Source organism: Blennius ocellaris, assembly GCF_963422515.1.
Source record: "Blennius ocellaris genome assembly, chromosome: 9".
Classification (NCBI taxonomy): Eukaryota; Metazoa; Chordata; class Actinopteri; order Blenniiformes; family Blenniidae; genus Blennius; species Blennius ocellaris.
In genome coordinates this window covers 21,382,744-21,454,832 of record NC_137658.1, presented here as the reverse complement: position 1 = coordinate 21,454,832, position 72,089 = coordinate 21,382,744, and positions in this window count along the sequence as shown.

The following is a 72,089-nucleotide window of genomic DNA, read 5'->3' as shown; positions in this document are numbered from 1 at the left end:
AGCAGGGGAGTATGTTCAGGGCGCCAGAGTCTGGCAATTGGAGAAACAACACCAGTGAGCCAGGGAGCACCCAGCCATTAAATGGTCGTGACGGCTCACTGAGCTGCTGCCAAAACAAACCACACAGAAAATGACCAGAATGCATCTGGGGGTGAAGAGGAGCAATGGAGAGATAGAGTGAGGACAGGGTTTTAGGTGGTCGGGGCAACAGGGGCTAGTAACAATGGTCAAAATGACCCTCAGTCCTGGCCATGAGCCAGGAAACATGGACAGAGAGCTGAACCAGGCTAAAGACAACATGGCGGGAGGTGGGGTGTGGTGTTCCACAAGCATGATGAATAAAGTATAAACACTTCCCCAGAGGGAAGGAAATGCAATTTCTCAAACGGTGGATAAAGACACAGCAGTGTGCGTGGTAGACATTAGTGGGTCCAGCGCTTTGTGGCCTGTAGCCAGCAGGGGCATCGCTGCAGCTTGTTAAGAGACTGTCAAGGGTGGCAGCCAAAACACTGCCTGTGTTTGCCCGGCTAATATGGAAGAGGTTAGGAGCCAGGGAGGGTTCATTACCACGGTCATCACTGTGTGTCCATCGAGCCAACAGAGCTGCAGGACGAGGCAGCGCCAGGAGACAATGCTAATGTGATGAAGAAGCAGTCTTATCACAGCAGCAAGAAGACACACAGGTCTCACACACACACACACACACACACACACACACACACACACACACACACACACACACACACACACACACACACACACACACACACACACACACACACACACACACACACACACTCACTCTTTAAACAAGTCTTATCTGACACAGAAATGTTTTGTTTGCTGATTATTCATTACAACAGAACTATAGCAGAATGATATGATGTGAAGAAGCATCTCACTGACAGCTAAAATGGCAAGTTATGTATTTCTATAATCCAGGTTTTTTTTTTTCAAAGAATAGGAAATGAGTCCAACCTATCATCAATTCAAGCTCAACTCAGTTATTGAGAATGGTCACGTGCTTTTAGCTGGGTCATGTTAAACATACCCTGTGGAACTCATCAACATTAAATGGTACACTAAACTGCAGAAAGTACATTTGAATGATTTTTACAAGCAGCAGGTTCTTATGTGGAATATCAATCATGACTGAGAAAAGAAACCACAGGTCGAATTTAATACGATTCTGTAGAATTTTGTCATATAAATAGTCTCTACATTTTGTGAGCATTTTGCAGGTGAGCAGCAAAGCAATGTCCACCAAGTGACACTATGTACAAAGAATACTATTCAAGAGAAGTTTTTGTGTATATATGACAATGATGTGCTGGAAATGGTGGAGGAAGTTGTGTTACACCTAATTAAACAGAATTTGGCTTAAAAAAATTAAAAAATAAACAGTCTTTACGGAAATAGTATACCAGAAAGAGTGCTTCAATTTGAATCTGCGCAGCTTTTGTAATCGATATGGTAGTGGATGAGGAAATGTGCAGACCAATTGCATGTGAGTTAAGCTGTCACATGCAGTTATGCAGCCAATCAAATCTGTGTATTTCAGAGGCAAACGCTGAGATTTATAGAGGTTAGAGATGGGCAGTTAATGTGAGAGACAAACATAAGAGAATCAAATGAAAGACGTTGAGATGGAGAAAGTTGAGGAAAAACAGGGACCAGACGGCGATCTCCAAGGAAAGTACTGAAAGCAGAACATTTAATCCAGAATGGAGTCATTTCTGTTCATTCTTCCTACTGGCAGCACTAAACCTGTGAGTCTCATTTGATTAGAAAACTCCACATTTATTACAAATCCCAAGGCAAGACCATATTTTGAGGCAAAACATAAAGGTTTTGAAAAGATTAACTGACTGAAATCAGAAGTGAATCACAGAATATCAGTAGTCTGTGAGTACAGTATTGCCAGTCCACTAGGATCCTAACACACATTCACACAGATTCATTTCTCATCAGATGTCAGGAGATTCTCACAGGAACTTTAAACACAGACCTTTAAATGGTAAGTGCTGGGCCTCTCCTGGTGCTGATGGTGGATGTCCAAGCAGACGTTTCCTGAAAGAGCAGTTTGTAAGAACTGTCTCTTCGACGTTCTCTCTCCAAATGTCTCTGAGACTCTTTTCCAGGTCTGAGGAAAGTAGTTCTGTACATAACACTCAACTGTGACAATATCTTGTCCGGACAAGCAAGAGCTCAGCTTCCTCACAGAGGAAGAAAGTGAGCCTTTTTTCCAGAAATGAACACGTGTTTAGATTTAACATCTGTGAAATGTCTTTTATCTTTTTGAAGTCAAGCACTTTATTTCAACCAACCCACTTTTCACATTTGTTTTGTTTTCTTTCATTTTGAAAACAAGCCTGACTTTTATTCAGTAAATGAGACAATATTATATCAGCAGTCATACATATATTTTCAGTTCCATGTTACAGGATGATGAATATGGTCAAAAGGTTTTTTAATTGCACTAAATTTGTTTGATTTGACAGTCAACTGTTGACTACATGCAGCTGTAGATAGAACTATGAGGCCATATAAAATATATCAATCCCGCCATCTTTTATGCCGTTTATCCCGTTCAGGGTCACCGATCCCAGCATAATATGTACGAGGACAGGATGCACGCTGGGCAGGTCTGCAGTCCGTCACCAGACAAACACAGAGACAGACAACCACACACACTCATGTTCACACCTCGGGGCAATAGTGTTACCAATTAAGCTCACATGCATATTTTTGCACTTTGGGAGGAAACTGCAGCATACTTAAATATATATCAATCTAAATGATTAGACATTCTAACCTTCCAGACCTTTGCTTCAAGAAATTGGTCAAACTGGACCTCTGAACATTTTATTTGGATATCCCGAGTATAAAAAATGTACTACTGAATCCTGAATGCACTTATTTTTCAAACTACTTGAAAACAGATATCACAAGTCACAGAGACTTCTCCCATTATTTGCAAAAACCTCATTTAGTCAAATGCAATAAATGAGCAATTTGCCTCTATTCTGTTTTCCTTTCTGGAGTGTATTTTTCCATCAGTGTGGCCTGAACAAACATCCGTAAGAGTTCTGAGTACTTTACAATAATACTTCTATGTTAATCCGGGTCAGCCCAGGACTAATTTATTTATGACATCTACATTTCTAACTCAGATTTATAGAGGAATACAAGTTCAAATTGCAACATTATTTCCACCACGTCTGCTAGACATCAAACAACAACCACATAGAAAACTAAAATGAATAAATGTATTCAGAAAAAAATGAGCCTCAACACATCAAATCGTGTGTGAAGACAACTCATCGTGTTGCAGCATAATTAGATTCACTAAATAACAAGGAAATCTTTGGATTGTGAAAGCTGAAGTATCAAGAGAGAAAGGACACACAGGCATAGAGTGAACTGTGAAAGAAATAATAAGCCCTGCACTAAGTTGCTATATACACTCACGGGGATTTTAGCAGCAATTTTTAAAAGAGGCCAATGGAATAGAGCAAATCTTAGGCTGCGACACTGAATCCAGAACCAACCTGTAAGGTGACATGAATGAGATGGCTGCAGAGACACTGTCTGCAACACAAGTTACAAAGCAGTTCTTCTGTAACAGAAAAACGAATTATCTCTGCCAACAGCTGGTGGCCGAGAAGTTTATGTTTTCGTCTGTGTTTTTATTTATTTATAGTATGAAATCTTCAGGGATGATTTATCATCATCCATGGAACGATTGTTTAGATATTGGGACATAAACAGTTAACCGTAAATCCCAAAAAGCTGCGAAAAAATGCCCCATACAGCGTGGATGAGAGAGACGCCTCATGGAGAAGATCGAAGATCAGCGTCTGTTGCCAAGGAGATGCTCCCTGCTTGTGTTTCACTCAGTGATGCAGCTACTTGACCTACCAAGTTAGCATTGATATGAGTTAATGGCTGTCATGCTAGTGATGTTAACTCAGTTCCATAAACAAATGTGGCATTGGCGAAGGTCTGTGCTCTACCGACCACGCCTCTATCTTGTTGGTTAGGGTTATTGTTAGCAAATAAAATAACCAGGGTACGTCCAAAGTGTCCCTCCTATCTCCTTATCTATCAACTTTTACCTAACCCTGGAAGTGTTTTGCGTTGCGGCCATGATAAGGACTGTCCGCATTCTCACTAAACAAAGGAAAGGACGCTTGTACATTCAATGTGCAAAGCTGAATATGATAACACCAGACGATTCATACAGCAAATCACTGACAGCTTCTCAAAACTGGACCCATTCAATTGTCCTGAGTACCCCAAAAGAAGGGCGAAGGAAAAGCGTCAACCTTTGGAGCGGTCATTTCCGTACCATCAACAATTTTTGAAGTGGAAACCCAAACCTTACTGGACCATACCATTCCATTCCTGCACTTTTTTTGTGTGGTGGAAATGGGGTTATATAGAGCGAACAGAGGTGGATCTGGAGGGTTACACATCATCTGTTCTCAGATTCATCTCCAAATGTTCTGCTAATATCATGATCACCAAGAAGGCCACCACCTACCCAAACCAGAAACACTGATTAATGTAGAGGTCGGACCAAGTCATGTACATGTACTGGTATGACAATAAATAATAATTGAATCATTGAATTTTGTTATGAAGAATTTAGTCCAAGCAAAATAAATTCCAGCTCACCCCAGAACGACACAAGCATTTTGCTATGGCCTAATCAGCCACTCCGATTTAAGGTCTCTGTCAGTGTGTGGCCATCTTTTATCGTCAGGACCTAGAAGATAACTATAATTACACTTGAACTTAAATATTCACTTTAAAGAGCTTGTCACTGTAAAACAGTAACTCAGTGTGAGTGCCAACATAATCCACTCAAGTGCAAATTATTCAAATTAAACTTTTAGTGTGTGAATATGTGTGGTGTATTTAAATCAATGGTCCTTAAAAATAAATGTATGTGCCTGTGAAGGTTACTGACCTGACTGTGTGACTATTACACGTGGATTCAGGAGAATCAGAAATGGTCACGTGCTTGTGACATTTATAATTTCACTGTGTACAAACTTTTGTGGAGAGAAGGTTTTAAATCAACATCAACACACTGATTTTCACACATGCACACACCACCGGCGGCTGTTGAGGACATCTGAACCTATTTGGAGAGCTGGACTCCAGCCGTGGAGTTGTTTGAGAAGGGACAAACCAAAGCGCCAATGAACAGAGGAGGGAGTCCAGAGTCAAAGCTGCAGAGCTAATGTGGCTTGTTGTGGTGGCACAGAGGCCAAAGGGCCATGTTCCGGCTAACCAGGGTGGCTATCTCTGTCTGTTCATGCCTGCTCCTGTGTGTACTCTTGCAAGCCACCACAGCAGAGGCTTGTTTGCAGTCTGTGTGTCCATACGGCAGGAAGAAGACACAGGCAGCCCTCCTGCACTGACGGCCACGTAGCATCGAACACCCAAGCTGTCTGTCCTGGCCAGCCAAAAGGGAGGGGAAACAGATACAGCAGAGCAGGTTACATTCGATCACAGGCACAAATCAAAGCACTAAACGGTGGTGTAAAGAAAGTTGAGACCACCTATAGAAACTCTGGGGGACACCTAAGGTCATAGAAAAGCCAGAAGCTCCATAGTTCAGACCTCACTAATGGTATATTCACTTTGCCACAGCCTCAGGCTCATTCTCCCAACACTTGAAGAGACAATAATGTTGACTGAGTGGGAACGAAATTCGAAGGGAAATGGGTAGATGGTGGGAAACTATCAGTGTTCATTTAATAGCACTGAGGCAGGACTCACCATTACAGTACGATTAAAAAGAAATAACCATTAACAGTTCAGGTCAAGCCTGAATGATCCAAGAAGGACACTCCAATACATTGAGGAGATACAAAGTACATGTCACTGAAAGCAAGGTTTCATTAAGGCTTCTGTGCATAATTGGGGGTGAAAAAAGCCACATTGTACATCTTCTTTTGCAGTTTGTCTCCAAATGTTTTACAATTGGTGATGTGCAGGTGAAGTGGAGTCACAAGGACTGGAAGTACAAGGGTTAAGTGCCTACAAGTGTTATCGGGTTCAATTTCATACTATTCTATGCAGTGCATGGTCTTTATATAAATTACCCCTTCAGCCGGGGATGCCTGGAGAGAAGCTGTCCTGTGTTTCTCAAAAAGCCAGGCCTTCTCAGTTGTTTAGTCTGCCTTATTGAGTGTTGATTTTCAAAGTTGTAGAAAAGGGCAATGTTCCACATATGAGAAAGATCAATTGATGGAAAGTATAACTGTGTAACAGAGGTGGGCAGTGTGGCAAAACAATTGAATTATTATTTTTTTTTTTTAAAGAAATGTCAACATTTTCAAGATGCAGGAAAATATGTTTTCAGTATATAGAAATGAATATGGTGTAATTCGGTCACACTTGTTATGAAACTGAGATGTACATTATGTAGAGGATGAAAGGATGTAAAGGAAAAAAATATATATAACAAGAAGAAACCTGCAGAACCAGGATCAGAGGTGGAGATTTCTGCTATTCTAACTGGATGGTAGATGAGAGATATATACATAAAATCAGGTGTGAATTTAAAACCCTGGTTCAAGTAGGGGGTGACAAACAACAAGCAAAAACAAAAATAACATTGTCATAACAAAATCACAGGTCTACCCACTGCAGACCAGATCATCAAGGTTTAAGGCTTGGACTCTTTCTGTATTACGCTGATGATAATCATCAACCAGCTTAGCTCAGAGTCACTTCAATGTAATCTTCTTTCTCATGATGCTTAATGTGAACTGATTGGAACATCTCTATATGCCGAAACAAACTCATTTTCTGCCCTTTGATTGTTCAGTTAAGAGGAACTCATGTGGTGGCCTGTGAGGGAGCACTGTTTTGAAATGTAAATACTCTAACAACTTCATGATTACACACTGTCAGTCAGGAGTCATGGATGTGTCAGTAAGGAGGAGCAAGCAAACTAAGACAACAACAACAAAAATGTGCACGCACGCATGCACACCCACACTTCCACACACCCACACTTCCACACACCCACACACACACTAGCAGGCATTGCCATCATTCACCTGCACTCAGTGTCTGGTTCTTTCTGTGAAGTGACAAGATGTCAACCTGCTCAATACAGTCACAATGCTGGAGTGGAGATAATAACCATCCTTTATCTCTGTCTTGCTGACTCATCAATTGTGTATGTCTGTGTGTGTGCGTGTGTGTGTGCGTGTGTGTGTGTGTGTGTGTGTGTGTGTGTGTGTGTGTGTGTGTGTGTGTGTGTGTGTGTGTGTGTGTGTGTGTGTGTGTGTGTGTGTGTGTGTGTGTGTGTGTGTGTGTGTGCTTCAGCTGGATGGACAATGTCCCTCGCCGTGCCAAACTTCCCCAGATCTCCATCTCGGTCTTCAAGCTACAGCTTCATCCAGTCTATTCTCTAACATTTAACATTTAGCTTTACCCACTCTGATTATCCTCTGGCTAATGTTATTAAAGAGGATAGACAAAAATCACAAGCAGCTCCATAAAATTGACTCGGCCAGTTTAATATGTGAAATTGATCCTATTGTGAAACGGTGCTCAGGATCCAGAGTTTGCAAACTTACACAATACTCACTCAAAAGTCAAACCACTTCTTGGACATTTGAACAAGATAATGAGTATAGCCCACTAATGAGGCACTATTGGGTGATACATATCTAATTTTAGAAGGTGTCACTCAGCTATGCCACTGAGATTTCACACAATGCAGTTTGATTTTTGTTTTTACTGTTTTGCAATAATTAAAGATGCTTTCATTACGATTACAGACTCTGCAAAAAACAGCAGACACACAATTAGCGACGAGCTAATGAATATAATATGTATAATATAGAAAATAACATGTGGAGGGAAAAAAACATTTCCTTCAGGATTTGGCGGAAAACAAGAGCAGAGCTGTCACATTGTCTGTACAAGTAACACATAGTTTAAAATACTCAGTCAACCTATGTATTTAATGCTGCACGTGAACGTGCAATGTCAATTATTTAAGTGTTATTATTCATTAAACTTGGATCAAGTATTTAGCGCCAAAACAGCTGAATGACACATTGACTGTAACTTGTAAAATGAAAATAGCCCAGTTTATTTGTCTATTTTTAGGGACGGAAAAGTTATTGCATATTCAAAACTCTCATCATCAAGACTTGTCTGACATCATCTGGAAGTACAATGTGTGGAGTTTATCTTAATCGATGAATGCAGATAATTGATTGGTCAGCATGTAGTCTCGATAAAAAAATAAAAAAAATGTGTTGCTAACATTTTAAACACACTGAAGAAAAGTGTTAAGAGTTTCCTGCGGTTTCCTTCACTAAGCTGGTGTGAGACGGCCGATGAAACAGTTTGATTAGATGGAGTCGCTTGGGTGTGTCCAGTTGACCTCATGGGGTTTTTATTGACATGCTTCACAGACTAGATGCAACAAGGTCACACATTTATCAATACCTAACATTTAATAATGCCCAGATATTGAAAGATGATGTCAGATTGAGTTTGTTGAGTCAGATTGAGTTTGTGTTTCTGTCTTGTTTCTAACAAGACAGAAACACAAACTCAATAAATACAATCCATCCAATTAAACTGCAGAAAAAGATTAAAAAAAAAACATATAAAGGTTGACTCAACCACCTGAAGTTTGACTGAGAAAATTTGCTCATGAATAGTTGTAAAAGTTACACATGTATTTTTCATCCATGGGACAGAAAACAGACCTGACAACATTGTGTGAAAATGTGAATGTGTGAATAGTTTCAACCCGCTGGCATTTAGCCTTTCGCAAAACCTTAAACTGACAATAATTGGATGAATTAATGAATTTCTAAATGCAATAATGAGTCAACAATTTGTGCTAAGACTGTAAACCTTTTACGTTGCCTTCATAAACTGCAGCTTTTAGAAACCCTCATGAAAAAAAAAACAGTTAATTGACAATGAGCGATAATTGCTTTTCCCGACAAACATGATTATGAAAATGAATATTTATTAAAAAAAAAAGTGCCAGCACAGCTATTTCTAGGATCTCTCACCCTTTTCCTTTTATAATTGACTTATAGTTTGTGCAATCTGTTCTTGTTTACTAATGTCTTTTTCATGCTAAATATGAATGTTCATGCTACAGCGACTCACCAGCTTCTCTTCTGAATCCCTGCGGTGTGCACACACTACTGTTGGGCGCCTTCCACATTGCTACGGTTGATTATCTGGTTCACTGAGGGCGAGGCAAGGATGAGCACCCATACAGCAACTTTCGGTCTCCAAGTCTGGAGAAAGCTGGCTCACTGCCACACTGCAGAGTTTCGTGTTGTTCGCTTCCTCACCCTCATCCTCCCAAGATCTGCTTTTAATGCTTTCTGTCATCAGCGCAGTCTTTGATGCTCTGCTGATGAGTAAATTCAAAGACGTTGGCTGCGAGCGACAAAACCTTGAGTGGGCTCCAGAAAAAGATGATAAAACATCGTTCACCTTGCAAAATATTCACGTCACCTCTCTTCAGTTTTTTTTTTTTTTCTTTTTTAATGTGGAACAAGCTTGTCATCAAAAGTCAAAAGTTGTTTAACAGTTCGAGGGCACTTGGAAAGATACTTGTTTACGGCTCCTGTTTTGGCTTTCTTGAAAAGAAAAAGAAAACAACGAGAGCATTTTCTTCTTTTCAATATGAAAAACAGGCTTGAAAACATTTGATCCACAAAAAGCAAATCAAGAAAGTTTTGAACCTTAATTTACAAACATGTAGAGGAAGTTATCAGGGCTTTAAACAATCTTGTGAAGTCATTGTAAAATAAGAGAATCTATCATGTCGTTTTCAAGAAATATACCCATCCATTTTATTTTATTTCCAAAGATTTGTAATAATCAACATTGTCTGGTCATGGACCTTCCACTCTGAATGCATAAGAGGTTTCTGAAAAATACAACAAAGATTAAATGTATACTTTTAGAAAGTTAAAGCTTTTGCTCAGTCATGGATTGTTAACAGGGCACAAAGCAGGGCTGAATGCAGATTTTCAGGTTCCCCGCTGAGATGCAGTACACCTCACACTCTATTAGACAAACTGTCAACGTTTAAGCCCTTCTGTGGTGAAACCAACTTCAACTTTCACTTCAGGAGGCTAAGAAAGTCTCCACTTCAAAGACCAGGTCATCCCTTTTGTACCTTTAATGTATTGATGTAGTTCATTCTCTCTTTCACTCTCTCTCTCTCTCCCTCTCTCTCTGTATATATTATATATATATATATATATATATATATATATATATATATATATATATATATATATTGATTCTTACTCTGTGTTCACTTCCTGTTTTATTGTGCCAGCCTTCGTCTGTCTGCGTCTGTCACTTGCCCTTCCTGTGTACTCCTCTGCGTGTGCTTGGGTAATCAGTCTGATTTGTCTCACCTGTGACTTTCCTCTCCTCATGTATTTAAACCCCACTCCTTCGTGTCTTTGTGCTCGATCGTCATTAATGTTTGTGCTTCATGACCCCCAGCCCTTTCTTTGTGTTTTGGAATTCCCCACGAACGGACCCCTGCCTGGATTTGGACGGCTGTATGTCAACCTGTCTGCCAGTGATGCTTAATAAAACCTGCAAAAGCCAGTTCGTTGTTCGAGTCTGCTTCTGGGTTGTCCTTGGACCCTGACACCTGCCACATCCAGAGGGTTTACTGTAGCTAATGTGAGCAGGCGAAAGCTCAAGATTGCTATCGCCTGACTTTCACCCATTTCCATTACCTAGAAAACCTGCTTACTTTAGCATTGAAGCAAGTCAGAAATCTGCAACAGTTACAAGTTGATGGGTTGACAGAAGGTTAAAACCAGGAGGAAGTAAACTTGGTGCTTGTAACTTCGTGGGACTTTTCTTTTTGGAAAAAGAAACGGTTTGGTTCATTGTATCACAGCTTTGCAAGTCACAAAATAAGATTCACATCACACAAACTGTTGAAACAGTTCATAAACGTCCTCAGTATTGAAGTAGCAGGGGGAAAAAAATCAAGCAAACACACGAGTGAATTTCACAAGGGTGAGGCATACGTAGCTTAGTCTGTGAATCTCCATGGTGTTCCTGATCTGCAGTGGCCAATATCCAGCAAAAGTAGTATAAAATGTGTAGCTGATGAAGTCATAGTCAATACTAACAACCATATTGATATCCAGTTTCAGTCCTTAGAGGTGTCCAACTTTTGTGACCTCAAGGACAAGGTCTTTTCAGTTTAAAACTTCAACATCTCCATGGAACCCCACCATTGTGTTTTTGGTGTCAGTACTCTATGCTGTTTTATCCATCCAGGTGTCGCAATGCACTGGAGCTCATCCCAGCTAATATATGGAGGAAGACAGCTTATACAGTACTGCGGGCAAGTCCTCAGTCTTTCCATGAACTGGAATAAACTGAAAAGGACTAAACTAGGCAGAGAGCTGTAGAACAGCAACAAGAGTTTGGTGATAAAAATCAGTTTTGGAAACTTCTTGTACATTTGGTCCAAAATTGGGGATATTGATCAGAGAGGCTTAAAGTGTGGAATTACTTCGCTACTGTGAAATAAAGTCCAGACAAACTGCAGGGTGCTGTTATTTGTTGAACGATACCAGCAAACCAATAGTTCCTTACAGTGTGATAACGATTTTGAACAGGATTAGTCTAAAAGTGAAATGTCTCCATTCATTGATTCACTTTTCTCCTTTTCTGTGTGAGTGTGTGTGTGTGTGTGTGTGTGTGTGTGTGTGTGTGTGTGTGTGTGTGTGTGTGTGTGTGTGTGTGTGTGTGTGTGTGTGTGTGTGTGTGTGTGTGTGTGTGTGTGTGTGCGTGCGTGCGTGCATGTGCATGCGCGCTATTCAGAGTCTCCCCTTCCTCCATCTCTGTCTGCTCACTTCCTTTTTTCAGCAGCACTGATATTTGTCACCATAAATCATAAATCACTGGGATGTCAGCTCATCACAGCCACCGTCTCTGCTGGGTAATTCAGATGCCATGCTGAAAGCTTAAAGTTGTGACTTGTCACATTTTCTGATAAATACAGCAATGTTTTTTGGTGGGTTTGGCTCCTGCTTCCTTGTAGTTGGATGCTGTGACACAGGATTTCTTTGACCTCCAAGAAAGCTCTGACATTTGAGCACTGTACTCAGATTTGTCACTGTGTTTACATGACCCAGTGAATAGTACTTTACAGAATATTTTGCACTTGGGCTGAATTTAAATGGCAAGATAGGTTTTGGCGTTATCAGGTTGATCAGCTTGAACTGTTCCATGTTGGAAGTGTGTATCTGCTCCTTCTTTGAAAGTACCTTGACTCTCCATCTGATTTCAAAACACATTGGTTTGTATAAGAGCAGTTCCTGTACTACGATGCTGGATTTTCTCTTATCGAGATAACTTCAAGGATTAGCCCTGGATTTTCCATACTACATCGCTCGTTCACTTCTCACCAGGATAAATCACACTTGTAACTCGCTCTGAATGTCTAACCTGTTCTGGACCAGGATATGTTCTCGATAAGCGGTCAGAGCTCCGCCTCCTGACCAATCAGATCTCTTGGAAAATAATCCGCCCATTTTTAAAGGATGGGGAGTGGTGCACGAGTTCAGTACTGAGCTGCAGCGGAACGGAGATGAGAAATTAAACAGATAGATCCTTTATGTTTGTCACGCTTTGTACAGGCCTCAGAAAGGACCACACCATATTTTAATTCCCTAAAGCCCCGTTTTCACCACACAAAAAGTGCAGGGACGGAACAGAGCGGTATGGTACAGTTTGGCAAAGCGTACCCAGAGCCAAATCACATGATATGTGAAGTTGCAGGTGTGGCAGATCTGGACCTTATGAATCCTCTGTTGTTGTTTACATCCTACACTTTGCACGAGTTGTTTAGTTATCTTTTTTTTTTTTTTGCAGTCACAGAGCTGCAGCTGCAACTTTCGTGTTGGTTCTGAGAGAGCAAATGCCAGCCAAACCCGGCTAAATGTACCAGAGCACGCTCCAGCGGCACAAAGCTAGTTGGCTCCGGTGCAGCGGTGTTGGGGCAGAGATGATGCGAAGACAGACACTGGAGCTCAGAGCAGCTCTGGCATATATATATATATATATATAAATTTCCCTTGTCCTGTTCGACAGCTTGGGCAGACAATATGATGTAATTGAGAGCCTACCGGTGAACCACCCCAGAGAGCCACGCCCCAACTCACAAGGCACCAGATGGAGAGTGCAGAGAAGATCCCCCTCCCGGGCAAGTGGGGCCCTCAAGAAAAGGATAAGGGGCGCGGGGCTCCAGTATATACACATTTGTGACGCATGCTATTCACACTACAAAGCCTATGTGTTCAGATACATCACAGCCCACATTGAGAAGTAGTTTGAGTGAAAGCACTTTGGTGTCTGTTCAAACTTGCCTTCATTGTTCTCCAATTGTGATCGGATGACTTGAAGCACATATTAAGTCTGGGTGTGAATGGGCCCAGTGCATTACATGTGGGAAAGCAAAAGGAGAAAGTGACACTTTTATTTGTTGTGGTGCTGCTGTTCACATTATTACATATATCAAAAGGCATGGTCACGCAGGCGCAGGGCTTACTAAGCAAAACTTTAATTCACTTCTCAATAAACATCAAAACAATAAACATTGATCAATACTTCATTGGGTCAAGCATTCACAACCTGAGGTGGAGTCAAAAAGCCAATGATCCTGCTTTTTTATATTATATAGACGTATTGTTGAATGACTTAAAAGATGAAAAACTTCATAAATATCATTTTCTCCTGTGAAGAACCTATTCCTTACACATTCTGCCATCACATGATCATTACATGGAATTTGTTTAACAAATTTCAAAATATATCAAGGCTCAATTTTCCCACACTTATTGTTGCATCCTGATTATTTAAAAACTGCTAAAATAATTTATCTTCAACCACAGGCCATACCAGAATACCTCCCCAAAGCATGCTGTCAAAAGTATAGCCTATTGTAATAGCCAAAATAACCTTGAAAAGCCTAGTTCTGTAAGGAGAAATCAATCAAATGAAGTAATAGATGACAAGATGAGATAGAGAAGAAGATCTTGAAAGACAAATTGCTCGGCAGAGTGAATTGCCCACGGGGATCGTGTGTCTATTTATAAGTACATACTCAAAGACGAACGCCTGCTGACACAACCGGAGAATCTTCTTCTATCTATTCCATATCAACAAATCCAGCAGAGCCGGCATCACTTCAGCCTAAGTTGGCAATTTGTTGACCAAAAGAAAATCAGAGTAGCGGAACAGTGGTACATGGATGTCAAAGTGAATTTGACTCTGTTCCATAGCCAGGTCACCATTTAACATTAGCATGCCAACATCTATCTCCCAATTTCACTGGTCTGTGGTGCCTCTGTGCAGGGAAGAAATGCTGCTTGAAGTGAATTGTATTAGTATGACAGCCGAGAGTATGAGTGTGAGGAGGGTGAAGCTGGTGGTGGTGGGGAGGGCGTCTCTCCTTTAACCACATTGCTTTTGTTAAACTCTGTTCACGCTCTATGTGGCACCGGGCACTGAGGTAATTTCACACCTGACCGGCCGTTCGCCGCCTCCGCCAACCCGGTGCTGGGCACCTGACGGGGTTGCCATGGTGACAAGGTAGAAGCTGCTGCTGGTGTCAGTGCGTTAAGTGACTGTTTAACATGGAATGTGGTGTGCCGCGTCTCATCTGTTGATGATTTGACTCCCTGCGCTGTTGGAAACTACGTCATTATCGCAGGTGTCCGTACAGGCAGCAGGAGCTTTAGTATTTTATTATCTGCAGCCTGAGTCACTGCAGGGTCACATGTAAAAGGATTTATGTATGAACTGAGGATGTGATTGAATGTGGAAGGGATGGAGCGGAGACAAGCCCACACACTAATCCCTCTGCTTTATATATAACACAGCAAACATTATGCACTTATATAAGTGGCAAGTACTGCCACAGAGAAATAATGCAGCAAAGAAGGACTTCTACATGACAATCAGTGCACATACGCGCGCACGCACGCACACAATCTTTTTTTCTAAATACAACAGACAGAAGTGAACGACCATTACTAGTCTCATTAAAACCTTAACTTACCAACACCCTAACATGAGTGCCGAGACCAGAACTTTGGACTTTGGTCCGGTTCAGTTGGAGCATGGCTTCTCGTGAAATGTGCGTTCTTCATGCAGGTGAGGAGAGACGAGCTGCATCCCGAGGTTACAAAAATAAAAGCTAAAGAACCAAAGTAATCTCAAGTGTATCCTGCTTGTCTGGTGGGCTGAATCTCTGGCTTTGGGGTTCTGTGGTTTCACTTCGCGCTTCCTTTGTTCTCCCGGATGCAACTTGTGGCCAAATCTGGCTTCCTGGACACCCGTGGTCCATTTTGACCAACAAGTGGGATTTAAATGAGGGGAGTATTATGGTCTGTTGATCCCCCATCTGCCTCAAGTCAAGTGGAGGAGCGGGGCTGGCCCCAACATTTGCCAAGATAATTGTTTTTGATTTATTTATTTATTTTTAACTGGTAACTTAAGTTGAAAGAAGTTTCAGTAACTCTCTCTCTTTTATTAAGAGCACAATCAAACCACTTCAGCAATGTTGAAAGCACTTGAGCAGCAGAGGTACCTCTCCGCTCTGTCTGTATGATGACATTATACTCTACCGCAAAAAGGAAAAACAAAAGCACTGTTTCTCATTTCTTAACCAACAATCTCAATCTTGTGAAATATAAGTGCAATTTTATTATAGGAGATCTCAAGTGCCCCAGAAAAAAAAACGAACAACCTAGATTTGGAGAACAACACTTTGTAACACTTGCTCACAGTAAGGCTGCCCAAGAATGAAATATAATAAATACGGTTATTACAAGTGGTTGAGCATAGAGTGTACTGAGAAGGAGGCATAGAAAAGTAAAATGCATTAGATTTAGGCTCCATTTACACGTTTAAAAATAAAATTTATGGGGGGGTTTCTTCACAATCACACAGCAACATTTGGAAAACGATGTTCATTTTCACAGAAAACACAGAAATGCTGAAAATGATTTTGTTTTGCTGGGACACAAGTAGCTGCCCTTGGTTGTTTTTGTAACGAAACCACAGACGTGCTGCGGACAACATCATGCTATGAACAATAACAGTGGGAGTACACTGGCAATTTTATGGACAGATGACCAAGTTGGATTGTCATTATAGTTACTGTCAGCTATAAAACTATAAAGTCCCAGGAGAATATGGACGAGGAGTCATGATACTCTGGAGGGAAACATTGTTGTTATTGTCTATCTACTGAGCATGTGCAGAATAGCCAGGGTGTGCATGACCAGTAGCAGTGTGTAACAAAGTTTTGTTTTCCCTTGTTTCCATTGAGGTGGTGTTGGAGCATTTTTGAAAAGTTCCACCTTGTATTTTCCGTGACTCTGACCATCGTTTGTGTTTTCACTTGAAAATGTTGTCATGTAAATGGGGTTGAATGTTAAAGTGAAAGAAGTAAATGTCCAACAAATTGCCTGAAAAGATCTGTTTTGTGGGGCAGTGTTGGTCTCAGGTAGAGAAGTAGACTTGGAATGGAAGTTGAGAAGTTTAAATCCTACAGTGGACCAGTCACTATTGTGAGTCCCTGAGCTTGACCCTTGAGCCCAATCAACTCTCTGGGAATCACACTGTGACAGCCCACCACTCCTAGCATGTATAGTTAAGGTGAACTATGGATAGGATGGGTTAAACACAGAGAAGGAATCAATAAAGATAAAATCAATAAAGAGACAATGTTCCAGTATGCGTTTGTTTTTGTTTCAACAAATTGGATTTTACATAGAATTGGATTAGTGCTAATCCAGACTTAATGCAGACTGCAACTGCAATGTGAAGGACATGCTGAGCTTTTGCAACTATTAGCATGAGCATGAAAAAAAAAACCTCAGTTTTTGTAAAAAGCAATCCGACACACACTTGTTGGAATTATCATGTCACACACAATGTTAATTTGCTTCAAAGTATGCATTCTCCCAGAATGGTGTGTTTTAAAAGGTGTAGGTTGTTGTATTGATTATTGTATTTGTGGAGGAAAAGATGTTGTTGTTAAGTGATGAGCATGACCATCTTGTAGATGAAGTTGCAGCTCCTCCATATTGACAAGAATCAGTTATAATGGGGATGGCATCTGATGAAGATTCTCCCCGTTTGCTTCCTATTAAGGCTGTTTTATGCTTGACGCAGGGGCGTGATGTGCTGAACTTAGAAATCAGAATCAGATCAGTAGACTTCTTCCCTTTGACACCAGCAGGTGTGAATGAGTGTGAGGTGGAGGGAGGAGTGTATGGCTCATACTGGAATATGTGATAAGGCAGCTAACTTTAGCACTTTAGGATATGTCGCAATGTTTTTGAAATGCTGTGATGTCTGTTTGGTAATGTGGTATGTTTCCTTGGGCATTATGTCATATATGTATCTTAATGTGGTGTATTATTTAGTCTGCTGTATATTTTTCATGTTTTATAGTAACGATGCATGTTTGTGTTTGGTGGTATGGTTTTACCCCATGGGGCTGTAAATTGAAATTAGCTCTGAGCGCCTGTTCATGCACTGTCCCATTCAAATATATTAATGAATAAAATGAAATACTTTGATTGTAGAGCGGAGCGGACACAACTTGTTGGACATTGGCCGTCACTCTCTTTGCAATTTCAGCTCGAAATGACTTGAAATGATTCTTTCTGACATCACGGGGACTTGGACTCTGCAGGACAATGTACTGAGACAAGGTATGCTGGAGAGACTGAAGAAAAGACAGGACCTAATTGAATTTGTGATTCAACAGTGTTTTGAATGCAGGTAAATATATTGAACAAGTGACATTTTTTTGTTTGTCAACAACGGTAACAAAGAAAACAAAATATCATTAAAAGAAAGGGCTTTATTGACTTTCTTTGCTCTCTGAAATGAGCTGGGGAATTTAGGTTGGAACCAATAGGAAACGACGTAACGGGATGGATGCTATTGAGCATATGCATCAGCTTGAAGAATGCAAAACACTGGCTACATGTGTAGCCATGGAGACAAATTAGATGAGAAAAGAAAGCAATGTGCTTTACATTTCCAAATGTGCAGGTGCTTTTTTTTCAAGGCCAAACTAAGGTCAACTTGACTTCACCCACTGACGGCTTGGAAACTGTTTCTGAAAGCTTAATGGTTGATTCAGTGTCGACAGTATGCGTTTAAATAGTTTAACATTACATCTCATTTCATCTCTTTTGATTTTCTTGGTGCACTGGCTCATTTTGCTTCTCTTTGGTTCATCTGCATGAATGTTCTGGAAATCTGTCTTCATAACAAAATGATTCACTTTGTAAAATATGGCAATATATATGAATAAGATATAGTTTTATCCATGAATTTAAGACCTTAACATTCTTCAAAGTCGATGGTTGGCAAATCAATACAGAAATACCAAATAGTACACTTATGTTTCATGATAGCTTACCTTGCTCACCAATAACAGAGAGCAGAAATAATAATAATAATAATAATAATAATAATAATAATAATAATAATAATATGCAGGATATTCACAAAAAGAGGATTTCTTAAAATGATTAATAGTTTGAATACAAATGTTGGCGTCAAGTATCTTGAAAGTGTTTGTTAAGCCGATCCTGCACATCACCGACTTAAGTTAGTTTGCTTCTTTCTCCTGTACTCACACACACCAACATTTTCACGCCACGCTTTACAGTTCTTCTGAGATGAGTAGCCCTTAGGCTAATTAACAAGGTTGAGTGCAGGGTGTTGGCCTATCGTAAACTCCACGACGACACAGATGAAAATCACATGTCATTTCATGACCAATCTAATTTTTTCTTGCTGCTACATTGGCGTGATGTAGATAATAAAATAGTATGACCCCATACAAACTGAGAGAAGCACTGTGGCATGTGAGCTGTACGATATTTTTCAGGCTAATTATATTAATTTATTACGCCTGCTAGCCATACAATAACACAGCCAGCCATAATGCATAAAGATCACAGGTCATGGGAAAACAGGGTAAAGGCAGTTCCACATCATCACATACAATAAACCATTAATATGCTCCAAGAACTTCCGCATAATCAGTACAGACATAGTGTCAGGCTCCATTTGAATGAACAGAAAACAGACTCTGCTCCAGCTGTATACTATTGTAAAACATTGTGACACATACAAGCGAAGAGTCATAGAACGAGTGAATAGGTTAACCATGTGAGGCTTCTCCTTTTCCTTCCACTTAACCTCATCTTCAAGATTCTCATTTTTAGTGATTCAACATGAGCTCCTTCCCACACATATACTGTTTATAAGAGGTAAAATATAAATACTGCAAGGTTACTTGACCACAACTGTACTAATATTTCGGACTTTTCACTGAGTTGAATGCAACAAGCGTCTACCACTGTTTATCACACACACACACATATATATATATATATCCAAACATTGTAAATAAATATAATTGTTGCTGTCTTATTAATGTGCACAATGATGAATGAAATGTCGACCTCTTCTGTGTCAAGAACTCGTTCAGCTAAGCTGGTGGTTAGAGCCGCATTCACGTTCCAAAGAAAGGACATAAGATACACCAGGGAAAGTGAACCTCACCTCATCATTGAATCAGTGTTGGTCTCGTCACAATACTTCTTCAAGCTTGTTAATTAATGTAATACAGAGTGTCATGCTGGTCTAGTGCAGAGGTCAATAACTTCGGTCCTCGAGGGCCCCTGTCCTGTCTGTTGTAGCTCTCTTCCAGTTGCAACACACCTGATTGCAATGAGGGGCTCGTTATTGTCTTTTTCACAACCTTAGTGATGACATCATCATTAAATTCAGGTATGCAGGGAGAGAGCTAAAACATGCAGGACTGGGTTGGAGACCCCTGGTCTTGTGGATACGAATGTTATCCGTCATGCATGAGGTTTCAGTTCGATTCAAGGTGGAGTCCCAATTTTTTTTTTCATTTAATATTTTTTTTCTGGATTGCCTCACGTCTTCCAGAGGTCTTGTTTTGACATTCATATAATGTCCAGGCAGGCCATCCATGCAATGTCCCAAAAAGACATACAGAAACCTTTCATCCTGACTTCACTTTGAAATAAAATCTTAAACACATGTTTTGGACCACTGTTTGCTCAGTAGGGCAGTGTGACCACTGACAGATAGTTCATTTAGTATTACTACATGAATAACTATTGTTATTATTATTATTATTATTATTATTATTATTATTATTATTATTATTATTATTACAGTAGTAATACCAGGAACTCTACTGGTTGTGCCTGAAAAAATGCACCAATCAATGGGCTGATGCACTTCCTGACTGTGAAAAGAGAAACTCTGTTGCAACAATGTAAAACTTGGTAGAACATATCCAGAGTCAAACAGAGTTTGAGTTTTCAATAGAATTTACACTCCAGTCTTCATCATATGCATTCATATAATCTACATGAGTTACCACATTGCACAGCCTCTCAAACTGTGGACCACTTTATTAAAGCTTAATTTTTCCAGAACACTTTTCCACTTTGAAGTCACAAAGGAAAAAGTGTGAACTTAAGACTTTACTTTTTTGTCTCTTTGGGGCTGTGGGTGTGGATGGTGAAGGATGCTCTTCCCTCTCTCCCTTGTTGCTTGGCTTTCTCTGAGCAAAGCTATCTCTGTTCTCATAACCCTGACAAGCCCCACACTTGCTCTTCATGATCAAATCTTCCTTTTGTAAAATAATGAGTCAACTTTTATACAACACACATAGCTCTACAGAGCGAAGCGATCCAACCATTATCTGGCGGGCTCCCGGCCTGCCGGCTGTGTGATCAGAGGTTGGAGGCAGCAGCAGGTGGTGGGTGGCTGCCTCTCCAGATGTGACGTCCTCAGGGCCTTTGACCAGGTGTCTGATTCCTCAAACAAATCAAACACCTCCGCCTCAAAGACCTGCTGCTAAGCTCTTGAAATGCAAAAAAGCTGCAGCAGAGCCTTTGGAGGTTTAACTATATGTTTAATAAGCTCAGGCCACAGAGGGGTCAACATGATGGGAGAAGAGGAACTCGTTGATTAGGAGGGTTTTCACCATCAAAATTACTTTTAACTTGGAGTAGAGGAGCCTCATTTAGCTTGATACTCATATTCACATTGCTAACTGCAATATTGAGGATAAAGGAAGTTTCGAATTTTGAGGTTAATCGCATTCAATTAGTCACTTGTAGAAAAACAAGTGACGCAATCACTGCACTCTTGTCATGGTATTTATTTATTCTTTCTCACACAGTGATCTTACCATTACCAAATAAAATCTATGCAAGAATTATAGTGCTGTAAAAATGGACAGTAACATACTATGTACTGCAGAAATTCACAGTAACAAATGATGTACTGTAGAAATATCACAGTGATATTACCACTATAGTATATGAGCAAAGCAATTATACAGCGCTTGTAAAAGTCATACTAACATATGCAGTTTGCAGTACTGTAAAAATGTACAGTACCATATTATGTAATATAGAAAATCACTGCAACCATTAGAGTTCCTAAGAAATTCACAGTAACATATCAAATTTTGCAGTATCATATTGTGCACTGTGGGAAATCAGGGTAAGCAATATAGAACTGTCGACATTTACAGTGACATACACTATTAAAAATGGCTGTGAAATCCTGTTATTTATCGTATTTCTGTTTTAATTTATCTCATTCAAGTGCACTGTTGTATAAAATGCAAACCTTGGTACGTCTCAAATTGATCCACATTCCTCTTCAGACAGCTTTGTGAACAGCTGCATTGTAGTATCAATATGCCATTGTGTTTTGTGGTATATTTAGTCCAGAAGTCTTCTAATGGTATTTCTGGACTGCTAAAACATACCTCAATTATATTCAAACCTTATGTTTTATCTTTATCGAAGTCAGGAAGTATAATGGTCAAAAGCTAAGAAAGAAGCACATGTGTTGGGGAACTGCTACTGTAGAGCAGCCAACACCTCATCAGGTTCTGCCAGATGTCACAGAGCTTTCTCAGAAGACATGCAGCATCCATGCTTCAGCGGCAGCATGCACACAGTAGTCAGGAGACTGTATCTTGAGTTTCGTACAGCCCAAAGTACAGCCCATGTGTCTTTACAGGTGTTTTGACAGACAGTATACATTTTCCTTCACTATTATTAATATGCATGCAAATGGATGTGTTGATCCTATAATGAGATTTGATCAAGCAGCATGGTGCAATCACGAGGCAAGGAAAGCAAATGTGCTATTGATCAGGAATTAAAAGGCTTCAAGTTAAGTGTATGTTTGGCTCAGCTCACCTGCTTGGCACACAGAAAGATTCAGCCCAAACTGCAATAGATACTGAAGTTGTGTTTGGTTGAAGGAAAAATAAGTCAGCCTGCATATATGCTGTGGACCATAGTCCGTCACTCTCTAAGCTTTGTATACTCCAAGTATATTGTAGGTTTTAGTGTGTATTTGCTGACGAACACCAGCGTGTGTTAAGACGCTACATACAATCCTCAGGATATATTGAACTTATGCTCTGTAAGGATCAGTAGGTGGGACTATAACTTCTTTCATGATTTACTCATGGTTGTAGGATATTTGTGAGGAATTCACACTTAATCCAATTTTGATAAGTTCAGTTTTGTTCGGTTCAAACACCTTTATTTATGACACAAGTGGCAATTCATTTGTAGCTTCCCAGTGTGTATAATTACTTTCATGTTTGAATTTGGTCAACAAATGAATAGTACTTGAATCATAAATCAGCAATCTGTCAAGGAATTAAGCATGGGACATGCAAAAGACAGAATATAAACAGAAAGTGCAATAATATAAAGAAATATATTTAAAATCATTGATGCTAATTTAAACGTATTTTTTCTTTTTTTTAATAATTTGAAAAGTCATTTAAGAGGAGTGTGGTCTGTGTTTCAGAGCTTTATGGCAGAGGGAATGAAGGACTTTGAATAAAGGTGTGTTTTCCTTTGGGGCACTAACAGCGTCTTCCTGAAGGCAGGAGGGACAATTCCTAAAACAGCACAGTCTGGTTGGCTGATGATGTATTTACATGAACGCAGTTGCAAATTAAACATGACCACCTACTTCAGATAGGGAGGATAAAGGTCCCTGCATACTTCATTTTTCAACCCATAAGAACAAGAAGAAAATTCGGCAGTGACGTCAGCCAGCTATTGAAATTAATGCTTTTTTTCTGCAGGACTGCAAACTATATTACATATACAAAACTATATACAGGGATAGATTAGACTGACATCTAAACTATCCTTGACTGTGGCCCTTGATTATTAGTAATGGATAGTTTTGTCTGGCACTATTCTCACCAGCAAGTGCATGATTATTGTAAATTCTTGGAAGCCAGTGCATTGGGTTTTATTTCTGCAAAGTCCCTTTTTGTTGCTTATTTCTCAGAGTGCTCTCAGGAGAAATTCCTAGTAAAAAACCTCAGGGACACAAAATACATGGGAATCAGACTGAGAGACATTGAGAAAGTTTAAGACAATTTTATGACATTATTCTCCCAAGAAGACAAAATACATCACAGTACAACCTTTGCATGATTGTCCAGGAGTTTGTCGAACTCTCAAGTCAGACCGCAGCTTCTTAAAGGCTGAATTGTTTTGAGAAAGAGCCATGCGCTTCCTGCACTGTAGACTCTGAAGGACAACAAAAATAGCACAGAGGTCCCAAAAATGCTGACACAGGTCATCCGTGACATTCAGACTGCAAAATTACACAACGTTCTTAATGAACTAAAACAAGATTTCCCTAACAACTGCACATCTACTTCAGTCTCTTTGGCACATGTACACTGCATGTTTTAATGCTCAGGTTGAACTTGCTGCCATTTTTAATCAAGTGAAGTGAGCCATAGCTGATTTTTGTTATTATTGTTTTGTTTGCAAACTTCAGGTTACTTCTGAAGCAAGTACTAACTGCCAAGCCCTGGATGATGACATGTTTAATGCAAATGTTGCAGTGCCTGAGAATTTTGCCAAGAATCGCCAAGAATGGAGACAAAAGAGATGGAGGAAAAGGCAAATAATTACATCTTGTGCATATGCTGCAATATTTTTTCTTCCAGAGGTCATATGACTGCCTCAGCTGACAACTGCACCAGATTGTCCTCCAGTCAGATTGCCTCCATGGTTCTCATTTATTTACCACGTGTACACTATGCAACAAAATAAGTTAGATGGTCACAGATCTGATGCTGTTACAGATGCAATGTTAAGAAAATCCAAGGAATCTGGTTAGAAGGCGGTCGCATTGGCACATATCCAATATATATCTGATTGATTCATGCATTTGCAACTATTTATCTGATTAGAACCGTCATCAACCGCTTCTCAATGGGAGCATTATTGTTAGCACCCATCTCCAGATCAATCTGATGTATATTTTGTTTGGAAAATTGTATGGAGAACTCATGTCACGGGCTCTGTGCTTCCACAGGTGTGTGACTGTAATTTGTTGCAAAGATTGTACAGTGCTTGAAAGGTTGGGTCCTTCTGCAGTATGGAAGTGATGGTTTGAGTAGAATTGCTGGTTTCATTGATTTCATTCAGCATACTGACTCATCTCTCTTTTGAAGTACTTTTAATAAAAGCCAGTGCCTCAGCTGAGAAACGAGACCATCGGGGCTTATCCAATAAAGTGTCTACCATTCAGTTTATGCTGATGGAGGGTGACAAAGATGTGTGCAAAGCAAAAGCTGATAGAATTTAAAACCTGATCGAATTCTACAAGCCAGAAAATGATGCATGACTTGACATTTTGGAGATGAAAAAATGATACATTGTTTTATCATTCTTCAGCTTTCGGAACTAATAATAATGGGGGAGGAGGTCAGGGCTTGTTTGAGGTATCACCGAGGTTCACATACGTGAGTTCCTCTGAGGTATTACGTTTGTATGTTCATTCTTTATTTTCTCCCCTCCAGTCTGGCCTCTCTGGCCCTGTTCAGGGTGGATAAGCAGCAGCAGCTAAGTTTAATGATCCCTGCTTGACCTCCACAGACCCCTTCCCCTTGAGTGTGCCAGACACAGAGTCCATAATAGCTGCACCTCATATGTTGAGAGCCACATGGCTGCAATTCAGCTCCATCCATGGGCTGTCCAGTTTGTGCACGGATCATCAGAAAATCTTGAGCGTGCTCAAACTGTTTCTCCTTCACCCGACACTGGCCCCCTTCTCCACCTCCCTCCCGCCAGGCACCACCAGATCTGGAACGCTGAAAACGCTTTTCGACGTGGCTGCTGGAACTATCGGCGTAATTGTCTTGGCTTTGGCATGGATGCGCCCACCATTGGTGCAGAAATTACTGTGGTCGGGAGGCTGACGGATGAAGAAGGATTTTGCTTTTTGAATTTTTTCAAGAATGAATAGTGGAGGGAGAAACAAGGATGGATAGAAGAGAGCAAAAATATAAGCATCAGTGGCAGCACTGAATTGGATCCATCGCCAATGCAGTGGCATTTCCAAAGCAAGTCTGGGAGGGAGGTATTATATATCCAGTCATTTTCAAACTTGACCGTCCCTTTGCAGGGATAATGAGTGTCCTGAGCGTTGGCTGACAAACCCAACTCATAGATATGCTCTTTTTCTTCCTCGTGCCTACATGAAAGACACTTCATTTAAATACAGGGACATAGAATTGAGAGATGATGAGTATTCCCCAGCAATATCTGCTAAAATACTAAATACTGTAGTCCACTCACAAATGGCCTTTTTGAATCAGCTCGTTGTCGCTCATTTTCAGTTTCACCTCTGTGTTATCAAAATGATGCAGGTCAAAACTATTTGTGGCAACACGTGAATGTCTTATTTTAATCACCTACTTGACCACGACACACAACACTGGTAATTAGCATTCAAATATGTGAATGAGCCATGAAACATGAAAAGTGGAAACTCTACACGAGGATCTTTTTTCTTAAGTGGAAGCCTTCTGGATAATTAAGCTTGTCCATGTCAGCCACATGCCACATGTGAGTGTTTGGAGGGATGTAACGCTTCTGTCACAGTCGGGTGGAGAAAAGGCATCTTCAGCTGATGGAAAGTCAGCTATTAGCAGGAGTGTCCATGAGAGTAGTGGAGCGAAACCATTTTTGATTTCCTCCAGAATTACTTTCTCCACCACTGAGGGCCTCCTCTCTGACTTCTCATGGGGGAGAGATAGGGCATCTCGTTATGTTAACAGGACAGGGTGGCATTTGATTTGCTGCTTTGTTCCTCTCCTCACAGCATATGTCCTCTAATCTCTAATTTGAGCCTTTTAATCCTTTAGCGTGAACTCCGGGAGTTCGCTGGGGGTTTGCGATGAAAGCATGGGTCTGATCTTCAAGCTCATCCCAAGCACAAATTCTCAATCTCAAATCCATAAATCCCAACCTCAAAGCGCCCAAACATTTCAGATCTGCCTGTGAGTAGGTGTGTATGACATGTATCCTCATATGCATATGCACACATGCAGGAAGAGAGGTATGCAAGGGGTTAAACTTTGTAATTTCTTCAAGAATCAAAATCTAGTGCATGGCTCTTGTGATATGTGCATGCTACTCTTCGTTCAGTCTTTAGAGTGTCCTCTACAGTTCAATGTGCGGTGCCATTTCTCTGAAGAAAGCAAATATTTGTCAAATCGAAAATCAAATGTTTGAGAACTGGCTTTCTTCTGAGACGATCTCCAGCAATGTCATAAAATCTGTGACTGCAGTTTGTGGCTTCATCTCTCCCAGGTCAACGCTGTTGCAGCAGCAATGTAAATGCTAGCAGCTGCTATTTCTGTTTCTCAAAGATTCGCAGATAAATACTTTTTCTCCATAACAGAATCATGCAAGCAGCTTCAATTTAGAGTTCAGAAAGCCAAAGGTCCTGAATTACATGCAAGACAAACACAAACATTTACACCCGTTTTCCAAATAGAAACCTTATTTGAGCCGATACTGATACTGGTATTGGCAACCCACTGATTCTCAAGAGCTTTATCTGAATTTCTAACCACTGTACACATGTACGTTCTCTGTAAATCAAAACTGTAAGTTTTGATAAAACCTTGAAACAACACAGATAATTCTGTCTGTCAGTATTATTTGTTTACTGGTGTTCGCTTTAGAGGCCACATTTGACACACCACCTGGACTATCAATAACAACTCATAGATGGACAATTAGTTTTATTAGTTGTTTTTTTTCCAGATTTGCTGCACTGGTAGAAGATATAGTTCAAGTCAAGATTTTTGTTGTAACACTCCACACATGACACTGACTCATGTTTACAAAGAGAGGGCAGTTTGAAGAAATATTTTCTGTTTTTTCCCCCCTTTACACAAAATACAAAAACTGTCTAATAGATGATAATAAAAAAAATAATCTCGGCTGTTTGTTGCAATTCTGAAAATATTGAAGAAGGAAACGAAATACAAACTGTATCAAAAAAGGTTGCAACAGAAAAGAAAATCAGCTTTAAGATGAGAATGTGAGGAAGGTTTTTTTTTTTAAGATGCTGCAGTACTCGTCCTGCGTTATGAAATCTTAACACATCAGAAGGTATTGCAGCTCTTGAGTTCAAATGAATCCAAAAATCTCTGCTGCTCTGATCTGGCTCTGGTTCCCTTTTTGCAGTGGTCAGCATCTAGCCAATGTGCCAGAAAAGAAACAAATTAAAACAAAAGGAAAGGTTGGAATTACAGCTAACTATAGATCACCTTGGTATCATCTTTAGATTGGGCCCAATTCAAACCAAATGGAGGCGTTCTGTGGCTTCCAAACTGAGAAGAGTTTGACTGTGCTGCTCACTCTTTGATGCCAGATACCATGCCTGACTCTCAGGCATCCAGTGGAGAGCCAAGATGAATAGATGTGAATATTTTCATTATCTATCCATCTGTCCGTCCATGTTGTCATTCATCTTCTATACAATGTTAATTTTTTTGACAAAATGTAAGACGAAGGTTCAAAGTACAAAGTGGGTCCAGGATCTGTGAGGAAGCACAGTTCTGTGGAGGAGCCGGAAAGACACCATCGACCAGCAGGAAGAGGTCTTGTTACAGATGTACCTCAGACATTCAACGTGTTTTTTTGTTTTGTTTTACCAAAAGAATGTTCGAAAATTTGCTGCTTTCTCTTATGACTTATTAGTTTCCAGTTATCGGTGGGCACTTGAACGCCCATGTGAACAAGCCTCTGCAGACTGCATGGTGTTTGTGCTAAGTCAGTCTGCTATCAGGGGACTGTGGTAAGTTGGCTAATATTGAGCTCCGGTGATATATAACTGTTTAAGGAGAAAATAAAGGCCCTTTGGTTATCACACTTGCCAGGGTGTGCTCTGTCCAGCAGTTGCTGATGTTTTGTGTTGATTTTGCTTTTTTTATATGTGACAGAAGGTCCTGTGTGGCTTTGCTACCGTCTAATTCGCTTGTGGCTAATGCTAACGGTTTTAATTTCTAAATGTGTGTTTTCTAAGCCAGTCTGCTTTGGGGATGATTTGTGTTCATTGTGTTCGTCGACTGTAGCTGTGAGACCTGTGATAAATCGGTTTTATCTGTGTTTTTCCCATCAGTGTCAATAAAGGAGCATCAGAGTCTGATAGTGACTGCCTTTGTTGTCTGTAACACAACACAATGCAAAAGAGACAGTACCAGACCGCTACACTAAAACTAAACCATAATAGTTCCTGTATTCTTGGACTGAAATTACTAACACCTAAAATTATTCAGCTTTAGTTGACTCAATGTTAGACTAAATCAAAATGGGATGAGAGTGATTAAATCTGAGGAAAACTCGGAAGGCTGATTGAAGCAGGACTGACATTGAGACTAAAGTAAAACGCATTGCTTGTATACCACAGTACCACATATATTTCTCATTACTGGAACAGCCTTGTATCATCCATATTGTTATGGAACATGAAAAAGACATTTGAACATATATATATATATATAAATATATATATACATTGATGCAATGACATAATCTTTATTGTATTAAACTCAAGACTTTTGGCCTTCTATTGATCTTTTTAGAGCAGTGGTAGCCAACCCGAGGATCTTTGAAACATTCCCGGCAGATCACGAAATACAAAAAAACCCCCAACCCAAATACATTCATGCTGATTAATGTTCAGTTTCTCCTTCTCTCTATTTCTCTTGATCCAGTCCTTGTATTTTTTCAGTGTAACAGGCAAATTAAATTGACCAATAGGATCAAATGATACTGGCCCTTTAACTGTCACAAATTGACAATATAAGGTACCAGCAGCCAGTGTCCTTGATAGATGATAGACTGCAACGTTGTCATCTAGCATGGCGGATACTCCAAGAAACAAGTCGGAAACATAATTTTCATCCGGAATGGGAAGAGGAATTTATTTTTACCATGGTGAAAGACAAGCTTGTATGTGTGTGTGTGTGTGTGTGTGTGTGTGTGTGTGTGTGTGTGTGTGTGTGTGTGTGTGTGTGTGTGTGTGTGTGTGTGTGTGTGTGTGTGTGTGTGTGTGTGTGTGTGTGTGCGTGCGTGCGTGCGTGCGTGTGTGTGTATGCTTTGCCACCAACCTCTAGTGCTGCGAGCAAGATCAGGGGACAGTGACTTTCGGGGATTTGTCAGCAAGGAGAAGTTTCCCCTCCTCACCTCATGTGCACTGGGAGTGAGTGCCTACTTTGGATCCACTTACCTCTGTGAAATGTCGTTTTCACAGATGAAAATAATCAAATCACAGCTCAGGAGCCGCCTTCCTGACAAACACCTCACAGACTGTCTCAGATTAGCCGTCAGTAGCTATGAGCCAAACTTCACAGCACTCACAGACAGTATGCAGTCACAGCCATCTCACTAATCTGGGTGAGTGACATGACAGCTTTGACATGTGATGGCCTATGAAAAGTGATGATGCATAAGATGGGACATAACTACACTGAGCTTATTGACACTGGCTTAGATTTACAATTCTGTTTTATAAAATGCTGATGCTATGTTATGTAATTCACATGAAGCTTGAGTGGACAAGCATAACACTGCATGTGATCTGTTTAGTCCTAATTTGTGTGTGTATGTGTTAAAAGTGAAGCTGATATGTTAAAGAATTTCCAAAGCAAAACAGTGATGGTGAGTTTAATATACTAGTTACAGCTTGTGTTTATTAATATGAATGTAGGACCAAAATATTTCATGTAATTAAAATACAGTTAGCCTGAATAAAAAGTGTTAAAGTGGAAATAAAATCCCTTTTTTTTCTAGCCTTCATTGGGTAGAACTTGCCTGTCACCATGGTGGAGGTCAGGGATCTTGGGCTTGAAAAGGTTGGAGACCATTGTTTTAGAGTCTAACAGTTTAATGTCTTTGGAGAATGCTACAAAAGTATATGGTGTGCCAACAAGTTGAGTGTCACAGTACTGGAAGGATCTTCTACATTTTTGATTCCAGTTCACTACCAAATCAGCCTTTGTTTCCTTCCTTTTTTTTAAATAATTCCAGTATCACTATGAAGAAGGTTAAGATTTCCGAAGCGCTACTGTGACCAGTCAAAGCAGCAATATATCACACAATTACTGCGAGTAGTTGTATTTTGCACTTTGATCAACCTGCGTACTGGCAGCGTACCTCTGATTACTTCTACTTCTGTCTCCTGCGTCACGCCACCCCGGTGAGGTTCCAATGTAGTAGATCCCACCAGAGACCAACGACATTATTAAAGATGGAATCTCATCTAGCAGTCATTCTCCCTCCAGCCCCCAACACTCGTACACCAGGTACAACACCTTTGTTCTTCAGTGAAGCATCCTGACTGACTGTACCTTGCGCACCTCCTTTAACTGAAAGATGTAAGTGCAGCCACATGGAGCATGTCTTCTATCATTTCCTTCGGCTCCACAGTAGCAGCACAGTGTGTACACAATAGCCTGGCATCCGGCAGTAAAAAGAAGTCATGTTCGGAAGTGTAAGGGGAGGAAGGCTGTAACAGAAAGAAGAAAAAAAAAAAGATCCAGTGCTTTGTAGTGACACACGGAACAAGATGTTTCACCAAAGAAAAATGCAAATTGCTATCAACGGGAACAAAATGTAAGAGTATCAAACGCTCTTGACAATGAGAACTCACGCAAGACATGTCCTAATGAGGAGGAACAAAAAAAGGAACCTCAGACATTTTAATCTTTTAAAACCCCGGCAGGCGGTACATTGTTAGACAAACCGTGTGTCAGTGTGTTGATTTTTCCCTCCACACTCCTCTCCCTTTTTCTGCTGGCTGTATTTATTCCTTCTGAGCCCCCGCGGTGTGTTTTAACAAGGTTGTCGCTCTTTGAAGACTCGGCCCATCACAGGGGATCAGGGGCAGGCACCGGCTGGAAATCCTCCCCCACTGACAGACAGGTGCACAGCGGTGTGCGCTAAGAGATGCTCGCAAACACAGTCCAAAGGAATATTGTGCACATCAGAATAGCTTCATCCAGAGTGTGTTTTAGGCTCTCATTTTGCCGGAGAGACTTAACCACCAGCTTGTCAGAGATGATATCGCGGGGCTTGCAAGGCTTCAGGCACTCATGTTGCAACCTTGGAGGTAATGACATGTGTTTTTGTTCTTTCAGGTTAGCCTCCAAGGCAACATAAAGTCAAAACAACTGCCGCAACCTGTGAACAGAGGTCCTGAGCTGCTCAGAAACCCGTGGAACAGTACTCTCCGTGCTTGTGTGTATACTGTTTTCCATATTACTTTTAAACAGAGTTTACACGACAAAGATCCTGATGTGGCAAAGGTTTGCATCATATTGAAAGTACCATCTGCAGCAGGCCAGGACACAAGCAGTGCAGTCTTCCATCACGGACCTCTTTGGTCCACAGGAGGTTCAGCAACAAGGTGTTAGGATGTATGACTGATAAACATTAGTGTTTGTTTTATGTTGACTCTATTTGATTTAGATTATGTTGTGTAAAACGGCTATTGTGTTAACTTGACAATGGTTATTATTGTAGTCCAAATGTTTGTTGTTTTATTATTTTGCAGGTTACCGTTTAACATGTTTTTTTGGTTTTCAGGTTGGAATTTGTACAACATTGTGTAGTTTTGTAATCAGACAACTGTTTGAATGTCCCTTTTGTTTTCCAGATTTGCTGTTGTAAATCATTGTTTAAATAAAGATTTTATTTCTTTTTTTTTTACCTTTATTATGTATGTATGTATGTATGTGTTTATATTTTTTGTAAATATTTTATGTTTCTTTTGTATTAGTTAAATTATGTACTTTTAAATAAGTATGCGTCTCCTTGCATCACACATTTTACGGGATATAGAATTATGTGCTCCAGATCATGCAACTTAATGTACATTCCAATTCACAATATCTGTCAGTTGTGATGACTAATGCAAATCATCTCACCCTTTGGCCGGCAGTTATTATGGTGAGAAGCATTTCTTCCTTTTCTTTGTGGACTTTGGAGTGTATATTTAGTTTTAGTTTAGTTTTAGCTGTAATTCTGATACGTTTAATATCTTGTGCCACCAAAACACCCACAACCACAGTATCACATTTAATTTCCTTCTTGTGGAGCTCAGTATCATATGAACAAAAGCAATGTTCAACCCTCATTTGAGTATTCTGGTAAAATGTATGCAAAGTCAATACAATAAGTACAACAAACTCAGAGGTATTTTTTTTATAGAGGGTTTGATACTCTAATTTCCCTGATTGTCACAATAGACAATGCAATTTTTTTGGGAAGTCTCAACTGCAATTGAGTTACCTCTGAAATCTCTTCAAATGTTGCAGCTGGGTGAAGTTAGCTGGGGAAAGGTAACTGCAATGCCACACTGCATCTGGCCAGGTCCACCCTGCAATAATGTCATTTTCTAAAGGCTCAGTGTTCCTCAGCCACATTAAATCATGAGGCACTCCACTTATGGAGACACTCCAGCTCCATGTGAAAGGATGGCTAAAAAGGTATATTTTAAGATTTAGTGCCAATGGCTGTTGCAAAAGGTTTCCACAAGCTCCCGCGGCGCTCCGGCTCAGTAACGACGGACCGGCTGCTGTTCAGGTAGTACTTCTAAGGAGGATTCAGATATCATCCTGATCCTCTGAGAAAAAATAATAACCATTGAAAGAATAGTTCAAGAAGAATAGAATGACCATATTGCACATGGGCTTCACTATATAAGGGACAAAGTATAGTTTTAGGCGGGGAAAATTTACAGCATCGGAATTTTGAAACTTTCAAACCATTTTCTTCAACCAATTTGGACAATATCTATTACTGTAAATAATAAATAAAAATAAGAGACACACTTAAATAAAATATATCAGTAGATGTTATACTCCCCAGTGAAAAGTGAAAGATTCAGAAGCTCCTATCAGCTATTATATTTTTAATAACAATAACTACTTGTTTTTGTAGCTAAATGATTCTAAATGAGCCCATTCATTTCATTCCCGTTTGTGGTGGATTTGTTAGTGTTGAGGATCATGATCTTGTGAAAAGATTTTTGTTTTGGTTCAAATATCTTGACTGGTTCTGTTTTCCCAAACAACTCATTCATTCTTTTACTTCAACCCATACTGATTTCAATGATCTGTACTGTGGAAATCTACACAGGAAATCTAACAACACCTTTTGAAAAAATAAACCTTTGTGTGTTGTTGATTTTGCTGGAGCTTCCAATCTTGGATAAATCAACATGATGCAGATATTACCCTACTTTCAATTTCCTTCACAATGGAATTATTTTATTGGGATTATTTTACTGGGGATCGGTTCTGGTGTACCTGTCCTCACCTTTCCAGGTGTGATCTGCCCTCATGCGCAGATGAATGGGTGGAATTCTTTTGCGATAAACATTGATCAGTCTTTCTCTCCTCGAAGCCACTGTCAAGGACACGCATCGCGTTTCCTTTCAAAGCTTTAGAGCAGAGGTGTCAAACTCATTTTTTCTGAGGGCCACATCGACATCATGTTTGCCCTCAAATGTCTGTTGCAAATATGACATTTCCTTTACCATAGATTTATATATGTATGCTAGTGTATTGCTGTAGTTATAACATAATCCCTTTCCAGTTTGTCCATTTATCAATCCAGCTATTCAAATTGCAAATTAGCAACGGACACATAATCAAATAGTTATGACATTAACCTTGTTCAAAACAAAAACAATTCTATTATTTTTAAGCTCTCACAGGCCACATACCACATGTGGCACATGAGGCGTGAAGTATGGATGTAGTAGCAGGGTTCTGGTTGATAAAACTTTTCAGATTGCTGAATCCCAAATAACTTCCATGAGGTGTGCTTACTTTCTGGCATGCCTATATGTAATGAATGAGGACATGAGGTACAATGAGACAGGGGTGGAGCTGCTGTGGTCAATGGTCTCGGTCAGGGACCCACTGAAGTGACTTGTCTACTGACCATTCAAACCTGCAAAACTTCAGATCCAAAGATTTCCTCTCTCCTTGTCCAACAATGGGGAACAATGTAAAGGTTTAGTCACACTACACAGGACAGGCTTGGTAAATAGAAACAGTAACGATAAACTGTTGTTTTTTATTCACCAGCAGATTCATAACAAATATCAAACACAAAGTTATCAAACATCATGTTCCTTGTTATCGGCGGGAAAAGCTACTTGCAGTTGTATCTTTAACTTCTGAATGTCAATTCAATTAAATGTTGAAATGAAAACGGTTATAAATAACATCCAGTCAGCTTATTGTATCTCACACAGTAAATTGTTTGCACAGGACCAGTCCTTTTAATGGCCTGATTGCAATGTGTGCACCCAGTTCTCTTCAAAGATTAAAGGATTGTTCTTTGCAGAAAAAAGTCAGAGAGTTTTCTTTGTCCGGCCGGTCCAGTTGAGATCTTATCGACTTTTGCTTGAGGGTGTTTTAGTGGACCAAACAATTGCGCAGGTATCCTCAGTAACAAAGCAGTCACCATGTTAAATCGCTGTGGATTTTCATTGCTCCCACACTTTTTGACCCTCAACACTTTCTGGAGCTTAAAGGATCAAGTCAGCAATAAAAGCTACAGAAAACACTCAAACCAAAATGGGGAACGCTGGATAAACTGGCAGAGGTTGAGCAGCAAAAAGCAAATGTGATTTTTTTCTTGATTTTTTAGATATTCTTTCTTTAGTTCGTCTTGTCATGCTAGTGTGCAGTCTGTACACACACACACACACACACACACACACACGCAGTCCTCACATGCAGTTTCCAAAGGTTACTCATATCCACAAGGTTTCCATCTCTGTCTAATTATTGGAGCCTCACAGCTTCAAGAGTTAACCCCTCCTTCTGCAAAGTCCTTCATCTCCCCTGGACCAGTAGCTGCGTGTGAGAGCCAGCTACTCATTAGAGCGCCTCTGTTAAGCCATATTTGACCCCACAAGGTCACCAGATACAAAATGGCCGACAGCTAAAACCTGTACTGTCTAATCTTCAGCCAAGTTTGAATTAGTGAGGCGGGGATCTTGTGTGATAGAACACGAAACCTTTTTATGCTTTCCTCCCATTTTCTTTTCATTCTTAGAAATATCCCCTTTAACTCTAACTAGAGCTGTTTTTATAACCTACTTATCCACATCTTTGTTGCATTAATAGGATAATCTTTTCTGGGGATTTTTTTCCTCCAGGATGAATGAACATAGTTGCTTACGGAACATTAACATTGGCATTTTCAAGTATCGACTACTCAGTTTCACAGATCAGCCAAATACAAAGCAACAAGTAGGTGCCTGTGAATGGTTTGCACAATAACAATAGTGAGAAGAAAACAGACAAGTGAAGCCCTGAAAAGCCATCTGTTCAGGGTGGCCGGCTGGTCATGAGAGAGGAAGTATGAATGTAAATAGCACATATGTTTAAAAAAAAGTATAAAAAAATATATGTTTGGGCTATATATTACACATATTTTTGTGTGGGCTGAGAACAATTGGATGTAAGATATAAGAGGCAAACCAAGTCAACAGAAAAGAACATGGAATGAAGTTGATCTAAGAAGTTGTTATGTCTAAGGGTGGCATGGTGTGAGATTTACCTTAACAACTAGCATATTACATATCAGATCACAATGTACAGGACTTAAAAGATCCGCACTCACCTTGTGGTGCCTGACAATATGTGCTCCATTCAAATAAAGGTTACGTAAAAGAATGTTAAAATGTTTGATGCATGAGCTGAAATGCAATAGTCCAAATATTGATGAGTATTCCAGTGATTGTTGATGTTAAAACACACCATTGAGGTTGGTTGCATACATTGAAAGAGCAACTGATGTGTGTAGTGGGTCGTGATGGTCTCCTTACAATGATTCTCAAACTGTGGTACATGTACCAGCAGTGGTATGTGAGTTCCCTCTAGTTGTACATGGGGGCAAGTCAAAATTATACTTTTACAGTTTTTTATCAATGTTACATAGTTGCCAGAGGTCCGATAACATTGTATTCAAAGTGCATTTCCCCAAATCAGCCTCAGTCCTGAATCTCAGCCAGTCTAAAAGTTCCTCTAATGAGCTCCACTGAGAACAGGTTGTTTCTGTGTCTGTACCTTTAAATGTTAATGAGCTGTGTCTGACAATGCCTACTCCATGTCAGTTTTTTTTTTTTTTTTCTTTTCCAGTAGCGTTTGCAAAGACAAAAAATGGTGCCCACTCCTATTTTCAAAGGGCAGAGCTCATCTACCTGTGGGAAGGTCAAAGTGAGTATCCAGTACCAGATGGAGCGGTACTGGATACTCATCCTTGCAGGATGTCATGAGAGGAAAATCTCTGATTTGCTTGCGCAAGCACATATTCACTAAAAAGTGGCGCAAGTATGCGAGGGGGAAAAGACTCTCTTCCCTTCCGGGTCCTCATACACAGACTATGTGGACACATGTTTCTGTTAATCAAATGTGAAATTTAAATTTAAAATGTTCTGACGTTATAGAGTGAAACTGAAACCCCAATAGACCAGTTAATTTAGGTATATGTAATGAAGCAAATCTGCCGGTGTTTGGGCCAACTGTTGTTCACTTGAAAGTGAAACATCAGAAAAGGGTGAAGGAAATGAAAGATGCCTTGATATCATTGTCCATGGAGGAAACATGATGACAACATAGTAACAGGTCAGTTTACAGCTAATGCTACTTCATTAGCTGAAGTAAGTTATTTACAATGCATGTATCAGTGTTCTGACAATGGCGAAGTCATAAACCACAGCCTGCTTGATTTAAAGTGTATAAAAACACCCCCATGAACACACACAAGAGGAGAGCAGAGACGTTGCCCGGTTTGGCGCAGCCGGGGCCCACACCCTGGAGCCAGGCCCTGGGTCGAGGCTCGTATGCGAGGACCTAGTGAGCGGGTTCTTGCCCGCGGGACCCGGTCGGGCTCAGCCCGAAGGGACGACGCGGGCCCCTCCTCCTCATCCTCCTGTGATCCCACCACCCACAGAGGCTGCCATAGGGGTCGTGTGCAATGTGGATTGGGTGGCAGTCGACGGCAGGGGCCTTGACGACCCGATCCCCGGACACAGAATCTGGTTTTCGGGACATGGAATGTGACCTCGCTGGGGGGGAAGGAGCTCGAGCTTGTGGGGGAAGCTGAGAGACACCGTCTAGATATAGTCGGGTTCACCTCCACTCACAGCTTGGACTCTGGAACCCAGCTCCTTCTCTGGAGTTGCCCGCGGTATAAGGCGGCAGGCTGGAGTGGGCTTGCTTATTGCCCCGCAGCTCAGCCGCCATGTGTTGGAGTTCACCCCGGTGATCGAGAGGGTTGCGTCCCTACTCCTTCGAGTAAGGGATAGGTCTCTGACTGTTGTCTCGGTCTATGCACCGAACAGCAGTTCAGAGTACCCAACCTTCTTGGAGTCCCTGGGAGGGGTGCTGGATAGTGCTCCAACTGGGGACTCCATTGTTCTCCTGGGGGACTTCTACGCCCACGTGGGCAATGACAGTGAGACTTGGAAGGGGGTGATTGGGAGGAACGGCCGCCCCGATCTGAACCCGAGCGGTGTTCTGTTATTGGACTTCTGTGCCAGTCACAGTCTGTCCATAATGAACACCATGTTCAAGCACAGGGGTGTCCATAAGTGCACGTGGCACCAGGACACCCTAGGCCAGAGGTCAATGATAGACTTTGTGGTCGTGTCATCTGATCTCCGGCCGTGTGTCTTGGACACTCGGTTAAAGAGAGGGGCAGAGCTGTCAACTGATCACCACCTGGTGGTGAGTTGGATGCGCTGGACCGGGAGGAGGCCAGATAGACTTGGCAGGCCCAAACGTGTTATGAGGGTCTACTGGGAACACCTGGCCGAGCCTTCCGTCCACGCAGTTTTCAACTCCCACCTCCGGGAGAGCTTCTCACAGATCCCAAGGGAGGCTGGAGACATTGAGTCCGAGTGGACCATGTTCTCCACTTCCATTGTCGAAGCTGCTGCTCGGAGCTGTGGCCGCAGGGTCTCTGGCGCCGGTTGTGGCGGCAATCCCCGAACCCGGTGGTGGAAACCGGAAGTAAGGGATGCCGTCCAGCTGAAGAAGGAGTCCTATCGGGCATTGTTAGCTCATAGGACTCCCGAGGCAGTCGGCAGGTACCGGCAGGCCAAGTGAGCCGCAGCCCGGGCTGTGGTGGAGGCAAAAACTCGGGTCTGGGAGGAGTTCGGAGAGGCCATGGAGAAAGACTTTCGGTCGGCCCCGAGGAAATTCTGACAAACCGTCCGGCACCTTAGACGGGGGAAGCAGTTCTCCACCAACACTGTTTACAGTGGAAGTGGGGAGCTGTTGACCTCAACTGGGGATGTCGTCGGGCAGTGGAAGGAATACTTCGAGGACCTCCTCAATCCCACCACCACGTCTTCCGTTGAAGAAGCAGAGGCTGGGTTCTCAGAGGTGGACTCGTCCATTACCCAGGCTGAAGTCACCGAGGTTGTTGCAAAGCTCCTCGGTGGTAAGGCACCGGGAGTGGATGAGATTTTCCCAGAGTTCCTTAAGTCTCTGGATGTGCAGGGACTGTCGTGGCTGACTCGTGTCTGCAACATCGCGTGGCGGGCGGAGACGGTACCTCTGGACTGGCAGACTGGGGTGGTGGTCCCTCTCTTCAAGAAGGGGGATCGGAGGGTGTGTTCCAACTACAGAGTGATCACACTCCTCAGCCTCCCCGGGAAAGTCTATTCCAGGGTACTGGAGAGGAGGGTCTGGCCGTTAGTTGAACCTCGGATCCAAGAGGAGCAATGTGGTTTTCGTCCTGGTCGTGGAACACTGGACCAGCTCTATACCCTCCACCAGGTGCTTGAGGGTTCATGGGAGTTCGCCCAACCAGTCCACATGTGTTTTGTGGATCTGGAGAAGGCGTTCGACTGCGTCCCTCGAGACGTCCTGAGGGGAGTGCTCCGGGAGTTTGGAGTCCGGGGCCCTTTGTTAAGGGCTGTTCAGTCCTTGTATTCCCGGAGCAGGAGCTTGGTTCGCATTGCCGGCAGTATGTCGGACCTGTTCCCAGTGCACGTTGGCCTCCGGCAGGGGTGTCCTTTATCATCGATTCTGTTCCTCATATATATGGACAGAATTTCTAGGCACAGCCAGGGGCCGGAGGGGGTCCAGTTTGGGGACCACAGGATCTCATCTCTGCTATTTGCGGATGATGTGGTTCTGTTGGCTCCATCAAGTCTGGATCTTCAGCGTGCACTGACGCGGTCCACAGCCGAGTGTGAAGCAGCTGGGATGAGGATCAGCACCTCTAAATCCGAGGCCATGGTTCTCGACCGGAAAAGGGTTGCTTGCCCCCTCCAGGTCGGTGGAGTGCCCTTGTCCCAGGTGGAGGAGTTCAAGTATCTTGGGGTCTTATTCACGAGTGGGGGAAAGATGGAGCATGAGATCGACAGGCGGATTGGTGTGGCATTTGCAGTTATGCAGACGTTGTATCGGTCCGTCGTGGTGAAGAAACAGCTGAGCCAAAAAGCAAAGCTCTCGATTTACCGGTCGATCTTCGTTCCTACCCTCACCTATGGTCATGAACTGTGGGTCATGACCGAAAGAACGAGATCCCGGATACAAGCAGCTGAAATGAGCTTCCTCCGTAGGGTGGCTGGGCGCATCCTTAGAGATAGGGTGAGGAGCTCAGTCACCAGGGAGGAGCTCGGAGTAGAGCCGCTGCTCCTCCACATCAAGAGGAGTCAGCTGATGTGGCTGGGGCACCTGTTTGGGATGCCCCCTGGACGCCTCCCTAGGGAGGTGTTCCGGGCATGTCCCTCTGGTAGGAGGCCTCGGGGCAGACCCAGGACACGCTGGAGGGACTATGTCTCTTGGCTGGCCTGGGAATGCCTTGGGGTGCCACCGGAAGAGCTGGAGGAAGTGTCTGGGGTGAGGGAAGTCTGGGCAACTCTACTCGGACTGCTGCCTCCGCAACCCGGCCCCGGATAAGCGGCAGAAAGTGGATGGATGGAAAATCACACTTTTCATAAAGAAACACGGCGACGTGACAACATGAGGACATCTTGTAAATGAGGTACTGTTGTGTGCAGTCTGTCTCTTCTCTCCCCTGATGATTTCTTCTCCCACCTCTGATCTCTTTATCTGTCTCTGTCCATCAGTCCCTCCTCCTGCATTCACAGCTACATTTTAGACTCTGACTCATCAACAACTCCATTAACGCCAGAAACAATGCATTTCTCTGCGTCTCTGTCCACCTGTGCTGCAGTAACCTGATGTGACTATGACATTGAGAGTATAAGGTGGTAGTTAGATGGTGATCAAACTCTGACTTTCAGCACATTTCCTCTTATTTGAAAGAAGCTATGTTTCAAATTGAAACTTTCACTGCTTGAGGAAGAACCTAAGAATCCTCTACTCACCAGCTCTAAATGTCAGTCTGTGCTAACTCAAGTATTCATCTGGTCACTGCCGTTAATAAGCTCAGGGACTAAGAGCATGGTTTTTATTGTCTTTGTTCCATTTGGATAGAGAGGCTCTGTTGGCCCAACTTCTCCTTTCATTTCACATAAAAGTTACAGGGGCTGTTATTAAACTTTCTCTAGTGTTGCGTTTGTGACTCAACCTCCTACCCTTGAACTCAGCTGGACTGACACAAATGCATAATGTATTTATTTATTGCAGTTCACATCGTATCACAGTGATTGACAGAGCACCCTGCCAAACCCACATACACAGTTTAAGTTGGACTGGTGACCCTGTTTTTTTCCCACTTTGACACCATCACCATTACATATTTTAAAACTGGTAGGTATGAATTTGCCCATCTGCTCCGAGGTTTTCAGTTACAGTCTGTTCTTGTAAAGCTCGGTGTGTAGCGAAGTGATTAAAAAGCTGCAACAATGCAAAAGGCAAACTGCAGATATTCCCCCATCAAATAAAAGATTCATCACTGATCTCAGAATGTAAAACAGCAGACAGGCTTTATGACATTCCAGGGATCAGAGCTGGAGAGATGCTTTCTCTTCTATGAGATTTGCTTTTTACATCAGGAACAAGTTGCTGCTTAGACACTGCTTAGAAACAAACATTATGAGACCGAAAGTCTGTGCAGGCAAATCATCTTTAACATTTCACAATTTGTCCATAGTTTTTTTATGTACAAGGTTTGGTCATCAACAAATACTGTAATTTCCAGACTAAAAGCCGTTACTTTTTTCACATGCTTTGAACCTTGCGGCTTATACAGTGATGTGGCTAATTTATGGATTTTTAGGGGTTAACAGGCTTCATGCCACCAGATTCTAATTCCGCATGTGTCTACACAGAGACACAGGTGAAGAGGTTTCCAAAGGTTCCCCCTTGGGAGCCATTTTCAAAAAGTTATGATTTCCCTGGTTCCGTACACCGTTGCTGTGTGAACAGACTCCCAAAATTCCACAAAAGTCACGTTCATATAAGCCTGGAGAAAGACATCTGTCACATCAGATGAAATGAAGTGAAATTAAAAGTTGTCAACATACTGTACATTCACAGTATATTTGATAGATTATTGTAATTAACTGGAGAAGAAAATGACTTAAAGTGAAATAGCCACCAATAGACCCGGACCATTTATTGTTCAAACTATTCTTTTGTTTCCTTCTTGTGGTCTGAAATTATTTCATCATTCTTTGAGTGATTCTTTTTTGAGTGTAAAAGGTGATAGTAAAAGTAAATATAACCCAGGTCTGATTGTCCAACTATGTCTGACACAATTGTTTCCTCCTGATGCTGTTCCATTATCTGGAAAAAGAAGAGATGAGGGTGTTTGTAATTTCAACGCAAGTCCTTGCACTTGAATCAAAGAGGGATTTGAGTTTAGCAGGATCATTAATCAGTGAGCTTTACCTTGAGCTCAGGTCTGCACTTTAAGTGTCTGTGGCGGAAGGCTGGACTGTGAGATGCCTCTAAACACTGCAGCAACAGTAATGCTTCCTCACACGGGTGTTATTAAATTTGACAAGGCCTTCCTGGCGTAGCAGCCTTACCCAAAGTGAACCTGCGGAGAAGTCCACAAAGCCACGGGTTGCCCACCATGAAGCGTTGCATCAGGAGCAGGAGGCTGTGAGCATCCAGCCACTGAGTGGCTCAAATTGCCGATGCTGTGAAAAACTAGTGTGGAGCTCCGGCGTCAGCAGTTTCATCACCGCTATTTCCGACAACAGGAGTATTTTCATCGGATAAAGCTTTGTGTCTCTGCTTGGTTCCTTTTCCCTACTGTGATGAACGGCACTCCTCAAGGTCAAACTCTGTCTGTCTCGGCTGCAGCCAGGCCCGGAAAACACACACACACACACACACACACACACACACAATACAGGGTTGTTTCTGATGTGGCGATGATACACAGAGCTGTGAAGTCTTAAGAGGGACTATACATGTTCAGTGTATAAACACATCAATTTTCTTTAAAAAAACAAATATATATATATATATATATATATATATCGATTATATATTGGGGCAGTGGTGTCTGAGCGACAATAAGGGCAGTGGTGGCTGCGCGACAATAGAGGCAGTCTTCGACAGGATCGATCCCCACAGCAAACAGGTCACCACTGAGTGTCTATGAGCATGACCCTTGACCTCCATCAGTTCTCCAGAGCGTATGGAGCTGGAGCATCAATTTGTGAAAAAAAAGGAAAAGCCATTTCCCAAAGCGATTAAAACATATACACGTGTGTGTGTGTGTGTGTGTGTGTGTGTGTGTGTGTGTGTGTGTGTGTGTGTGTGTGTGTGTGTGTGTGTGTGTGTGTGTGTGTGTGTGTGTAACTTGTGCAGATTACTCAATGTAAACCTCCACTGAGACGAATATGATGACTGTGGATGTATCTGCTGAGTTAATTCATTAATGTTGAGCTGGTTAACAGAGTGTCTTCCTGTCACTGAAGGCCTGAGACAGTCATCATCCATTGTTCTGGTGGACATTTATTCTGTCGGTCACAGTCAACTCTTGAAATGAAAGTTGACTGTGTGCCCTCCTGCTGCGATCACTGAGAAGACATGTTTTCTCGGACACAGAGCTACATTCTTCCATATATGGGTTAGTTTTTCTGGGCTGTTTGATCGGGGTCATAATGGTGAACTGATTTGTGTCTCTGACACCACACTTGATTAACACAGTATTAACTGTTCACTGTGAATTTAAAATGTGATGTTGATGTCCCACTTCTCCACAAAGTGTGGCCTGTGACATCACAGCTGCTCAATGCTGTCCTGCTGCTGTGCCGCATATAAATAAAATACAAGCTCCTCTCTCCTGTAGAGAGGCTGGATCCTTTCTTAAACTTGGGTTGTGTTTCTATATTCAGATCTCATGGGTCAGTGCCTTTGCAATGTGCAACCTATTTATATTTAGTGCAAAAAGACAGCAGTCTTTCTGTGAGACAAATCATGCTCCATCATAGATTGTCCGAAACAGACAAATATCAGGATGCACATCAATTATCTATATCATGGATCAACATGAGAACACATACACACAGTTCATGTGTTGGATTTCAGATGTACTTCAAATGTTAATATAAGGTCATTAGAGTTGTATGGACAAATGTAGATAGGACATTTCATTTTTTTTTTCACACTGAAATTCTGCAACAATGACATGGCCCCACATAACCACATCCAGCATTTGTGCAACTTTAGCATAGATGCAAAATTGTTTATCTTTTTATAAATGTTGGCTGCGGCATTAATGTGAGCAATGATTGTTTGTTGTTGTTTTGTTCTTGCTGCCTCTTCATTTCAGGAGATTTCATTAATTGATGATTTAAGTCCACAAATGTGTTCATTTAAAGTTATTTACATATCTGATTCTTCAACGTTATTTTATTGCGCTGTATTAACCCCCAGAGGGGAAATTCCTCCCCAAATTAACCCATCAGCCGCACAGAGCAGCGCTCAGGGGGAGCTGGAGGGGCCGAGGGTCTGCCTCAGGGACTCCCAGTGAATGTTTTGGGGATTGTGGTCAGAACTGGTGCAGGTAGGCAGCAGGGGCCAGCCCACCCCAACGGGGGGAGGAGAGGAGACCAAACCCCCGCCGGATCACCTCGTGCCCAGAGCAGAACCTACCACATGCTCCCCCGACATTCCCTAGGCCAGGCCGCAGTCCCCCAGCAGAGATGCCAGCACTGCCTCCCCCACACAGACCGCTGGGCTGCCAACTGCACAAGCAACGATGCCTCAGCAACTGGGCCAGTATTTGAACCCACATCCGTCTCACTGTGAGGCGAGAGCGTGAACCACTGTTCTATAGTGCTGTAGATACTGTCAATTTTTAAACCCAGATACATGGAAATTCATTTTTCTCAACTGCCTGGATGAATACTGTATAATGGTAACCACCAGGATTTTTTCTTTTTTTTTTTCATTTAGTCTGGCGTGGTAGCACACTTTAAGTGTCAGATCGGGCTCTTTCTTGTTTCCAGATAGTCCCGCTGGTCTGATCCATCCAACCCACATTAGGTGTAATTGAAGCCTTAATGACCTCACTGTGGATATAAAAGCACAGCTGTTTTCTTCCAGTGAGTATCACCGAGGTTCAAACATGATAAGTGCAGCTTTTGTATGAATTTATGAGCCGAGTGTTTCCCCCCCTGGTGCCTGTAATCAGGATGTGAAAATGGAGTCCTGTGGGGGCGAGGATGACAAGGCCCTTCTCCAAACGTCAAAGTCCTACAAATGCCTTCCCCACTGGCAAAGTGAGCCATCTCATTAGTTAAATAAGTTGTGAGCGTATTGATTAGAGGTGTTTAATTTAGCTCACCTCTCTGACTGAATGGAGAGGCCCTGAAGCAGGGGAGAGCTTGGAGAATTCACAGTTCCATAGAGTTAATCTCAACTGGGATTAAAAAAAGAAAAGAAAGATCGAAGGCTCCTCTTATCAAGTGACAAAATGTTCTCAAGACATGATTGTGAAAGGATTGACCTTGTGTCTGAGACTAAACATGATTTATGTCTCTGATGGAAGCCGCCGTCAGATGTATGTCTTCTGAAGGACTGTCATGTCAATTAAAACAACTGCCTCTCATTTGTTAGGTCATTCATTTGAAATTGTGTGTCCTTTCTTGGTAAACATGTACTTATAATGACCGTGCTAACTTTGTATGTTGCTCATGTCATATCACACATATAATACAATCAAATAAATAGTTTTTACACACTCAAAGCATTGGGTAAATATGATGAAATACAAACAAATGAAAGCACAATCCAATAGCACACAAACAATTGTTCATCAACAATGAAGCAAGTTAAACTTTTAAGTGGTGAATCAGGTCACATGTACATGTTTAAGAAGCATGGAGTTGATAAATAAATTCAATGCAAAACATCAAACAAGTCATTAGGGAACAGACTTTTCAGATTTTATTAAAGCACAGTTTCCCCTCTTAGGGGTTCACAGAATTAGTTTTGAACACATCATTGAAAAGTATTGAGATACTTTCTATTGTAGAGCGGACCTGGAAAACTTATTGACTGAAATTTCCTGTTTATATTCTTCACTGTGTATATGTGCATGCATGCATGTATGTATGTACGGGTTCAGCTTCACTGTAATGTGAATCGGGGAACTGATAACAGGAGAATCTGTAAATGTAGATGTAATTATTTACTTATTACAGTTATTATAATTACTAGACTCTAGCAATGATATAAATATCTAAGATCCATACATTTGCACCCACAGCGGTGTCCATCCTTTTAAAGAGTTTAATTAGAAAAAAACAGATGTTTACAATGAAAAAGAGAAAGTGTTAAACACTGGACTCAACCACCACTTCTGAAAACAAATTGCTTCAAGAAATCTTTCCCTTTATTCATGAACAGAAACTGTGTATATTTGATTTGTTGCCTCTGGAAAATATTGCGATATTAGACCAGTTTTGCACTGACAGATGCTGGCATGCATAATTATGATCACAATCATAGTTTCTACCTGACTATCAACTCTCTCTATGTAAATGAACAAGAGCAAATTAGTGAAGACAGTCAACAAGATGATAAAGAACCAGTGAGGAGGGGAATCACTGTTTAATTTCATGATCAATCCTTTCTTAAATTATAATATTTAATATTCTATTACTACGGCTACTAACAATAATAATAATGATAATGATAAGAATAATAATACAATTGTTTTTCCAATAGATAAATCAAGGACTCTTTGGGTTTTGTCTGGTTCAGTGCGCTAAACCTTTTGGTTTCTAATCTCTCATAGATATCTTAACCCTTTATGTGGCACAACCATCATATAACTTTTATGTGTTCAAAATATTCTGGTAAATGTAAATAGGATTTACATTTTTACAAATTTCATAATTTCTTCCAAAACAATGTGATGATTCCTTTGAATTATTTCTATATAACGGCTGACTCAATATTGAGTTCCACTATCTTACAGTATGATGTGCTTTTTCAGACGTGGAGGTCTTATGAGGTGCATTGCATGATTACTTTAAACTAGTATTTGTCTTACTGGCACAAGTCAACATTGTGAGGATGTTGTAATTGTTTCCCATTGAGTGGTGGATGTGTCTTCGTGAAATGTTCAGCATATATCTGTAAACGAGATGTGACCAGACATAGTTTATTTGTTTAGATGTGTTTGGTGGGATTATATTGTGTTATTTTTCTCTTTGACCCTTCATATGAAGTGTTGGTGTTTCAGTATGAAATCATTATGGTTCTCCCTACTCCTAACCTCTCAAACAATGTGATAAATAACCAAATTAAAAGAATACTGAGGTCTCAGAGAGCAATGAATGATGACTTGTCAAAGATGACATTTTATTCCTCTGTCCCAGTCAGAAAAAAAGGTCTTATGGGTTGCCAACTCCCTAAAAAAATTATAAGGGACACCTCACTGGCAGGGCCGGCCGAACGGATTGCGTTCACTGTTCCTGGAGTTGGGGATTCTTTTTAGCTCTTTTTTTTCTGTGTGAATTTTTTATTTATTTTTTTACTATCTGACTTGAACCGGGATTTTAATAGATGTGTATTATTTGTGATATGAACACATTGAAAACAAATCATTTAGCAATTTATTTTTATTGCAAAATACCAGAATTAACAGAATAAAACCAGTATTTTTCCTAAATAGAAACCTGTCTTGCTTCCTACATCTTTCTTTAACAGAACTCTGTCTGGTTTAAATTTCAACAGAATAAATACAAATTCATTTAAAATTGTATAAATTAATAGAAAACAATAGAAAGAGCATTCCTATAATTTTGAACATTTAATGCAATAACAAAAGTGCAAACAGAAGGTATGTGGAAAAGTTCTAAACATAAAATATTTTCCTCCAAGTGAAGGGTAGAGTTGAAGTAAAAAATAAAAAAGATTGAACTCATGAACTCTAAAGCTCAACGCTGCATCATGTAAAGACATATGTTTTTTCTATGTGTATTTCTGTTGAGCTCCTGCTGAAATGAGGACTTGTTTGTCTTTCAGTGTTCAAGAGTAAAACTCTGAGCAACACATTTCATCATTGAAGGCTGACAATGAGCTCATTTCTAATGAATTCAGTCCACTTATTCTTCATGTAAGAAGAAATCCTCTCCACAAACACAGTATCAGCTGGATGCTGAGGCCAGAGGAAACAACAGCCTGGGTTGCTGGAGAGGAACTGGAACCTCTCTGTTGTTTCCTTCTCCTGAGGTTTTGTGGTGAGGTTCTGTCGTGAGGTTCTGCAGTGAGGTACTGTAGTGAGGTAGTGCAGTTAGGTTCTGTAGTGAGGTAGTGTAGTGAGGTTCTCCAGAAGGATGTTTGCAGTCACTCCTCATGAAGCTCAGAGATGTTTATTCTGCCAACAGAGATTAGAAGTTGACCTGAGTCATTAGTGGCACTGAGGTCATTTAAGGTTGTGAATAAAAGGAAAACAAATCATATTGGTTATATTTATAATTTTGTACAATATTTTGACTACCTGCATAGTATATTCATTATTTATTTATCCAGCCATACATTAAGTATATGAATTGTTTGAATTTGCAAAACATTGTATAATAGAATGCATATTTGGGTGTATACTGTAAAGAAAGTTTATGGTGATGTATTTATTTGTATACATGACATATCAATTGTATTTATTATTTGTATATAATATCTATCAATTGTATTTTGTGTGTTTAATTGTGGGTTTTTTTTAAATCAAGAATATTTTTTGATTATCAATGCAAATATTAACAAATACTTTGAACAAATGCTGGCTCACTCAGAAATTGTCTCTTTGTTTACCATGAACTAGCAGTCATGATGTGAGTCTTCACAGTCACAGATTTCATACACAAGACAAGTAAAAGTATTTGCGCAATTTTTTGTAAGGAAATGGATTAATGTAATAAAAAAACAAAATAAACAAAAACAAAAACAAAAAACACCAACACCCTAAGACATCCCACCCACCCCGTCACTGCGAGAATGATGCATTCACACCAGACCTAAATTCAATTATCACATGTAGCTGTGCTGTAATAATTATTCACAGGGCTGGAAAACAATGCAAGAAGGAACCCCACATATCTTCAAACGCACCAGGAGTTTGTTTTAATGAGCATCTTATCTTTTCTAGTTTTAAACATGACATGACATCCTGCAGCCACTGTGTGTGAGAAGGTGGGAAGGTATCCTTCCATGTTTTTTAGTAGTACTGAGATGTACTTGATTTTTGAGAACCCCAAAGACGGCTACAATTGGGTTTAGTTCAAATCTGAGATTCAGCATCCGAGATAGTATGCTGAAGATGGCCCCCCAGAAGTTGTCCAAGTGAGGGCAGGACCAACACATGTGGCTGAGGGAGGCCTCCATCAGGTTACATCTGGCACACAGTGGACTAATTTCAGGGTACATGGAAGACCACAATCAAACACAAATTGATATAGTACGGCGAATAGGCACGGCCATTCAACATGGTCAAACGCCTTCTCTGCATCTCTGGAGACAACAGACTCATCATGTGCTCATCCTATACAGAATGTCAAAGAGTCGCCTAATGTTATAGTGTGGAGGAAAGAACGTTTTCTAATCGGTGAGCTAATACTTTTGCCAGAATCTTTGCATCAGTATTCAGAAGGGATATTGGCCTGTATGAGGCACATCTGGTTGGGTCTTTCCCTTTCTTTGTAATTCGTGTAATACATGCCTCTGTGAAGGACTAATGTAGTTGACCCAACTTGCAGCATTCTGAAAGGACAGAGCACAAGAGTGGTACCCGAGAAAACTTGACAGGAATCCACCAGGCCCTGGACACTTGTTTGAATGTACTGAAGTTATGGCCTTAACAATTTCTAAACGGGAAATTGGCTCTTGCAGCCATTTAGCAGAGTCTGAGGTGAGTTTTGGAATATTCAGTCAGACTGACACTGCTGGCGGAGAGTTGGGACAGACCCGTCATCACCACTGCTGCAGCTTACCTGTGGACAGGTGTCACAATGTTGTGATCACCTTCATCTCAGCGTCTTCAGCGGGGTGTTGTTGTCATGTGTGAAAAAGACGCCCGCTCTTCGCGAGCACACAATGTGGGAGGGGGGGGTCGTACAGAAACGGCGCACCAAGCAGAAACAAAAACAAGCACCCGTTTGAAATCTTGTTTTTTTTTTTTTACATCTTCAACAAAATTGAATGCACAGTGCACGGCATCACTGATTAAACAAACGGAGAACATCTTTCCTTTCTCTTTCTATTTCCGTCATCTTGTCTGTTTAAGAAACTCTTACGTAGACTTCTTGAAGTCCTTCTGACTACTTTTAGTGGTTTTCCACCTTAGGAGTTCTCTTAGGGCATAAGATGCTTCCTTATCTCAGTAAGGAAAAATTCTGAGAAAAATCTTAAATTTAAATAGAATCTGTGTTTTATTTGTTTTCATTGTAAATAAATATACATTTTTGAATCATACTTGCTGTTTTATTAATGAGCACAAATGTGAATAAAATGTTGACCTCGTCTGTGTCGAGAACTCCAAAATCCTTCAAGCTTTACTGTTAATTCTGGTAATTGTAATTAATTTAACTGTTAATTCAAATTCCTAATTAACTGTTTAGTATATCTTATGAGACTGATATAACTGAATTGGCTATCAGTTCCTGTTAAGACAGGTGGTGCTCTCGAGGTTCTGATACAGATTAAATTTTCAATAAAATAATAATAACTATCTTTGATAATTATTAATCATTATCGATTAAAACCCTGCATATATTGTACTGCATGATCCTTATGAGGTAAGAGATCCCTACAGCACCTACAAGCAGGGACAAGAATTGAACATGTGCAACCCCTATTGGAGCAATAGATACACAAAGTAAATAGTTGTCGAAATTTTGTGCCCACAGAAGCTTAAAAAGATACAGAAAAGTTGATAATGATGAACTTTTATTATATACTATTTCTCAATCAAAAACCAAATACCACTTTGACAACAAAGACTCCAGCATATTGATGGGGAGAAGTTAAAACAAAATCAAATGTCAGGTCTAATCTTGTAAATGGTTGCATATGCAGGCCTGTGTGTACATGTCAGATCTCTGTGTCTGCCCCTGTGTGTCTCACCTTGTGTTTCCAATTAACCAATGGGCTTCTCCCTCTGTGTGCTCCTATCATTGGGTTCCACCTCTTTCCACTCCTTGCTTGTGTATTTAATATTTAAACCCTTCTCTCTCTGTTGTCTTGGTCCCCAGTGACCTGTTCCCGTCTGGCCTTGTTCCTTAGTATCCCGTTACCCCCCCCCCCCCAAGTCTCTAGTCACCTGTGTTCCTGACCTGTCGGTCCGGGGTGTCCCTTTGATACGAGTGCCTTCTGTTCACCACCCCCCCCCCCCCCCCCCCCCCCCCGACCCCTGGCCCCTGTGCTTTCTGAAGGCCCCTCCCGTTCCCTTGTTTTTGGGCCGTCAAGTGCCGGCCTTTGAAGGGGGGGGGGGGGTACTGTCAGGTTTCTGTGTCTGCCCCTGTGTGTCTCACCTCGTGTTTCCAATTAATCAATGACCTTCTTCCTCTGTGTACTCCCATCGTTGTGTTCCACCTGTGTCCACCCCTTACTTGTGTATTTAAACCACTATTTATTTGGTGCAATTTCTTTTGTCAATATGGAACATGGGGTGTTTCTGCATAATCACACTACTACGCTGATAGAAGCTGCTGTAATGAAGACCGTTGTTTCTTCATCTGCCTCATGTTTTCTGTTTGCAGACTTTACTTGTACTTGAGGTTTTGACTCTTGCCGATTATCTCCGAGGCTCCTCTCTGTTTTTATCTCTTTTTTTCAATCAAATTATGATTCATTTGCATTAATTCTCTGATACATTTGACAACTTTCTCCACCAATAAGTCAAACTCCGGATTTTTGCAATGGATCAATCCATGGGAAGCAGCACATCATGGAAGCATACAGTTCCCAGGCAATTGATCCTGTTTTAACAGGGTCTAAAGCAGAGAAAATGCTAATTAAAAAGCCACACTCTAGGCCTGGGATCGGGACTGCACATAGTAGTAGACTCATACATGGAAGTGAAAGTTAAGAGTTTATTCTCTAAAAGCCAAAACCAGGTGAAGATGTCCTGGGAAGAATCCAGAGGAATGTCCAAAACATAAGCAGAATTCAAAACATGAGAGATCATTAAGAGTCACACTCAGAAGGAATGCTGGATGTGAAGACATGGGGTGCAGGACGATTTGGCACAGACACAAGAGGGAAGCGGGTTTATACACGAGAGGAAGATGTGGGTGTAACACATCATCTCAAATCAGATGCACAGAGGGAAGGCAAACAGGAAGATGAGACATGTGTGTCAAAATAAAAGACGAAGGGATTTTGTTAGGACACACTGAATGAAATAACGAATTGGAGTTCTTGTTCCTCATCTGTGTATGTCCTGCTTTTATTTACAAATGTGTTGGAAGTAGATTTCAATATATTTAAGCCATTTCTGTTGAAGAACAGACTCATAACAGCAGTATATTCTATTTGTTCCTTTTTATTTGCTGCTCTGGACAAAATCTCCCATTGGATAGTCACCAATAGGCATCCAGTCTACCTATATGTTGCTTTATGTGCATACGGAATGTTGGTATTTACAGATATTGCAAAAAATGGTTACGTGCTAGAAAACACAGCTATTCTGTATCTTTTTTTTCTGATCAAATTAATGTTGCACTTTAAACTAAAAATAATCCTACGAATGGGCGAAATGAGCAGTGGTGAATTAATTCCCACATTTTTTAACACATCTACTGAGTTTATATAGCTCCACAGTCTGCACAGCTAAATTTACACTGTGTTGAATATCTAATTAATTTCAAAGTTCTTTTTATAACTTGCAAGTGACAGTTGAAATATAAAACTCCTTTAAACACATCTGAGGTGGGGTTTTTTTTTTCATTTCTTTTGCTAATGTAGGTGTGGCATTTTCTCTCCATGACAGTTTCTGTTTATTGGCAATTTGACAATTAATAAAAAGTACCAAAAATTCATTTACAGACAATTATGAGTGATATTCCCTGTTGTCTTTGAACGACAGCACACACTCCATTAAAGCTCAGAATCATAATGTAATGAGCTGGTGGCTGCTTCAGGAGATGCTTGAATGTGTGGAAGATTTGAAGAACAACCAAACACAAAGGTTCTTCATTAAAATCATAAACCATTTACAGCAGTTTGAATTATTTGCGGAAAATACACTGAGGCAAATTGAAATCATATGAGATGCTAAACCTCAGACTGCACTTTGTGTCTTGCAATGTTTGCACCAACACACTTCAAAGATTGTTTGTTTGTTTTGTTTTACCTGTGCCAATTTATGGAAAGAGTATCCAACTCCTTCTCTTCGGTATTGAAGTGATTTCGGGGTATCCACGAGCCAATGTTCTGTCACTTTTTATTGCTTAGCGGAGCTGGGGGTGGTAGCTCTTGCTCTGGTGTCAATCAGACTCAATATGTTCTGAGTGTACTTTGGTGTTGCATTATTTGTGGACTGTATTCTGCAAACAGCACGGTCACTCCCAATGAGTGAAGGAGTTGTACCTGCACTGTCTGCTCTGACACTGGTATAGCTTCTTCAACACATAAAGATATGTTCTGATTGTACATTTGTAACAATATGTGAAAATAACTTTTTTTGATCCCTGTAGTCACCCACAGTGTCTTGTGCAAGGGGCTGTGGATTCATGTGCTACTTTAGACCACTGTTGAACGTTGTTTGTATCTGTCTATTTCTTGATGTCATGGATATGGTGTTGGCAGACAAGAAACGTGTCTTATTGGACGCTACAATAGTAATGCAAAGTGAATTGGATAAGTAACTTTAATCTGATTACTGGTTTGGTAATAGTAACGAGTTAGATTACTCGTTACTGAAAAATGTAGTCATACGAGAGTAACGTGTTTCCGGCATCACTGGTAGAGATGATCCTTTCCTTTTAGCTCTATTACATGAATGGCTTTTGAATGCAATGTTTTTGCAAATTAATCACTCTTAAATCTTGGTAGTGGTTCCTCACTCCCAAGTCTGACTACATGGTTTTACCGCTGAATAAGAACTCATTCAATATAGGGGGAGGAAAAGATAAGTTGTCCGATAGTTGGGATTGTAATTCAGCCTCTCACACTTTCATGTGGATGCAGTGTTATGGCTTTTGCTATTATTGAGCTCAGGAGTGACCAAATCAGTTTTCTCTTCTCTCTACATCCCTGCCCACACTGATGGTCTTGAACTTTGGGTTATGACCATCAACTGTTTCTGCACAGGTTGGTGGGCTTATCATCTTGTCACACAGTGAGGAACTTGGCCTTCCAGGAGGACTACATCCACTTGACTTCCAGACTGAGGACGCACTTGAGTTGCTTTGAGTATCTAGTTAGAATGTATAATGCTCGCTTTCTGTTGAAAGCCATAAAGAGCACAGAGTATGACCCTGGCCCCCTCGGAAAGAAAGTGTGTGTGTGTGTGTGTGTGTGTGTGTGTGTGTGTGTGTGTGTGTGTGTGTGTGTGTGTGTGTGTGTGTGTGTGTGTGTGTGTGTGTGTGTGTGTGTGTGTGTGTGCGTGCGTGCGTGCGTGCGTGTGTGCACAGTGCCACATTGGCTCGTGCTATAGCCACACAGCGAAAGGTTTGTGGGTTTGAATCTGGACTGGGTGTTGCGGTCCCTTTCTTCAGACATTGTAAGAAAATACTGTTATAATTGTTCACCCTCTTTTGACGGACTGTTTCCTCCTTCAGTGCATTTTCAGCCTCATCAAACTACTCCTCATTGGAGAGTAGCAGCACAATAGAGAAGTCTTCTCTCTCTGATTCAGGTCCAGCTCCAGGAGGATTCAAGGTGGATTTGGCAATTTCAGCCTTAATAAACTGAATGTCCCATGACATTTGCTTCACCTCCATCAGGAGCTCTGTAAGCATCCTGGTGTTTTAGTTGGCAGCAATGTCTTGAAGAAAAACAGTTGTGTTTACATAAAATTTCAAGGATAGATTAACCATTCTCAATTTAGAATGATACTAAGCAAATCACTGATGGCATAAGTGACTGCACACATAACCATAGTAACCATCAGGTGCTTAAAGTCCTAGTGAAATGAAAATTCGACCTCCAAAACACTCTGGCTATCGCTTCTTGGGACATTTTTTATGCCAACTGGTCCAAGGGTAAAATGTTAAAACACGGCAATCTGCGAGAAAATAGCCGATAAACAGAGGTATTTTTGCTGCTCGGCGGAGCTTCTGACAATAATAGAGTGACGTCACTGGATGTGCACACGCCCAAGTTGTGTGTACATTATGGCGGATCAGAGTTTTGACGACGAAGAGGCTGAATTAACGATATTTCATCATCATCGGGCATTTCAAACCCAGTGATTGATGAAGAAGACACAGTTCTGCCATTGGTGACCCCATTTTGAACATGTTTGAGGAAGCAGAAGACTGTTCATCCTCGATTCGTCCTCGTCTCCTCAGCCTCAGCAGCTGGCAGTTTTCACCGCGGCTTTGAGGCTCCTGACTTTTAGAAGAACGACCCGGCTTCGTGGATCATGTCGAATCGCTTTTCTGACTGCGCGGAATCACTGCAGATGAGTCCAGGTATTACTTGATCGTCTATTAGCCGCCCGAGTTAGCGGCTAGCCGCTAGCCGCTCCCACCGCCTGTGCTCCTTTTCTCCTCTCTCGGGTCTCTTCCATGCTCAATCTTTCGTCAAGGCTCATAAAACGCAGACTATAACTTCAAAACACTGTTAAAACTGTTAAAAAAATTTAAGAGGGAAACAACACTAGCCAATGTAAACACAACAGATCAAGATCTGCACATCTCTTGACGTCACGCTCACGAAAAAGGATTCCCCTGACTTCCTCGGCTGGAGATTCAAACTTCAAATAACTTTGTTATGCGACAACAGTGGTGGGGCAGAGTTGGAGAAACCTTATAAGTAGTACCCTAGCTATCGTTTTTTGCAAAGTAGTGTTTTACATTTCACTATAAAGGAGAACTCCGGCCATTTTCCATGTAACGGTCCGAGGCTCAAGGTCCCCGAGTACTACCATAGGAAAAGACCCCAGAAAAATCTGTTCAGCTGGGTCTGAGCTCTCCCGCTGCTTGCTGCGCTACATTGTAGCTAAACAACGAAGGCAATGGGGGCATCTCTTCTAACCGCGAGTGTTGCCTCTATTATGTTTAAAATCAGACCCAGCTGAACAAATTCAGCTCGGGCATTTTCCTATTGTAGTATTTGGGGACCTGAGCTTTGGAGTATTACTTGAAAAATGGTTCTCCTTTAAGGCTAAACGCCATGACAAATTACATGGGATGGCTGGAGGGGGGGAAGAGAGACTGTTATTAAGTCAGTAAAGAAAGTTTTATCAATGCAGAGAGCAGCACTAAGTTTAAGCGGTTGATCAGAAAATCATACATGCCTTGCAACATTTGACTGGGCTCGCCTCCATTTAATCTTCTCTGTGGCTGTTCAGGAGCTGAAACTTACCACCAACATGACATGGCATCAGCATTAAATATTTGGTCCGTGACACATTAGGTGACCTTGTTGGAAGGAAAATAAAAAGGGAAATAGGATTCTTTACCTGGACCAGGACGATATTTTGTGGCTCCCACCTTGTTATGAATATACAACATATATTGCTATAACTCAGACAAAGCACATTTATGTCCACCCAAGGTAGTATTGTGAATTGGTTCACATACCATTATTAAGCTGGTTAAATGTCTGACTCAAATGAACCTCAGAGCAGCTTCTTCCAGATGCTAAAAGAGAACATAACATGAATAGTGGATGCTATAACTTTTGAAAATATCACTGATATGTTTACATTTGTATTGGATACAAGTAATGTAAGTAAGGTTATATCACTGCTTGCACTTGGGGTTGGTACTGAGTGGTAATGACTTGATTCTTGCAGCACCGTATTAATAAATAAGTGCAATTATACATGGCAATACTTAAAATAGATGTCGTGCTCCTACACTACAGTAGCACAGTAATCACAGTAGACATTGTCAGTCAGGATTCACCAAAAATTCGACCATCGAAAATTTTCGGCCGAAAATGCCCCTTTGGCCATTTTCGGTTTTCTGCCAAAACACTTATCACTGAAAATTTTCAGCCAAAGCACAAAGCTGTAATGACATCATCAGAAACACAGCGCTAAGGCTCCGATTTGCTAATCGTCACTAGCGATTTGCAAAACGGCATGCCGCTTGAACAGGGGCGTCTCTGCATCTCTATTGGGTTCAATACATTCAAAACATCGTGATCGCAATTCTGAAGACATTACGAGCACACACCCCTGAGCGTCCCACACCCCCGAGTGCGTGCACCCTGGAGCGTCGTGCACCCCTGGGCATTGTGCACCCCGAGCGCGCCGGCTCCAAAACAAGTTTCATTGAGATCGATTGGGATCCTCCGCATTTCAGCACTAATGTATTTATTCCTCGATATAAAGACAACTACTTGGACATGGAGGGAAAAAAAATGCAGAGAAATTTATCCAAAAATGTAACATTTAACATTCCCAGCAATCAAAATAATTTTAAGGATAATTAAATTATATGAGCAAGCCTTGAGAGAAACATTATTCACGGATCAGGAGCCCATGGCCTGTTACTGTAGAATGAGGCAGTTTGATGTTTATGTACACATTGACACCAGTAAGTGTAATAAGCACATAATAATATACAAATAATGATAATAATGAAACAAAGGGATGGCTCGTGGTTTGAAAAACACATGTTTGAAAGAGGTGGTGGTGCTGCTATTACTTGGTCCAGTTTAATGCAATTGAATTAAATTACTATTAATTAGTAGGACAACCCTGTAAAGAGATGAAAAGAAACCGTCATTTGCAGTTTGTACAGTTGTTGACTGCAGATAACATTTGAGTTTCCACGATTTATGTTAAGGGGGCGAGTAAAGGGGAGTTTAGCTAACTGGCTAACAGCTCATTGCTCCTGCCTTTTTTTTTTTTTAAACCGGGCAATAAAACTTTGCAAGCAAATACGCTCACGACACACATTTAACTTTAACGTTACATGGTGACTGTCAAGACATTATTATTCTGAGATACTGAAAATGAAATATCCAGACTTACCTCCTGAAATGATGATGTGAGCGCGTGCAACTCCTAATGCTGTGATTACAGCTGTGTGTGTGTGTGTGTGTGTGTGTGTGTGTGTGTGTGTGTGTGTGTGTGTGTGTGTGTGTGTGTGTGTGTGTGTGTGTCTGGCATTGTATTCTGTCCTTTGCTCACTCTATGTCTGCCAAAGCACTTTGAAATTGCTCGTTTTGATAAGTGTTGTATGAAAAACCTTTATTAGCATTATTATTATCATTATCATGATCATCAACAATGAGATACATTTAACAGATTACTTTATTCCACTATACAAGATTCCTATAATCTATAATTGAATTTAACAATTTTACAAGAAAAAAGGATTTTACACCAAACGTATTGTTTGTCGTCCTCACTCGGAGCCAATCAGCTATTTGCTCAGAAGACAGCCAGACGTTTCACATCATGCTCTGAGGACTGCAGAGCAGTGGCAAAAAAACTGCCACCGCCTTGATCTCATGAGATGATCGTTACTGATAAATGCATAACATCAAAGCAAGTCGGCATCAAGTCGGACCGAAATCTAACTGGCATGTATTGGGTGCTGGTTACCGGTGGTCGGTTCTGCACAGGCCTGGCTCATCTCGAATACGCCTGTTATTGAATAGCTTCCCAGCATGATCCGAACACATTCATGTACTCTTTCTGCACATCACGGAACTCCACTACATTGAACTTTAAAATGAGACACAGTTGTGTTAGATACAAGCAAGATGTATGGATTAAAATATGGATTAAGTATACAGCTCCTTATGACTGTGATGCAATGCACAATATATAAATAGAATGACACTTTGACCTTTTAAGGCACTTCTGGGAGAGCGACAGACTAAATTCATGTCAGATCTACCTAGTGGGTCAACATTTCAGTCTGTTGTTGGTTTGTCTCTGCATCATTTCTCGGCCTTTTAGGCCATTTAAGTAATAATGATTAAAAAAAAATGTTTTGATAATAATATCAGCACCCCACATTGAAACCATGTCAAATCAACGTAGGGAAATTCAACATTGAAAATACAACATCTATACTAGATTAATTCAACAACAGTTTTTCAATTGTTCAAATGGTAACTGTGATTAAATATTGAATCAACATAGCTTTTTCAACCTCAACTAAAAATAACCAATCTGGCCAAAATCCAACATTGAATTAATGCCTTTTGTTATCTGGGATCTACTGCACAGTTGTGTCTGCTCGAAACATGGTGTGCTCTTCTTCCTATTCTGTATCTTGTTTTCACATAGAAACACTTTTGATTATCATTTTGACCACATTCGTACATAGTCTTGTTTGTTCTAATGTGGGCACTTGATGGTAATCACTTCCTCAAACATGTATGTAATTTAAAGCTAATGTGAATTCCAATAGGTTTTCAGTAATTGCCTCCGGGGCCTTGCATAATTCTTATTTTTCTTCACATTCTCGGCCAAATCACAGTAAGAAAACATTTGTGAAAAAGAGCCAATTACTCATTTACAGATTTCAATATACAGCCTCAAACTATGAGTCCATGAGTGATTTAGTATGCTCGGATGATATATGAGAAAAACGTAATCTTAGATACATACACAGACTCATTCCCTGCACTTCTTCATAAATTAAGCATGGCCACTTCTAAACATTTACATAATGTACTCAAAATAGCCTCTGCAAGTTAATTTACATGCATGTGAGTATCATTATCAAAGCTAAGCTTAACTATGACCTCACTATTTGTATATGTGTGTCCATCCAGGAGACACCAGGACAGAATATGGCTGAGAGGGAGAGACCGAGAGTGGAACAGAGGGATATCTAGCCTGTCACCACTCTCTTGACCAACTTTCTTTAGTTGCCACTAATCAACAAAGAGCCTGTTGGGGTTGCAGCCCAGGGGAAGCCTCAAGCTATTTTCCAATTAGTGTCACCAGAGAGACAAATAGGAATTCTACACAGCGCACTCAGGGAAGAGAGTGAAAACAAGAAGGGAGGTGGAGAGGGGGATGAGAGAGGATAAGGCTGTGCTTTACTGAAGAGCACATTGCAAGGGCAAGGCAAGTCAGAGAGAGAGAGAGAGAGAGAGAAAGAGTGAGAGAGAGGAGGCAGGCCGAAAGAACAGTGAAAGATGTCGAGGCGGGTATCTCTCTTCTCCGGGGTGAGCAGATTAAACGATTGTGACAGCAATTTGGGCAAAACAACATTCGTAGCTGAGACAGACAGATAGACAGCAGGCCAAGGCCTGTCTCAGAGAATAGTCATTCATTACGCCAGCCATTGGAGAAGAATGTGGATACAGACAGAGCTCCAGCTCTGCAGTATCAATTAACTGCAGCTCACTTTGTATGCAGTAGATGTGTATGAAACCCGACAGTCCTCCACCAAGTCCTCACAGCTTTCCAAGATGCAAGTCCTTTTTCTATGAAGCCCGCGCTTTTGCAGCTCAAAGGCCCTGCATCACTTCTCCTACAGCTGTATCGAGTGCTACACACACACACGCACGCACGCACACACACACACACACACACGAACACACACACACACACACACACACACACACACACAAACACACACACACACACACACACACACACACACACACACACACACACACACACACACACACACACACACACACACACACACACACACACACACACACACACACATCAAATACAGAGAGGCACAGCTCCTCAGCTGGTTCATTTAGAGGCGTATGAGCAGACTGTGGGTAAAAGAGAGGTCACGGTGTTACATACAATGATGCCTGCATTGGCATGTTTTCAATTACTAAGTAACTTCTATGAGTAAAACACTCATTTTCCTTGTGTGCAAAGTGTAAAAAAATGTAGCCAAAAAAGCAGAACCATACACTAAAAACCAAGTTCATATTGTTTACAAAAGCAGTAATGTCAAAGGAACATGCCTGTGAAGAGCCCCTGCCTTTCTGCACATTCCCTACAGTATCACAATGCCTTTACCCACTTCCTACACTGATCTCTTGAACAGCGAGATGATCCCCACTCACCTGGCTATCCTCATGAAGATAAAGAACAAGTCATTCATCAGTGACTTGTTCTTGATGAATATTCTTATGACACCAGCATTACATTTGTTAGCAGGCTTTGCCTCATGAGCCTTTCCATGCTGTCGGACTAAAGAGGCCAGCCTTCAATCATCATTTAAAACTGAAATAAGTAAAGCCACACATTCACCATAACTTCTTTGTTAAAACAGTTTGTGTGGACATTTAGAAAGAAGAAAAAAACTAAACAAAAAAAGAAACAGATTCAGGCTCAGGAGTTTGCCTTGATTTTCTGAGCAGGGTCCACCGGTCCAACTCCTTACTCCCAATGTTGGATGAGTTCCTTGTATGGCAGCCACCAGCCTGCATGTCAAGATGAATAACAGAGTAAGGAGCTGTGAGACTGCTAAAACAGATTAAAACATGCTATATGGATGACGTTATTCAGCCTTAAACGTTGTTGACTCTTTACTTGAAACATATCATTCATTCTGACATGACCCACTTGAATGAGAAGATCGAAATTATTTTATTAGACATCATTGTTTATAAAATGTGTCTGGTATATACTGTATTTCAACTGTAAAGTATTTTAAAAATATACATAAATACCTATCTTCATTGTGATACTCCCACCTTTTCAACTCAGAGACATTTCACCCGAGTTGTAGCTTCACTGAACAGGCAACTCAAGTATTTTAGAACTAACTATATGATGTTCTCAATTACTCTGAGGATAGTACTTTCCCCTGAACACATCAGAAACTGACAAACTGACAAATCACTGTTAATCATACTAATTGGTGCCTCATAACCTCACTGAAGCTGCTGTCAAAGGCCTTCTAATCTGTGTCCCCTGCGACAACAAGGCCCTCAAAGCCGCCTTCTTTAACTTGGCTATGGTTGTTATTGTGACAAGAAGCAGCTTTGTCAAGCCACTTCAACATGGGGGGTCCTGACCAGGGTCCATTCGGACTCCAGGGCCCTACCTTCCCCCTGTTACTTGGGGGAAATTCTCATGGAAGTAGGACAAGAAGTCCCTTTAATCAATGTCTTGTGCTAACCTTTCCTAGTTCTCTTGGATCTGATGGGTCTCGCCTGTAGCATCCCACCACCAGATGGTGATCAGTGGATGGCACTGCAAGTCTCTTCACCTGAGGTTCCAGAACATATGGTCTCAGGTCAGGTGAAATGACAGCTCCATCATCGTAGTAAGGAACTGGTTAGCCAGTATGCTGAGGAGCATCCTGTGATCAGTGACTGGGCTACACACAAAAGAAACACAACACTATACACCATGTACTGAGTCGTTGTCTGTTATCTCTTGATTATCAGGAGTGATAAAACAATATTTTATATGGAAAATCATCAAATTCTGCAAGTATACATTCATAATCAAATACATAAGTGTCATCTTCAATGTGTGAGAATTGGCAGCCATGTGTTTTTCATCAATCTTGACACTTTGACAGAGAAAGACTAACTGGGAGCTGTTTACTTGAGTTTGTTTACTTCAGTGGAATGACTGAATGACTCAGGGTGTTACATAATGACATTCGATTCACACTCAGGTCTATATTTGTTGAATTAAATGGTGCTGCAGATCACTCTCTAGATATCTGTGCCAGCAGGCTACTTGGAACTTTGAAGACCCAAAACAGCCTGCAGCTACATCCTGACCAGGTCAGAAATTAAGACCATACCCTCCCAGTGGGGGCTGCTACAACTCAGGACTACAAAGCGGCGCTCAGGTTTCAACATAAAACCACACTGAAACTGGCTGTCTGACTATTATTGATTCTCAGTTCAAGCAAAGAATAGAAAATGTTTGTGGAATTCCCAGATTTTTGAAGCCCTGTATAGGAAACAAGATACACATTTACACAAAATTCACATGATGACTCCTCAGGCCTTCAGTACCTGTGTTGGCAGGAATGGTGGAGGATGGTCCTTTCACGCTGCTGACCAAAGCAGTTGGAATTAATGATTTGAATTTGTAATCCTAATACATTTTTTGAACATTTAAAAAAATAAATAAGGGATGTAACGCTTTACATTTCCAAGCTGATGCACAGTTAAATTAAATTCAATTAAATTCATTTCTGTCGTGCCAAATACAACACAGTCAGCTCACAGCACTTTTACAAAGAAAACCAACAATTCATAAGCAAGCAAAGGAGACGCTGGAAAGGAAAAAAAAACTCCCTTGAAGCAGGAAAAAAACCTACAGAACCAGATTCAGGGGTGGGAACTTTCTGCAGAACCAGACTCGGGGGTGAGAGACAAATGTTTGTCATATGTAATAGTGAGGATACTCACAGTGCCCTGGGAAGACATGGATTCGCAGGGCGGTCTCTCTGCAAAGTGCTCATGTTGCTGGGTCTCACTGGAGAGGCAAAGCAAAAGGCCATCAAATCCGCTTCAGAAGCCACAGGGAGAGCCACAAGGTGACTATGGATCAAGAGGGCAGAGCCGTGGACAAACACTACTGAGACACAGGCTGGGGTCTGATCAACCTGGGTCGGGTCACTAGGGCGAGGGTGTCTTATGCTGAAAGACCTGAAACACCAATGACCCCAGGTTACATCACTGATGAGAAAGGAAATAAGATCAATGTTGGTCCTTCAGCAATCCAACCTATGGCAGCTTAACTAGAAAATGGTCCAGAGTGTCCTGAAGCAGCTCTAACTGTAATCTTTATTAAATAGAAAAGTCTAGAGTCTAACATTAAAAGTAGAGAAGTGTCAGCCTCCCTAAATGAAACTGGGAGCTGGTTACATGTGAGAGGAACATGTTAGCTCAAGGCTCTGCCTCCCATTCTTCTTTTGGAAAATCTAGGAACCTCCAGTAAGCAGCAATCTGAGAACCAAGTGTTCTTTTGGAGCGATAAGGGACTAACCGTTCTTTTAGATATGATGGAGCCTGGTTGGTAAGAGCTTTATAAGTTATAAGAAGGATTTAAAATATATTCTAGATTTAACAGGGAGCCAATGAAAATAATCTAATATTAGAGTGATGTGACGTCCGCTGCTGGTTCCTGTATTTTATCTGAGTTCAGAAGCAGAACATTTTGACTCATCCAAGCCTTTAAGACAGGCTTCTAGTTTAACAAGTTGATCAGTATCATCTGGTTTCATATATTGATATGTCTGTGACAGCTTTGGGCAGTGTGTATTTAATTGCACATGTAATAGTTTTAATTTTGTCACTTGACACATTTACAGAGGTAGAGATACAGATAAATGCTATTCCTCTTTGTCAACCAAGAAACCCAGAAATATGATCATTATGATAACTATGTCTCTAATATGATTTTTTTTTTTCATGTTTTGGACTATGAGGTTGCCAATAGCCTGTCTTTTCTTCAGCGGGTGAGCCTCAGAGTAGGCAAATCCTTTCTAAACATGAACGTGTTGATGGTGAGAAGATCCCAGAGGTTGAGAATTATGTTTCTCTTGCACAGTCACAAGTCATCCTGGTGTACCGGCTGCTCAGGACCAGCTGGAGAACTGGTAACAGAACCACCTGCGATAGGACTTTTAACAGAACCACCAGCTGGATGACTGCTAACAGAACCACAGTAGTGTTATTGGAGTATACTCTATGCAGTGTTAAAAATGTCCTGAAGCAAGACACTGAACTCAAGTCTCCTGCCAGTGGCTGGACTGAGCTCCTCCATATATATATAGATAGATAGATAGATAGATAGATAGATAGATAGATAGATAGATAGATAGATAGATAGATAGATAGATAGATAGATAGATAGATAGATAGATAGATAGATAGATAGCACTTTACTAATCCCAGAGGGGAAATTTCACCCTGTACTTATTTTTGATCAACTTTTGTCATTAAATCAAAAATGTGTTGATTGCTCACTTCTCTGTCTGATATTCAGACAATTTGCATCAGTGCAGAGATCGTTCAGCACCTCAGAGGTGCGGGTGTAAATCGGTACACGTGTTTCATGGGGAGGAGTTTAGGAGGTGAAAGACCATTTAATTATTTATTTTTTTCTGGGTTGAAACCAAATACTGATTCAATTTAGACATACTTATTGTTCATTCACTTTATCATTATTTTAGATTTGAATTAAAAGCAGTCTTATTTGCAGCATTTCACACCTTCCTTCAAAAATATTAACACAATACAGAAGATGAGAGTATGTTCCACCTGCATGCATCAGACACACTGCTTCACAACGTGTTCAAGCTGCCGTTAAGCAGATTATCAAATGAGCCCATTGTGAATTCACTTATTAATCTGTCACACAAAGAAGAAAACACCTCAAAACAATGCTCTTACATGGTTGGTCTCATTTAAAGGAACTTAAACTTATTGTCCTGTTTTTCAGAGCTTTAACGCAAAAATCAAGATCAAGAACATTTTCTACACTCTAAATGTTCTCAGGATAAGGATATGTGCAGAGCGCAGCGGTACAGGGAGTAGACAGGGCTGAGAGCAGAAAATAGAGGAGGGAGCAGGAGGTTTGGTGAAGCTGCAGAGCATCCCTCCCCTGCCTCTTCTGATCCCATCATCACGCCATGCATTAGTCAAGCCTTGTGGCCCCTCTGACGTCTGCAGAGAATATGTGAGTGAAGAAGGAATCCATCAAGAGTAATGGTATTGCTGTATGCCCTCAGGGTAGCCATCTTTAATCCGTACCCATCATGCCTCAGCCATAAACTATGCAATCACGGCCCAGTTTGCCGGCAACAGGCAGGTCCTACTCAGTGAGCGTGTGGTCTTCATGCTCTATTTAAGAGAGAGTCAGGGGTTTTACTTTAGATCTGCTTGTCTCTCTCCCTCTCTCTCTCTTTTACCTTAACCAGATGTGTCAAGTCCCCAGCTCCTTCATTCTCGAGCTCTCTCGCTCTACTCTTCTTCCCTTTGGCAGCTGTTGCCTCATGTTGCTCTCTTTGCTTCTCAATAGGAATGTCTTCATTCACTCCCTGTCGACTTCATATAATCCACAATTTTTTTTTCCATTCTCAGGATAAATTACTATTAAACCAAGTACTGAAAAATGTGCAAGATATTGTACATTGATAGCAGATGATATGTCTTTAATTACAGACGGCAGCTGGAAGCAACAAACCATTAGTGAGTGAATCTTAAAAGAATCATGATTACAACTTCCATCCATCTTCTTTACCTGCTTTTATGTGACTTATCGCCACTGCCTAAATGAACACACACACACACACACACACACACACACACACACACACACACACACACACGTTATGGGGAGTGGCCAGAGCCCCCAGAGAAAGTCAAATTTCTCTGGCAAGTTAAATTGCAATGGCAGTGAAACTGTTTAGCTATAACTCGAAATGTCTCACAGTCAAAAGTGCTGTGACTTTAACTTCCACTTTCAGGCACCATCACCATGCAATTCAAACTTTGTTCTACCTGTAGCATCGCCAACCTGATTTCAAGGACTGAACTGTTGTGCTGCAATAAATCATGGGAGATTGGGTTGCCTTGACTTTAGATGCCATTATTGTGGGATATACTAGTCTTGGAGTGTTTTTAGAAATTGTGTTTTGTTGTATTTTTACAGGTTTGTTAGTCTAGTTGGTTTAGATTTCTGTAGTTTAGCAATTATATTGTGAAAAATGTGTGTAAAATGTGCTGCTTGGGTGTGTCAAAATAAAAGCCTCCACCATTTCAGGCCTTTAACCCTGAAATGGCGGCTGGGAGAAGAGGAAGCCGTACAGTCGTTGTCCACCCTTCCTTTGTGATATGTTAGATGCTGAGGACGAACCAACAGTATTCCTGACAGATAAAAGGATTTCTTCTAAATTTCTTCTCTGCTCTCTGACTCTCACTGCCCCAGAGTGACCCAGACTGCTTGTATATTTTATTAATGGCTGCCTCTTCTGACAGGACCTGAGGGCGGCAGGTTCAAGGCAGAGTACACAGTGAAAGAACTTGCTGTACTTTGTTGGCCAAACTCTTTGAAAACAGTTAACTGAAATAGATCATGATCTACTAAATGTTTCTGTGTATATAAATAGTCACAGACTTGATATTGGATATACAAAGCAGCTGTTATACAGATGTGAAGAGGACTGAGTGTGACAGAGGTGCAAAATAACACATAGAATGAGTGTTAGCGGTCTGTTGAAGATTACACAAAACACTGGGAGGAGCTGATCCTCATTGATGAATGGGCAACACAATGTGATTTCCTACAGCTATAAATGTTGATATCAAGTCTGTTTTTGAGGTGTTTGGAAAAGATGCTGATGGCATTTCTCTATCTGGCTCTTCATTACTTTTATGTGTGGATTTTTTTATTCTTCAGAATGTCCTCTGTTGCTCCTCTTTTTCCAACAGCATTGACTTCGTCTCAGATCATCTTCCAGATAGTGGTATTTTTTTTTATTTTAATCTTTTCTACATTTTCTTTTCTTTTTTACTTCTGAGTGCAATATATGGGAGAACTCCATGGAGTATTTAAGCAGTGACAAGGCCTCATTTCAATAGTCCTGTTTGCATGTGATGGTATTAATCCCAGCTGATAATCTGTAACGCAAATGTACAAGAACGAAAACATGTTTTTGGGTCACTTTGGTCATAGTCTGTTGTGACATGTGAAATAAAACATGCAACAAGCTCCAACTGATACATACAATGTACTTATATTATCAACATTGATCATTTTGATGTTTTCATCAATGACCCAACCCTCATCTTCAGTGGCTTTTGACTTTTGTAAGCTGGGTTGTTTTGAAGTTGAAAGTATTAAAACTAGCTCAAACTCAACAACGTTAAACTGTAATTTATTTCAGCTCCTTGATCAACTGTTAATGATGCTACAGTAGCATCAGTGTCCAGTCAACCTTTCTCTCTTTCCTGTATATGTAGTTACAGTTCATTTGCTTGGAGTTCAGAGTATAATTAGTGCGATGCAGCCAATGTACAGTGACTTTCTTTTTCAAATCCCAATGAGTGGATATATGTTCCGAACACACAAGTGATGTGACACGCAGTCCAGACAGCAGTTTCATACTGTTCCAATCCAGTAGTGAGCAGATGGTGGTAACGCTAAGAAACACACTGGAAAAATCAAAACAAGCAGTATTGATATAAACAAGGCAGGATTCATATTATCATTGGGGGGGGGGGGTGTTTGATGAGTGATGAAAACGCATCAAATATGTTATGTAACCTACATGGTGAATATTGGTAAATGGCAACGAATGTGATCAGCACGCCTTTAATTAGTTGTTGTTGAAGCACTTGCAACCATTCCTCGTTGTTCAAACCAGCAGATTAAACACAGTGAAGAGACTGCGTATCAATATTTTCACTGTCAATTTGTAGGATGTGTTTTTGTGCCTTAATTAACTGTTGAAGTTTTTCTAATTAGTGAAAACTCAACAGAAAACATCAATAAATGCCTGGCTGAATACTTCGCATTACGGGTTTAGAGTGCGCACACACACACACACACACACACACACACACTGACAATGTGTTTCTAGAAAATAGTCGTAAAGTAAATAATAAGTCCTGGTTTTGCTCCTTTTTGCATTAATTGGAGCCACAGCCCAAAGTAGAGGAAATTAATTTTGGGTCTGTACATGAAGTGCATTTTCCTTTCATAAACGCCCTCTAAAGTGCCGTCTTTAATGAATATATGAATGTATTTCGGAGCCAGCGCTGGCGTGTACAGCTGACTCCATGCCGAGCCGACAGACTATCTCTACTGTATGTCTAATTCATTGCCCCCATTCTGTCATGTAAGCTCGCCTCTTTAAAGTGGACATTTATTACATGCTGTTTTGTTTCCAGTTAGTGTTAATCACATTCAATTAGAGTCAGGTCCTCTTTCATCCTCTGCGGTGCGCCTCTGCTCCGAGTGCTGTGACAGGATGTGAGAGTGAAGGAGGGCAGCGCTCGGAGGGCAGGCCGGGAGCGGCGCCGTCGCAGCCACATGACAGCACCACTTAATTACACAGCACAACAAGAAACAAGAAGGCGCACAGGCAAACACCTTCAGCTCATTTTATGGCCCTTATTTTTTGTTTTTGTCTTTTTAATCATAAAGTTCCACCTCACTTTTTATTGCCCCTATCTCGTTGCCCGCATTAACAACCGGAGAAGGATAAAATTTGATTTGTGGACTTGGGAATATATGCGCTGTACAGTATTTCTCCCCGTGTACTTAATTCTAAAGTCATTCTATACCATGGCTCCGATTGATATTAAATTCCTTTTTTCCTGCCTTGGAGCTCAGACATGCGTAATAAATGACACATCCTGTGATCATCGCTGCAAATGTATAGAATTGATGTATATTTGATATATTGAGTTGGTGAGGCCTCTGCCTTGCATGTCACACCAGAGCAGTGTTAGTGGAGCTCTACTGGCTGAGGCTCCATGTGCATGACAGTCATCACACACAGATAATATCTAAACTTATGTTGACATGTCTGCTGGCACTGACGATATGGAAGAAATGTATGTGTTTTGGTCAGCTGCCTGCATATTACAGTCACTTTAAACCTCAGTCCCAGACTCCAAGTGCAACCATCCTCACAGTGTTGATATTTGAGCTGTACAAATGTCTGCTTTGTTGAGCTTTTGAACCATACAAAATGCCAGTGTCTTGATGATGCTGAAGATTTCTCTTCGAAATGTCAACCATAGGTTAGAGTGTATTTGAAAATGTCAATATCTCTGTGTCGACAGAAAGAAGTACATCTGCATCTGGATGCAAACAGCAGTCTATCATCCAGTGCTTCATGTGCAGTCTCCTCGACACTACAGTAACTGAAGTTAACTGAAGCTACCGGGTTTGTTGTGACTCTCATATTGTGGTTGATCTCTGACACAAATCACACTCGGTGCATCATGGAACACAATTATTTTTTCTGCCATGTTCAAACTGTGAGGTTGTTCAGAGGAGCCAAGGAGATTGAACATCACTAAATGGAGCAGGATGCAGTGGATGTAAGGAGAAAATGAATGAATTGAAATCATGGACATGATTTTGCTTGTTTTTGAGCAAACGGTGTCATAAGCATAGTTTCAAACCAAATCAACATTTTCAACAACTGAAAAGTACATCTTACACACACACACACACACACACAAAACTAAATGAATGTGTTTCTATTTTTTTGGGGGGGTTAAAAACAAGCAGTGTGTTTATGCTAATGACTGCCAGCAGAGGCTATTGCTTTGTAATCAGTTATTTTTTTCTCATTTGTTTTACCTAACTGTTAAATATCCCCATACATAAAGCTGAGCTGTATCTCTTTCTCGGGTGGCAATGGTGAGAGAAGTGATCTTCCAGTGGCTATTGCATCAGGCAGGGGGGAGTTTTAGTGTCTCTTAGACAATTTATAACTGTCTGATCACTTTTCAGAATCTACTCGACCAAGCTGTTTCAAACCCCACATTCTAGTCATATTTTCATTTATTTAACAGATGAGCCTGATTCAGACCAAATTGCCTTCAAGTCTTTTGTGCAGGAAACTGAAATGAAGCTCTGAATGTTAACCTGTAAGAATGCTAACCTCCACCACGGCTCCACAGGGACGTCACCAACAGAACATTTCATGATTTTCAAGACAAACAGCCTGCAAAGTGCAGCTTGCTGAGTTGCACGTGGAGCCGCTGGAGACATTGATTCAGTATCAGAGCCTGACACACAGTATTACTCCACACTGAGCATAAATCGCAAACATAGCCAAATAGCTTTTTGCAGCACGGTTTACAGTGCTAATTAAGTGGTTAATTTGATGAAGTACTGAACATTTCTCTTTTATTGAAGTAAACATAATATGTGGGCCCTTTCACTGCAAATCGTGCTAATCTACATTTTCTGTCATCACTTCTATGGTTAATTACCTCTAGGTCTATTCATCCATCCATCCATCCATCCATCCATTCATTCATTCATTCATTCGTTCATTCATTCATTCATTCATCCAGCATTCTACTCCCAGAGAGATAAATTAACATTTTGAGCTATATTCCGTGTTCTGTCATGTTAGGTTTTTTATGTCCTCGTTTTGCAGACCCACAATCAATCACAGGTGCCTTATTTCCACGGATAAAGCCATATTTCACGACTGCATGGAGTTATGTGGATTGACTGATCAAAGACCTCACATTTCTAAGAACAGGCAACTTGTTCAAACCACGCAGGGATATTTTTTGATAAAAGGGGATGAAGTCCCTGTGGCTTAGTGATCAGTGGATTGTAAGATTTACTTCTTCCTTTGACTTAATTCTACATTGATTTGGCAAAGTTGAAAGAGATGTGAGGCTGAGCATTCTTTCACCTTTTGAAGAGGAGAAATAATGTTTAACTTTGCAAATCTCATATTTGGAGCAATGAGAACGTTACCTCTGCCTTGGGAAAAGCGTACTTTTAAAGTCACTGTTTGACATCTTTTATCATCATGAAGACAAGTTTCTAAATAAGGTTTTTTTTGGGAATGTGGAGAGAGTCACAGCTTCACTATGCCACTTAGGGCTGTTGGCTGCTGTTCTGTTGTCTCCTGGACTGTGGTGTCATCGCACAGTCAAAAACAAAGAGCAACAGAGGCTAATTGGTGAGTTTAAGTGACCAGTGGCTATATGAGTGATCATCGACCTGCATTATTTGTGTTCCAGGGTGTAGCCTGCCGTCCTCCATATTCAGATAGGATTGGCTCCAGTAATGCTGAATTTGAGAAAGTTGGATCAATTAATAAACATGCAATGTCTCCTATAGAAATTGAATCAATGTCCAACCAACATCAAATCGACTGTCAGTTTCAAAGAATGATATTCAATATCGTGCTGCGATGGCTTTTTAAATTTTGAGTATAAGAGTATAAGAGCAAGTCAGACAAAACGTTGGGAGTCATTGCATCACTAAAGCTTATCGGAGAAGCTTCACAATTCATTATTTACCAAATAAGACTCAAGAACGAACAACGGATGAACCAGACTGAAGGGAGTGGTTCTG